General features: G+C 38.4%; 2 protein-coding genes and 1 long non-coding RNA gene across 4 annotated transcripts; 1 reads left to right on the top strand and 2 right to left on the bottom strand.

Moving 5' to 3' along the window:
* Positions 1-16,769: 16,769 nt before the first annotated feature.
* Positions 16,770-36,498, bottom strand: DEPDC1B (DEP domain containing 1B). Of its 2 annotated transcripts, none has more exons than XM_014260453.2 (11): positions 36,439-36,498; positions 35,721-35,986; positions 31,742-31,877; positions 28,027-28,154; positions 25,155-25,285; positions 24,064-24,111; positions 23,457-23,597; positions 20,253-20,419; positions 18,575-18,751; positions 17,727-17,912; positions 16,770-17,423 (listed from the first exon to the last, which is right to left on the bottom strand). In XM_014260453.2, the coding sequence occupies exons 1-11, from the start codon at positions 36,484-36,486 to the stop codon at positions 17,262-17,264; spliced, it is 1,590 nt and encodes a 529-aa protein (XP_014115928.2). In that variant the 5' UTR covers positions 36,487-36,498; the 3' UTR covers positions 16,770-17,261. The 2 variants fall into 2 exon arrangements, with proteins under 2 accessions (XP_014115928.2, XP_014115927.2); XM_014260452.2 differs by having other exon boundaries at positions 18,575-18,712.
* Positions 36,499-36,724: 226 nt separating this feature from the next.
* LOC106628653 (uncharacterized) lies at positions 36,725-45,011 on the top strand. The gene is made up of 3 exons (XR_001332074.2): positions 36,725-37,004; positions 44,226-44,327; positions 44,886-45,011. It is a non-coding gene; the product is annotated as an uncharacterized LOC106628653 (long non-coding RNA).
* Positions 39,614-71,592, bottom strand: ELOVL7 (ELOVL fatty acid elongase 7). The gene is made up of 8 exons (XM_005531840.3): positions 71,279-71,592; positions 51,992-52,080; positions 49,896-50,086; positions 47,549-47,629; positions 46,779-46,835; positions 44,941-45,046; positions 42,014-42,150; positions 39,614-40,753 (listed from the first exon to the last, which is right to left on the bottom strand). The coding sequence occupies exons 2-8, from the start codon at positions 52,053-52,055 to the stop codon at positions 40,550-40,552; spliced, it is 840 nt and encodes a 279-aa protein (XP_005531897.1). The 5' UTR covers positions 52,056-52,080; positions 71,279-71,592; the 3' UTR covers positions 39,614-40,549.
* Between the last annotated feature and the right edge of the window lie 497 nt (positions 71,593-72,089).

Below are 72,089 nucleotides of genomic sequence, written 5' to 3'. Positions count from 1 at the left end.
TATACTGTGGCACCCAAAACTGCCCTCAGCACTCGAGGTGAGGCTGCCCCAGAACAGAGCAGGACAATCCCCTCCCTTGCCCGGCTGGCAATGCTGTCCCTGATACCCCCAGGACACGGGTGGCCCTCCTGGCTGCCAGGGCACTGCTGCCTCATTTTCAGCCACCAGGTCCCTTTCCACAGTTATTCTTTCTAGCTACTTGTTCCCAAATCTAAACATACTTAAAGATGTATAAATATCAATAATGATATTCTAGGTCCAATGTAAAAGTTTAAATAACTTTCCATTTTTCATATTCAAGAAAATGTCTCTTCAGGAAATATTCCAGAGAGGAAAAGAATTTTTATTTATTTTTTTACAGATAAATATAATTAATAGGATAGAAATATCTTTCATTTTGTACAGAATACAAGTTTTTTTCCGTTGTTATTACTTGTTCTGTAAAAAAATGAGGCAAAATTATCAGTGATGAAATGTGTCTGGATATTTATATGTAATTTATACTATAACCTTTTTAGGTGTCACAATGGAAGAACAGTGTATCTTTTCCTCTTTAAAAAGTATTGTTCAAGTTACTTGGCAATAAAAATGTTAGACAGTGTATTCTAGCCAACTGACCTTTAGAGTATATTTACTTGGCTATCGGGCACTTTTCAATATGTATGGATTTGGCACTAGACACATTCTTGCATAATTCCTGTTTCTATAATACATATGATGAAGCTCAGGAGCTACTGAAGACAAAAAGAAAAAAAACAACAACCCACCACAATGCCAAACCACAGCCTTACGAAAGTAGCCTTCGTCAGTGGCCGAACCACAGCTTTCCATTTACTGAGTTTCCTGCATCTCACCTTCATGCCAGCAAACATCAGCACAAAGGAGTTCTTCATTCTCCTAGGCTAACAGTGTACCAACTTTTTTGAATCTACTGCCTTTTTCTTCAAAATAACTTATGAGTCAGAACTTGTCTTGCCCTGATAAGCCTGTAAGCATGAATTTGAGATAGGGTTCTTAGATCAATAAATTATACATCATTAATATTGTAGGAGGTATAAAAAGATATAAAGGAGGTATAAATAGATACTTATTAACACTTAATTTTATTTATAAATAAATAAAGTGTTCTATGAAAATGATCTAGAAACTTTAGGGACAAATTCTTAAATGCTTAAATTCTTAAATGAGTTTATTTATCAATATCTTAATTGCTGAAGGATTTATCCAATTTGAGAGACATCTGAAACTGAATCTTACTAATGAGCCATGCAATAGGAGGAGAAAGGCTTATGTTTAGTTAAAGTAAGGGACTTAGGAAGTCCAGTAGAACACAACACATAACCTAGGTAAAATAATTCTTGTTTTAATTAAGAGTAATGGCTGGCTGACTCAGGACAGGAAAAAGCTGAGCTTTAGGAAAAAAAAGACTAAAACTTCATAAATTTTCAAGTACTACTTTATACTGATTTTAATATTCTGACAAGGAGTCCACTACAACACTTTTGTAGGCATTTTTCCTACATAAAAAATAATGAAAAATAATTGGATAAAAAAGTATAAAAATAATTGGATCCTAAACTCTAATCCAGATTTTTCTGGGTTGGATTTCTAATTGACTTAGTTTGCTATGCTTCATCTCTTAGACAATGAGATCTTGTTATTAAAATTTCTCTCTTCATAATGATGCAGTTGTCTCTTTAAATACTCTGAATGCTATGCGGATTTTTTGTTAGGAAGATCATTACAAACTACACAATAAATTAAAAGGGCACATCCAGAAGGAAATAATGACATTTAGGCATACTAGATGAAAATTCTCAACTTTTATATAGTACTGGAGACAAGCCTTTTTTTTGAAACTTCAGCTCAAAGAATACACACTTAAATCTTTAGGTCAAGCTACCCAGACTGAAGTCAAAGGCTTTGTAACTGTGTAAACATGACAGCTGTATAATATAATATATATATATTGTTATCCAGGACAGTTTGTTAGGATTTCTAAATTTGCTTGTGAAGAAAGGAGTTAACCAAGGCAGCAGTTAGGAAACAGTTATAAAGAAATACAGTCACTAAAGACAGAACGAGGAAGAGTGAAATAATTCAAGAGGTTGTATGTAGTCAGAGAAGCGAAGTCAGTTTGGGTTTTTAAGATGGGGGAGGCAGATAATCCATAGGGCTGCAGGGGAGTAAAAGGCTTGTTGCAAGGGGAGAGATATAGCACATCAGGGTTAATGCTGAACAGCTGTACCTGATGTAAGTTTTGATGCTTGGACATAAGCCTCGAAGAGGATCTCACTGGTTTGAGGCTGTGAATAAAAGCTTACCTATTAACTGAAATAAATGCAGTTGGAAACAGAACTCGGAAATATGTTCTTCTGCTTTTCAAAGGCGTGGCAAAAGCTTGGCACATACTGGAGGGCTGGCAGCCCTGCGAAGGCAGTCGCATGGTGCCAATTTAGTGAGATTCACAGGCAACTGCTCCAAGCAAAGGAAAACCCATGTCTCAGTAAAAATCCAAAGGATGATTAATGTAAGGCATTTCAAACACTACTAGCAGTGTGTGTAAGATTTAAAAAAAAAGAAAACAACGTTTTGCTTCTTTACCATCTATGGCAATGCCTCAGAGTTTCCTGTAAAATCAAGACAGCCTGCAGCAAAATTATTGTTTTCCCAGAACAATAGTGCCATTGCCAGGCCCCCAAAAGATACAGTGACCCTCCAGAAGAGGCACAGTATCTTCAAAACTCCCCTGAAAAAAGAAGATGAAACAGAACAGAATTCCAAACAACAAAGATGTTTCAGCAACATAGAAAAGACTAGAATTGCACAAAATATCAGAAGCTTTCTAAGACCCTCCTGAAGTGCAGGCAGTGACATAGGCTCATTGAAAGAAGCATCAATGAGGTCTGAGAAAAAGAAGGTGGAATAGCATGCATAAAAAGGAAAAGAAAATCCACAATACTAAAAGATTGCATGAGCTACAGTAATAATGGAGTATATTTGAAAGAAAAAAAACATATGAACAAATCCTGTGCAGTTTGCTATTCATATACAGATCATCCTAGTGATACTTCTTTGATAAAAAATGGAACAGAAATTGCTGACATTGTCATATAGTTTGAACTTCTACCTGTAATAAAACATCATTCTCATACATTCCCTGCAAAAGAATGGCAGGTTTTGGACTGATTTTTTGTTTTTTATAAGAATTTGTAATCATCAGTTATAATTATGAGTGTCAGAATCCTTATACCTTTTAAGCAAAGACAATGCCCTGATCAGGGCTCCAGGAGCACAAAACCTGCTACGCATCACCTACATGACAGCATACTTATTCTCCATACATTTGTTAGGCAGCTATAGAGTAACAGCAAAATGTTCCCCACAGACACCAATAGGTGACTATAAAATACAAGTGCTGCAAAAGTTCCTAATTTAACCCACCAGTTTGTATCTTCCAAAAAGATTTCACAAAAACAAGATAACAATTAGCACGTGTTAAGCTTTTAAGACAATCTGCTATGAAGCGTTCTAAAATGGGATCCAAGATATAAAGATATCTCTGCTCATGGAGGCAATGCAGATGCAGACTACCCAAAAATCTCTTTCTTGAAACCCACAGCAATCAAACAAAATTTAAATTGCGGCACAGTATTGCAGAGCAAGCATCCTTATGGAAAACATTTTCTGCAATATATAGAAAGGTAAGTACTTAAATGACTAAAAGCACTCATGATGGCATATTATTTCAACTTCCCTCATATTCTTTAGACAGGAAAATGCATGCGATACTGGAAAGGTTGAAACAGTGGAGATACGCCTTTAATCCTAACAGGTAACACAGAACCATTCATAGCTTCAGTTTTGTTCCTGAAAATGCTTGATAGTTTTTCTGTATCACTCTTCAAGTAAACTTGCAGGGGTAACAGAACACCCACATGGTTCTATTATTGTTTATTGCAAATTAACAGTCCTTTAAAAAGTTACATGAAAGATGCCTCCTGAGCACATGTTAGCTTTCAGCAGTTCTTCACAAAGAACTGTTGGATACCTTTTTCCTCCCACAGTTTTATATTTCATTTTGGCAAAGACAGAAATATGTTCCCAGTAGAAAACAACCCAGCCAACTGCTGGCCTTCAAAGAGACCTATGAAAAGAAGTAAAAGATAATAGGCTTTCCTCTTCCCTGATAAATCCCTAGCTACCCACGGGTATACATCTCTGCTTTGCAGGTTTTCTCTTAGTTTAATATTCATTAAGAGAATATCAAACTCAGCTAGTCTCATTACTGAATTTTTTTGATTACTCTCTTGTGTATTATTTTAATTTCTGTTGTTCATATGTTCATGTATAAAGCTGAATGAAACCATATTAAATACTAACAGTCAGCCAGAGAATTCCCACATAATTATAACAGACATCTTGACAGCTAGAAAAGGCTCAGCTCCTTCCAATTTGACTCCATTGATTTGGTCCAAATAATACATACTCTCATGCCTCACTTTTCTACAAGCACTTGTTTTCCTCCCATCCTCTCTTTGCATAAATCTCAACAGTTTCATTTATTCTTCCAAACTTGCATAACCACAGAAAAAATAATGATGGAAAAGATTTCCAAAACCATTGAGTGCAACCTCTGGCCAAACACCACACTGTGAGCTACAACACAACACCAAACACCACATTCTCATCTAGAACACAGCACTAAATGCCATGTCCAGTCACTTCTTGAACACTTTCAGGCATGGTAACTCCATCACCTCCCTAGGCAGCTTATTCCAATGCTTGGCAGTCCTTCCAAGGAAAAAGTTCTTCCTTATGTCCATTCTTAACATCTCCTGACCCAGCTTGAGGCTGTGCCCTCCCATTCTGGCAATTGTTGCCTGGGAAGAGCCTGACCTTCACCTGGCCACAACCCCCTTTCAGGCAGCTATAGAGAGCCATAAGGTCTCCCCAATTCTCCTTTTCTCTGGGATAAAAATCCCCAGCTCTCTCAGCTGCTTCTCACAGGACTCACTTTCTAAGCCCTTCTCCAGCTGTTGACCTATGGTCTTGTGCAGGGTTTCAAGGTAACACTCACAAGGTCCTATTACTTCTATAGGCAATCAAAATCACAGAATCATTCTTACAGAATTTGATTAATGAGAAGCAAGTTAGGAGCTGGAATTGTAGAGGTCATACACAGAGTCTGGTCCTTATTCTGATAACAGAACATATCTAAGTGTCTGATATATCATCATCAGAAAAAAATGTGAATGCCATGCAATTAAATTCTGCAATACTATGGTTAGCATTGTTTGGGTTTGGTGTTTTTTTAACTTCCCTTCAGTTATTTAGTGGCTGGGTGCCCCTCTTATGTTTTCTGTGTCAGGTTGATTTTTCCCTAACTGGAACAAAATATTTTTCTACGCATCTGTCACAGCACTTCTTGAATAAATACATACTGAGAATCAGAAAGAATTTCAGAATACAAAATTTATTTTTAGATCTTTCATTTTTATTCTAGCTATATTTCTAAGTTTGCAACTCATTGTAATACTCTTTCAGAGATGGCAGAATTTTATTTATAAGTCATGTACAACTACCATTTTCTTTACTTAAATAAGTGTAATTTTTGCTAAGCTTTTCGCAAGCTAAATATACAAGTAAGCTCATCTAAATTATACCAAAGGCAATTATCTATGAATTTATATTCTAATTAATGTATTAAACAAAAATTTCTGGTCAGATACCCTCTGAAATTTCCTTTTTCCTAAACACGTATTTCATATACTTATGATGAGGAGACAGTCCTATGCTTGCATATTGCGATTCCCATCTTCAATAAGAATAATTAGCCTGCCAAGCTTTCTCAATAATTCCAACTCATACATTTCATTTTAATGGTTTCAGACAATAATTTTCCCATTAAGACGAATCTGAAAAATATTAACAAAGTCAGGTGAAAAGTACAAAAGAGGATTGCAGTACTTTGCCCTGAGAGTGTAAGCTTGACTTCCAATTGAATTTAAGGTAGCAAGGGAAAAAACAGTATTTTATGCCAATATTACAAAACTGATATTATATATAAGAATATTTTATTCCAACACAGAATCAAGTGTCTAAACAAAGATATTTTCTTAATGGAAGACAGGTAACACCAGTATTTCAATATTGCAAAGGTTTTTTTTAAAAAAAATGGAATAGATTTGAATTTTATTAAATAAAGCTTTATAGAAAGAAAATGTCTTCTGATATTACAAACCAAATCTATTTTTGTCTTTCCTTGCACATTTGACATTGAAATGCATTAAAAGTCTTTTTTTCCTTTGGTTCAATTTCCCGACATGAAAGGAGGTAAAACCTGCCAAAATTTTTATTTATGCTCTTAAATACTCGTAAAATAAGCGTACAGGTAATCTACAATGAATCATTAATTGTTTTATATCAGTTAATATTTTGCAAATACTATGACTATAGTCAAACACAAGCAAGTATGCAGAAGAGTTGGAGAAATCAAGCAGTGAAACAGGATGTCTGGCTCAAACCTTAACTCCTTCCTTTTCCTTTCCTAAGGAAGTGAGAGCACTGTAAGAAAGTGAGCACTACCATGATAAGCAGCTGCACATCATCACAAATTAGCTGGCTACAGAAAAAACACAACCCAATATGAACCTGCAGCTCCTGGAGGACCCCACTCCAGAGCAGGTGGATGCTGAAAGGAGGCTGTGAATGGGAGTAGGATCCTGGCAGGACCTGTGGGGTCACAGAGAGAGGAGCCCACTCTGCAACAGGTCTGCTGGCAGGATTTGTGGAGGAGCCATGGTGAAGCAGGCTGTTCCTACAGAACTGGACCTTGTGACAGGGACACACACTAGAGCAGCTGGTGGAGTACTATACCCCCACAGGAGAAACCCACACTAGAGAAGTTCATGGAGGACTGTTTCCCAAGTGTAGAGCCCCATGAAGGAGCAGGGAAAGAGTGAGAAGAAGGAGTAGCACAAGTAACATGATAAACTGAGTGCAATTCCCATTACCTATCCCCTTGCACCAAAATTCAGATTTTAGGGTAGAAAATTTAGGAGTAAAGTTGAGTATAGAAAAAAGGGAGGGATGGGGGCAAGGTGTTTTCAGATTTGGGTTTTATTTTTCTCATTCTCCTACTTTGATTTGATTGGTAATAAATTAATTTTTTTGGGTCAAGACTCTTTTGTCCATGGCAGTAATTTGTGAGTTATCTGTCCCTAGCCTTATCTTGATCCATGAGCCTTTTGTTATATGTTCTCTGTCCTGCCCAGTAGAGAAAACAGAGAGACAGAGCAGCTGTGGTGGGCACCTGCCAACCAGGCAGGGTCAGTCAACCACACCCTCTTCTTGCCCCAAAGTATGAAAAAAGAAACTGTATTTTGCCAGAAAAATTGCCATTTTGTTTATCTGTCTCACAATCTACCATGCTCTGTTGCTAAGAACAGAAATGGGTTCATGTTTTCTCTGTTTAATTCTATGTGTAGAAATTCAGAAACACATACTGGGTAAAGGCATTTAGATCCTTTGAAGGTTTAGAACATGCTTGGTTGACAGCATCCCAAAAGAACCTAAGAATAGCTGTGTATTTCCATTCACACAAATTTCTTGTTTGAAGTAAGTGTATGGAGGAGGTAAGTATGTACAGCCTTTCTGGATGCAGATTGAAGAGGTTGCTAGCTGAGGCTTACACACTGGTGTGACATCTTGAGAAGCAGGCCTCTCACTCCAAAACATACCAGGCATTTCTGCAAAGGTGTGGAGGGCAGCATGGTGCAAATGTCTCAGTGCTTTTCTGCTTAGACAATCCAAGTTCAATTGTGTTAATTTTAGTTCACCTGGACCCAAGCTAAGTCAGTTCTGAGCACCTGCTCCTGTACCTACTTCCATTTCTTTTTGCTAAAGGAAGGCTTATTAAATTGAAGAGTATCTCACAAACCTGAGGGCTCTATATAACAACAAAAATACTGGGCAACAGTCATTCTGCTAGGGACAAAATACAATATATTAAACTACTAGGAAGCACATAAATTGATAGTTATTCATGCAAAATTATTTCACAATATCCTTTCTTTTGCACGCTCATTAGGGTAGGACTTAATTTCAAAAGCACATACTGTAAAGTGCACAGGCTGCTGTGGTATTCCAAATTGAATGCTGTAGTATTCAACACTATTTTCATTTCAATAGAGTGGACAGGCACAAGAACAACATCACTATTGCTGATTAACATTAAACAGGATTCTTTCCCTTAATACTTTGGTTTTCTAACCTCCAGCAAATAGCACATTCAAAAAAGAATGTATTCCAGTATTCTGGTTAGAGCAGATCCATGAAGTCTTTCATTTGAAAATTCTTACTTTCTCTCCTAATTGGAGAAGATTTTTGTAAGATAATACTCTGACTGACAGTTTTTGGGTAGCTTGTAACCAGCTTTTGCAGGAGATAAACATAGTAGCTGCTCTTTGCTCCAAGTTGACCTTGACTCCCTCATGGCAAATTAAAAAAAACCAAAATAAATAAAATTAAAAAAAAAACCAAACCAGAAGAGTAGAAGAGCTTTTTAAAGAAAAGCAACCACTAAAAAGCAGAGTGTTTTTCATGTAACTGATTTTCACATGCCAGCTAGCTGCTGCAAAAGACACAGGATATGTTATCAGCCACTCCAATGCCTCACAATATTGTTCTCATCACAGGGTTTTTAATGTCTGAAAACCAACTTCAGAGTACACAAAAAATGTAGTAACAATAAAGGAGTAAAACATCTTTGAGCAGTTCAGAAAGTGAACTGGCTAAACAAAAGGCAACATGTTTTCCCAGTTCCCAATGTTGTGCTCCAGTAATTTAATCATCTCCTGTTGCAGAAGACTCAGCTGCAGCCTTGACAGTGGTGTTATAGCATGATCACTTCTACTGTCTACCTGGATAAAACTACTTAGGTGTTAGTTCGAGGTACAGAGATTATGCTGAAGCAGAACAAAGAACAATTAAATCAGGCACTCCTGAGATTGCCAATTGAAACTGAATTTACAAGCCAGTAATCCAATTTTAGACAAGACAGCCACTGTACTTGAGGAGGATTATGATCTGAGTCATCAAGTTTATAAAAAATTAGATCCTTATTAGTATTAAGGAAATCATCACTGATCATTGAGATACAAAATGGGAATAGCATCTTACAATGTAAACAAATCATTGGTGTTTTTGAGCTGGAGTAGGGTATGAACACTGTCTTCCCTCAACTCCTGAACTTTCAGTTTTTTAAGCATTACAAAAGAAAAAATGCTGTGAATACCAAAAAGACTAACATTTGAAACTATTTGTAACAATTTTATAGAACTATTAACATCCCTACTACCTAAATGGAAGTTTGACTGAGATGCTTAAGTCACACATCTAGCTACAACACAGGAATATTACATGAGCTCTAATTAACAGGAATGTATTTTATAAAACAAAATCCCAAGGACTTATTATAGCAAGAACTTTGGCTCTACTTCATTTCTTTGAATGTAAGTTTTGAAAAATGCCACAAGGCTGACCTCTGCTGGGTCATAAATTATCAAGCATCTGAAGTGGCACACAAATATTCAAAAGTTATTAAACATAAGAAATAACAGGAATTTTTTAGTATCCCAAAATATTTTTCATAGATCTCAATATAAAAAGGACATATTATTCTTCACAGACTCCCACAGGAAATCAAAATGCTGCAATTCATTACAGAAAACAAACTAATGATCCCACTACTTATTTCCTCACTAGTAATTGAATATAAATTCAGATAAAAGACTCAGAACTACTGCTTTTTATGAAATTAACTTTAAAAGTTAGCACTGCAAATATCCTTTGAAAACACGCAACAAGACTTAGTCACTCACAAGGCCAGATCCTCACATGAATAAGTGCTCAGGTAAAAAAAAAAGGGGGAAAAAAAGGGTTTGCAGACATATAAATACATTACATTGTGCCTTTTATTCACCTTTGGAGTCTGCCTAGAATTATCAAGGTCAGTTCTTCCTCTATTCAGCAAGAAAGCTCACGAATGATTGCCAGAAGCTTCTCTCTCAGTCACCACTAGTTTCAGAGAACCTTGAAGTGATTTCAAATCAGTTATAAAGTGTAAAAAGTTCACAGAAAGCAGGAGTACACAGCCTTAGACTGCCTTAAATTAGCATCTGTGTTACTATAATTCATATAAGCCACGAGATCATGCTTCTATGTATCCTACTCTCTGTCTCAACCCCAGGCAAAGCAACTAACTGCAGCATACCAGAGACATACCTTACCCTCCTTCACCAGACTACTAGGCAGAACAGAGATGATTTCCATTATCCACAGAAGTAGTCATGCCGTGGCAACTCAAAATGTGACCCCTGTTCGCCATTAACACTGGGATTTGACTGAAGAACAAAAAGTAACTAATGTTGTTTTCTTTAGTTGTCTCAAAAATCAAGAGAAGAATGAAAAAGCAACTGTTTCCCATCACCCCTTAAATATCAAGGCACAGACTGAAGCTAATGAACTTAAATAGATGTGTGACTCACATATGAAAATCCATAGCATGCAGATGGAGGAGCCGTCAGATTTCGTCCAGTCTTCTACAGATGATGAATCATTACACTTACCCTTTTCTCACTATGCCTTGAGCTCAGTGACTTGGGTTTCAGTAAATATCTACCAAAAATGTCTTCTGAAGACAAAAGGAAGAGTTCAAACTCACCATATTCCATCATTCAGTAGCCTGAACATAAAAAAAATTCCAAAACACATCCAGCTCCATATTCTACCCAAAGCATATTATACTCCCTTCTCAGCTCAAATCTGCTGCTTATCAAGTATTGTTCTATTGTAGTGTACCCCACAAGATAACCAACTGAACTCCTGAACAAGCTTGACAGAGCTCAAGAAATGTTCTGTGATTCTGTTCTTTTTTCTGATAAATGGGAAAGACTGATGTAATGTAAATTCTCAGTTGAAGGAATTAATTCCAAATACTCACCCTGCATAATCTACAGTTTCATAAAAGATGCAAAAAATGCAATTCTCTAATGTCAGACAGTACTGAGTGTAGAGGTCACATGAGATGAATCATCCGATTTTATGTAACTATCTCCAATTACTCTGTCAAAAACCACATTAGCCCCTTTGCCTCAGCATTATGTCAGGAAGGCTTGTTGACTATAAAAGAAACTCTGATTTTCCAGAACAAATCTTTCCTTCCTTTTATTTTCTTTCTTAGATGACCTATGTATCTTTTTGTCAGATATTTAAATTAGAAGTCACCATGTCAGAATTTATTTTCAACCTGCACTATTCCATATTAATGCCTCTGTTGTTACTGAATAGTCTGAAAACACTAAGATTAGCTAATGATGCCAACAGATTTTTATTTTCACATCCTCAAAGAGAACCAACTGATAGGAAAATATATTAATTTGATGCAAAAACCCATAGGGCATCTCTCCAACATGATCCCTTATCTGTACATTTAGTCAGTTCTTAATCATTAAACACTTACTGATACTATGCAGGAATAATTTTATCAGATGCTACTAAATGAAATGCTATAACAAGCTTATTGTATCCACAATATTTGGCCATATCCTTGGCCCCATCATTTCTTCCAAGGAATCCATAAAAAACAGATAAGAGCTAAGTATATTGTTAATTCACCTAAATCTTCTTTATAAATAACCCACCTTCATTAAATCTTCAGAAAAAAATAAAAATTATTACATAAAATAAACATGTAAGCTCCATCACTAAGGAAAGTAAGTTTGTCATGCAAGAGTATGTTCTCTATAAAGAACTAAAACAATGCATTTAATAATCTTTAGTTCCACTACTGTGCTTTAGGTTTTCCCACTGAAGTTCTGAATCAGTTTTTTCCATTTTGCCCAGCTTTGCCATCAGAGTCATTTACTGTTGGCTATCTGGATCATTCTCAATTACCCTCTTGAAAATGGTGTATTTGACACTATTCTTCTATTAATCTGCCTTTGTCACAATGTTCAAGAGATTTTTTCAGCTTTAGATACCAAAAGTTAAAAAAAAGCAATGAAATTGAAAATTACTGTCTGGAACTAACACGGTTTAAATATCCTGCCTCTTTTGAGACATCCTACCTCTTTTTTTTTTTTTTTTTTTTTTCCTTTTAAAAAGGATTTCACAAATACATACCAGCTTCCTTCTTTTTAAACACATACTGAATCTTCTTTTTGTTATGTAATTAGCTTGGCAATATTAAATGCAAGTTAAACACACAAACAACAACTCATGAAAAGGAAGTTATGTCACATAATTTTATATAATTATATTTAGTAAATCAGTCAATTCCTTTTAGTCAATTGAATGCAGCTCTCACTTCTAAAACATAATTTATATAGAAAGAGAAGATGTTCTAGATGCACAACTATTCTATAAACTGAGATTCAGCAGAAAAAAAAAATCAAACCCCAAAACTGTCATCTGATACAGGAGATGTTGATTAAAAATATCATATTGCAAATCTTTGGAAATAGATTTGCAGTAAAACCCATTTTTTAGGCTTTCTTTTTCTGAAAAGCTACTCTCCTCCCACTTGTGCTTCAAGACTAATGAATTTATGAAAATCATAGTGTTAATGGATGAAAGCTATCATAAAGTACACCAAATGTTCCAAAGTAAACACCTAAAGTGGTATCTGTGAGGTTATGGATTTTAAATCTCAGATATATGAAGTTATCTAGAGCTACAATCCTAGGCTCTCAGGCAATAGGTAACTTTAAAAATTGTGATCAAGAAATAAAGCTTGTTATCTGAGTTAGTACAGTCTCTGTGAAAGAAAGAGATACTCTTACAGTGTAAAACATCTTAGAAAAGAGGGCATAAAAAGCTATGACACATCATCACAATAAATTAAGAAGTGTGGTACATTAACATACTATCTTCATTTTAGTCCCTGGTTCAATTTAGTGGAATACAAAGGCAAGATCACAGAGACTTTGCCTAAGCTTTCTCTGATATGAAGTAACGTCTGAAAATACTTTCAGAAAATAACGTCATCAATCATTCTCTGTAGTTCATGAGTGTAAACAGCTGATATCACAATCCTGGCAAATCAATCAGGAGTTAAAGAAACTTCTCACAAAATATGAGCAATTAAATAAACCTTATGTATTAGCAAACAAGAATGGCAGCTATTACTCAATTAAAAGCACAGGACTAGACTAAAGGGTTTTGCAGATAGCTGATTGTTAATTTAGGAGCTGGAACAAGCTGTGTCTGTGTAATGAAAAAGAGCAACGTTAAGCAAAGGCTCAACACCCCTCTCAAGAAAGGAAGATAATACCATTATTTCCTCTTGGAGGAAGCACTGGAGCAAAACTACCACAGATGTGTCACTAATAACCAGTAAGTCAGGAGAGATATGCTCAAGGTGGAGAAGAGGGTGAGGGAAAATAGATTGCTCTGCAGGGGGCAAAGAACACAGAAAAAAAAAAAAAGAAAAAAAACCAAAACTAAACCAACCAACCAAAAGAAAAACCCAAAACCCAAACCAAAACAAATGATACAAAAAACAGAACAAACCCATGCACAAAAAACCCCTCCCACATAATCTTTCTGCTCAAAGATCTTGTTCAAAAAGTCTAATACCACCTTGACAACTAATGGTGTTACACAAGAAATTTCAGCACTACAAAGATAAATATTATCCAAATTTAACAAGAATTAGCTCCTACTTACATGCAAGATTACACCAGATACTCCACATAGATGACATACATAGGTTCAATAACCAGACCAAAAAAACAGCAAATCTTCTGCCTTTATTGAGTCTTCCTCTTGATGTGCTTTAAAAGAATGTCAGCTAGTCTTTGATCCAGTGAGGGTCTTTAGAAGAGTCACTAGGATAAGCAGAACAAAATTTGGGTTATGGGCCTCATGGTTCAAGGAAAATAAACCCAGGGGAGGCCATGATGGTCAGTCTTGGAAGTATCAAGACATTGCAGGGCTTTAACACAGAATTAAATGTAAATGTTAAATTCCTGACAAAATTTAAATCAAAAGTCAAGTGTCTATTGCCTACAGTTTAGGGTTAGAGAATCTCTGTTTTTTCTGAGATATTTTATCAAGTTTACAGTCTTCTCTGAATTAGCTTTCAAGCTTATCTTTTCTAACCTGCACCCTGAAAGGAAAAATTTACCTAGCTAACCCTACTTTTGTGTTCCCATCCTATTCATCTTGCATATTTGCACTTGGTTCAGCTGTAAGAAGGAGCCCTACTCACATAACTGCTGTTAAATAAGATTTTCTAAAGTGTCTCCCAAGAGAGGAGCACAGTTAAAATTCAGTCTGATATTTCAATCTCAAGTAAAATTCCCTTCCTACATTTCCATCAAATTTTTCAAAGATATTTTGTATTTTTCACAGCCTTGGGAATTGTGAGAAAATGGACTTTTTTTTGTTTTTTTCAACACAGTCATGGACTTAGGTCTCTGAAACAAAAGGACAGTCAATTCATATGGCTTATCTTCAAATTCTCATCATGAAAATGAATCAGTAAACTTTAATTACTGTTTAAAGTCTAGATACATTTTAAAGTAACAATAGGGAAAAATTCAACAGTACAGCAGAAGGCTTATTGGCAGGCAGTAAGATTATTTCAAAGGGCAGACAGATTGGCTTCAACTTCTAGTCTGCAATTTAGGAAGTGATGCCAGAGATCACATAGGATGGGCTTCCACTTTTATGAAACAACTTGCTTCCAACCAGACTAAATCATTATTATTCTTCATGGATTAGTGAAGTAACAAAATATATGCAAGTAGTCTAGTGATAATCGAAGTTTAACAGCATGTAAACATACACAGAACACGATGACACATCTAAGATTTTCTCATGCTTGAAGACCTAGCACAAAAGGTTAGAAATGGCCTCAGACCATTTTTAAAAGTAATTTTTATATTTTCTTAGTATTTGACAAGTGTTCCTTTCTGTATCAAATTTTCTTAAGAAAAAATTATTGATATGAAGTCCAAGTATCTCTGTGAGAACAGATCTTGAAAATATGTACTGTTCAGTATCACACTGACAAATAACCCAATCTATTAAAGCAACCACCTTGTAATGTACATAATGAAACTTATTGACTGGTTAGGAAGTTAGCAAGTTACAATTGCTGTCAATATTGCATTACATTTTCTACTAAAATGTCAGAAATTTGTTGAGATGTCAGTTGTCTTCTCTCTGGCATAGACTACCCTGACATTCAATATGCTGTGAAATGCTGTTCTTCAAACCTCTAATGGATAGCATGAACTCAGAACTCTAGGTATATACAGGAAGAGGGTAATGTTTTAATAGATAAAAAAGGTGCCCTCAGAATCAGCTATGTAATATGTACAATCAGGGTATAGGTACACTAGATTTCATAATGGAAAACTTATTAAATCTATAAATGCATGTACGCTACAATGTCACTTCAATATTTGAGTTCCATTTTGAGAGGAACCTCAAGGCTTTAAAATTTTCTGATAAAGAATATTCTATTGTCAAGCACCCAGCTAGGTACAACAATATGCAGTAAGAAACTAGGGGGAAAGGGCTGCATTGCCTATCAGAACAGGTAAGCATTACATAAAGTTAATAGAATTTCAAAGAGAGTTCACTCAAGCTGTAATGCACCACCATGAATCAGAAAATTGAAAATTAGTTTTCAAAAATAAATCTGCCATGTTAGGGTCAGCAATGTTACAACCTGTCCCTGAGGCAGGTTAAGTGAGGTTTTTGTTAATAGATCCCTCAGGGCAGACTACAGTGACACAACACTGAATGAATGGTGGAGTTTTTACAAATAAAAATGTAGGTAGGTAGGTAGGTAGGTGGGTAGGTAGGTAACAGGTTGATTTTGGAATTGGTTAAAATGGAAAGGATGTATGTAGCAGATTTGATTATTATCTATAGAAATATAGCAATATAAAAGTATAATGATTACACTTAAGAAAATATACAAGGAAAATAGAAAGAAGGGATAAGAGCAGATAGCGAAGATGAAAGATATCACCACCCTATGAGATGTGATTGTTGCACTTTACATGTCCAGTGATGGTTGAAATGATGGTAACAGTTTTGATCCATCAGGGGGTACAAGAAATCCCTGAAACCTAAAGTTCAATGGGTTCAACACATTCAGGTGGGAATGCCCAGGTGCTTCTCCTCAGACAGGAGTTTTACACTATCTCTTGTAACACTGTGGATCATGTGCAGTCCTCTGATGGCAGGCCCAAGAAATGAGTCTGGAGGCAAAGACAGGACCCCTATTTGTCATGCCAGAAGAATTGAGCCAGTTCTGCCTTAAAAGAAGGGATGAATACTCTCAGGCATAACTGAATGTCCCTGTATCTCTCTCAGGATGGGAGAGAATTTTCTACCTGAGCCACTTATGTAAGGCAGGAAATTGGCATGATAAAAAACATTATTCCACATTGCAGGATCTGCTTCTTGGAGGTGTTATCCCTTATCTGTCTCAAACCCCAGCTTGCTGCTACACAAAACGAGGGTTTGTTATAGTCATCCTCTGGTGATGGGTGCTCATCCTTTCTGCACCTGGGTTGTTCTTATGCAGGTTACAAATTTCATAAACACAAACCCAAAAATACTCCCCATCGCCTGTGGTTGAGAGGGGCAAACAAAGAACCTAATGCCTTTGCAAACAGCCAATTGATTGAATCATTAACTTTTAATATTACAGTCTCTCACAAAAAGCAAAGCAAAATCCAGTGTTTCATACTTATTCAAGCATGTACAGTAGGTTCATTCCTCACACTATACGTGCAGAAATACAGCCTAGTTTATGCAAGACACTCATTTTCAGGGAGGAAAAAAGCTGTTGACTAGTTACAAAGAATACATTACATACAAACGCATTTAGACATAAAATGATAGTCAAACCAAACCACAGCAATTGTACAGTATCACCCATATACAGAATAATCCCATTGAGTTTGTGGTGGGCTTGTTTAGGGTTTTTTTGTTACTGTTTTTTGTTGCTTGTTTTAAAGTAACAGACATTTAAAAAAATAATGCTTTACAAAAATACTGATAATGGTTCACATTACTACAACTTCAATACTCTCCTCTTCTTTCAACATTTTCTATGCTCTTAGCAGTATCCCCAGTAGTTTTGCTTTAGTAACCATATGCTGCTCAGGCTCCGTTTGCACAAAATCCATTGACAATACACTGTCTCTGTTTGCTGATATATTTCAAACCATTTACATCCGAAAGCTTCTCGTTCTGTGAAATGGTTGCAAAGGCTTTTTTAAGGCCCACATCAGTATTGGTGGTTTCTGCTTAGTTTTTTCAGGAAATAGCATCGCTTCGGTTTCAGGGGTAGGAAATCGTACTCTGTACACTTCAGGGTAAGATTTCTGAAACTAGAAAAGTACATTAATTCAAATGAAGAATTTGTTCAAACACATACAATAAGCTATTAAAGTGAAGCTATTGTATTTCTGGAGCAGAGAAATTATTTCTCTAATGGACTTTCCACACCTCTATATTGAAAATTAGGTAATATATTGATTTGTGTTGATTCATCACAGCATACTTGTTCTAAATTATTATAAATCTTGAAATCCCAATTTTCAATTTCAATATTTCTCTAGAAGAATATATGTCTAAGACTTGATAAATGTTTTTGAGTTGAAGTTAGAAACTGCGAAGAAATTTTTATTTACTTGTTTGAGCTTCTTCTTTTTATCCTTCACAGATATTTCTTTATTCATCACAATTTCTTCCAACAAAGCTGCCAATGGTTCTTGAGAGCCAGCTGCCCTTTGGCATTCAAATTCACCTGTACTGATTTGGTGACAAAATGATGGAGGAGGAAGTGCTGCATCACTATCAGCCCCAGCATATTTTATCTGAAGATACAGTAGAAAAAAAAGAGTAGTTATGTTTTCTGCAAAATACTTCCATAAACTGGATTGATTCAATTGAACACACCAAGACATTAAGTAGAGGAAATACTGAATAGAGACTCTAAACTGTAATTTTTATCTCCAGCCCTAACTGAGTGAGTTCCAGTAAGTCAAAAAATATGACAGAAAGGAAGACTGTTCAGCTCTTGAAGTAAGTTTAAAGTAACTTTTCCAGTAGAAAACAGACAAAAGAACTAAAAATCATCTTTGGAAAAAAACCAAAATATGGTATCAGGAAACAGAAAGACGAGAAAATTGAGCAAGGAAGGTTCTAAAGAAAAAAAAATCCAGAACATTACAGGAAACACATTATAATGATTCCATTTTCTTCACTACCACAAACATAGCTTGCCCATTCCATGGGAAAGTAGTGCTGACAAACAGGTAAACATATTTGAGAGTCTTGTCTCTAAACAAATTCAAGATTCATTTAGTTTCATTTAAACACAGTTATATTTCAACATCAGTAGTCAAAAATAACTAGCTCTTCAAAAGCTAATAGAGATGGAAAAAAGTCTTTTAAGAACTGTTGATCTTCAGAGAACAAAAGATAAATTCAATCTACAAACAGAAAGACATAAGAGGTTTTTTCACTAGGTACTTACTTGGACTCTCTGGAGATGTACAACATGATCCTCTATGGAAGACTTTAAAGCAGAAGGAACACTTAAGATCTCTTGATAATTATCCATGAGAAAAGATACTAGTTTAGCAGCAAGAAGTTCATCCAAGTCTATTTCATCCTTTGAGCAGAGAATACAACGGGAAAACACCTGAACCATCTGAGGAAAAAGACCCACATCATTATCATGTATTTTTCTGTTTAGGAGTGAGTAGTAGAGAATCAGGTTGCATTTAAAAAGTGATCTTTTAGAACAAATATTTTACCACCACAATATTTACTGTACTTCAAACATATCAGTATTTTTAAAAAATGTATTATGTTCAGTGACATTATATGAGTGCACTGAAGATTGCTCCTGCCTTATACAGATACCTATCATACAGATAATCCATTTAGATATTGGGATGAATGCCATTTTTTTCTCAAGACTTTGCTGAACAGCCACTTCACATGGATATTTAAAGAGGGCATATGTATTTTGAGATTTTTAAAAATAACATGGAAATTTAAGAGAAATTAGGCACTACAGGGAAAACTTAATACCGCTATTCTGAAATCATCAAATCAAGTTTCAGGTCCAGTTAACTTCATGTAGTCTTGTGCTCAAGCACACAGTTAAAAGATTTCTGTTTGTGCACCAGTCATTTGTAACATTAGAATCACAGAAGTCAATAAAGATTTCTGTCATGTACTGTAACCTGCATTGCTGAATTAAAACTTGGTACAAAACGCTCAGACTGTAAGGATTCACTTCTAAAAACAACATTTAAATTACAACATTTACAAATAACAACATTTAAATTACAATAATTTTAATGAAAGACCACTTACAGTTAATTAAATCATAACCTTGGCAGTAAAAAATTAATTATTTTAGTCAAATACTATTCAGAGTTCACAAAAAACTTAATTGCTGTGGAGCGCATTTAGATTTATGCATATATATAGGATTCTGAGAGAATGGCTCTGCAGCTTAGTTTTCCATTGCACTTAATTTTCAGAGATTTTTAAATTAACCAAAATAAAACCATGTTGTTAGCTAGTTGGAATTGTTAAGTTACATCTAATAACTTTGTAAGGTGTGTTGCAAACATCAGCATAGTGATATCACTACATATGATCCTACAGAAGAAGCATTGGCAAAGACTGGAGCTTACTTTAAGAGTGGTGAAAAAAAACAGCTACTGAAATAAATGGTTCATATTTTAATTTTTTTGAATGGCTGAAAACAGGTCAATCAGAACATCCAGCTCCATATTTCTAGCTATGACTGAAACAGGAATTCTTTTTCATTAACACTGTCTGCAGTGATTAAGAGCACCAGAGACTTCATCTGCTTTTTTTTTGGGTTGATTTGCTTGTTTGTTTTTGGAGGTTGCTTGTTTGTGCTTTTTTCCTATTCAAGAGTGAATTCAGTGGTGATTTAACTTCGAAAGGAAAGGAGACCTCTAAATTCTGAGCAAGTTATTTGTGTGCTCATAAATTATCATGAAATCCCACTTTATTCAAATTCAGATTTGCTTTCCACATAGCTGGGATAGACAAACCTGTTCCTTAAACAAGCAAATTGTATTTTGTTTGTACTTTCCAGTAAGAATCTTTAACCTGTGCTGTTCTAAAAGCCTGTCCAGACCTTTTCCCCTTGCACATATACGTACCAAAGTTCTGGTCCTCACTGATTCAGAAAGAGGTGGCAAATCCTGGTTTAGACTAATTTTTGCCATCATTCTCACCAGCAGCTGTAGTCTTTTTCTATTTTCTGGGGGCAGTAGGAGACAAGATATCTGAAGAGCTTCTACAGCCTTGCTGGGTTTTTGCAGTAGTCCTGGTTTATATGAGATCAGAAGGTTGGGGAACATTTCTCAGTTATATATTTCTGTAACATTTAACATAATATTTTTAAATCTGGACTCCCAAAATTCCTTTCTTACTCATTCAAGATTGTCTTAGAACTCCACTCCCCAAAGAGACTAGAAAGATATCCCTAGAATTGGACTAGTAGGACTCACTTAAGGTTTTAGAAGATTTTTTTTCTGATGGAAGACACTGATAGCCATAACCAACAACTTTAGATATTAGAATGCATGAAAAATTACAGCATTTTGTTTCATCCTTCACTCTTTTATTACCTCAGCACTAAACACAACTGAATGGTATGCTATGACAATACCAACATGCACCTCACACCTACAGACATTGCATCTTTGCCTACCTCTGCTTACCGACTCTTGAGAAAACACTTAGTGAGCATGGCAGAGATATTTGAAGACTGAACAGGCACAGTAGAAGGTAATAGTAATTTAGGCACCTATAGAAAATCACCAAAGTATAATCTTATTTTAGGTTAAGGCTCAGCCAAGGAAGCATCTATTATTATTTTGCCTAAACAGCACTAGTATCAGAACAAAAGTCAGGAAACAAAATCTAGCAGTAATTTCTGTTAGAAAAGGAACAAGGTAGAAAACTAAGTCCTTTTTTTTTTTTTTTCATCTAACTATAGAAGTTGGAAGAGATTTGTGGAGATTATATAGACTTCTCACATGCTCAAAGCAGGTTCATCTACAGGAAGGAACCCAGGACTATGTCCTCTCAGGTTTTGGATAGCTCCAAAGACAGACATTCCACAGTCTCTCTGGTCAACTGCTTCCACTGTTTGATCACCTTTCAATTAAAATGCTATTCTTTATGAAAATGAGGTTTCCTGTACTTCTGTTCCTGCCCATTGACTCTTGCCCTGTCATTTGGTATCACCAATAGAAGTCTGGCTCCTTCTTCTTCTTTACTCCTCCTGTATCAATCTTTTATACAGACTACTTAGATTCTCCCTGAGCCTTCTCCTCTCCAGACTAAACAGTCCTGCTATCAGTCTCATCCTTTATGACACACATTTCAAGTCTTCAGTAATTTTTGATTTGTTTCACTGGACTTGCGGACTAGTGCTGAGAAAACATCTCTGTCGACCTTCCAGCAATGCGCTCTATGCAGTTATGGATGCTGCTGATATTCTTTGCCTCAAGGACACACTGCTGGCTTATCATCACATTAGTGCCCACAAGGACTTGCAAGTCCTTCTCAGCAAAGCTGCTTTCAAACCAGTTACCCCCAGCATTTACTGGTGCATGGGATTATTCCTCCCCAGGAGCGGACTTGACATTTCCCCTTTTCTGAACTTTTTAAGATTCCTGTTTACCCATTTCTGTAGCCAGTCAAGGTCACCCTGCATGGTACTACAGCCCTCTGCTGCATAAGCTGTTCTTTCCCATTTTAGTTATCTGTGTGCTTGTTTAGAGCACAGTGCCCTTGTTTAGGACAGAATGTGCCACCATCCTGGTCAATAGCAAAGTGTTAACCATTACTGGCCACACTACTAGCCCTGGGGGGCTCCTCATTGACTGATATCTAGCCAGACTTTGTGCCATGGATCACATCCCTCTTAGCCCTGCAAATGCACTGATTTCTGAGTTTACTTCACTACCCACCAGTCCAGCCTGTACTTCCTCAGTTTGCCTTCAAGGATGCAAACAAGGACAGTGCTGAAAACTTTACTACTCTCAACATAAACAGTATCCACTGCTACCCCCTCATCCACTATTTTGGTCAACTCCATGGTGTAAAAGATGGAAACTGTTTCTTACTGAAAAAGAAGTATGGAGTAGGTAACGCATTCCAAAGAGAGGGGTAAAGCGCTGAACTTAATTTCCGTAGTAATGTTTTTTTCTAATTTCAAAGGAAGATGTGGCAAGCATATTAATGCATATGTTTAGAAGAGCAAGGAATGATTAGATATCAACACTTCACTTTTTTTTTTTAAAGAGACCACAAAATTAATGTTTGACTTCTTGAAAGATTGCACAATTTTCACTGATTTTCACATACACATTGGCATGAAATCCCTCTTCTAATTTTACATTTATGAAACACTGTGAAATAAAATTTGTAAAACCTGAAAGATGTGAAAAACAATGGAAAAACAAACAGAAACAGAGTATGAAAGCAGAGGAATAAGTTTTACAGGTATCAACAAGACTTGTCTAAGAAAAAGAAGTCAAAAATTGAAGTAAATTCAGTATGGAGCAAGATCTACAACTCATGAAGTATAAAAATACTAAATTCCAGAAAAAAAGTGTTATTCTACATTCCCTTCTCATCTCAATAGTTTACTACAAACACTGTTGTTCACACAGAAAGAAACTCAAAAAATGAACATGCTACAAAGCAGGCTTACTTGAATCAACTCAATTGTTCTTTCTGATATTTGATTACATAAAATGTAATCAAATATTTTCCTATTTACTGTCTTTCAGGATGCCATCTATAGGATCAGAATTGTCAATTTTAATATTGTGTGAACCCCTGAAAAGTTCTAGTTAATAACTAAACCATTGCTTCTTTAAAGCAGTTTATTAGTTAATGTAATTTCTAAATTTAAGCAACAAAGTATTTGAATTCCCTTCAAATGTCGTATTTCCACGGTTAAAAACAGTGCTTAAAGCCCTAATCCTTTCTAATCTAGACTTGAGTCAAGCAATTTCTAAGAGCTTATGAGAGTTTTTAAGATGTTTAAGCATTTGTAAAAAAAAAGAAAAATCTGTTAAAATCCATCTGTTGGATGCTGAGCAACGAACAGAGGTCTTTAATATTATAAAGACAATCAATGAAAGACTTTTGAACTAATGTGGGCAAAAAGATACAAAAATAAAACCATGTGTAATATGAAATAAATTTAAATATTAAACTGTTCTCTATGTAGAATGAAAAGGACAGGTCCTAAAGAATTCATCTGTGATAATATTTAAGTAAGGGAAAACTCCAGGAAATTAAGTCTAAAGAACATCTTTTTCATTACATCCCAAACTACTTACCCAGCACACTAACAAAAATATCAAAAAAATGGTATGTGAGAAGAGGTTCTTTCATCTGGCCAAAGTAATCCACTATAGTTTTGAAGACATCTCTTTCGAAGCCTGAGTACGTAGGCTGCTTCAGATCTGAACAGCTGGGCCCTACAAGGAACAAAAAAAACCAAAACAAAATGGATCAAAAAGGAGAGAGAGCATTGACTTTCAGCCACCAAGCAGATCAGTGTTTTCTAATCCAGTCTGTTAAAATGGATCATTAGAGAAAAATAATAATAACAAAAAAAAAGATTCATTCTTCAAAATAAGTGGAATTTTATTAATCTACTGCTGGACTGATCTATTCCCAGTAGGTCTAGTGAAGAAACATAGTAGAGGAAAAACATTAATAGAATAGTTAAACCCCCATATATTTAGTTTAAATAAGCTGCACTGGAAGGAGAACACATGCTGACAAGTTTTTTCCTACTTTCTTTTAGAAAATCATCATAAAAAAAGACTAAAAGTAAATATAAACAGGATTTAATAAAGTGGTGAAGACAAAGTAAGTTCAATTTATTTTTTTGGGGCTGGGTTCTTTGTGGGATCTTTTTCCCCTTCTGAACTTACTTACAATTTGCTAAACATTTCATTGCAGATAATATCCAATGAGGTAGTTCCTCTGCATGGGGAAGAAACAGAAATTAAAAGGAGAAAAAAGAAAAAAAAATATTCAACTGTTAGACAGAAGCAAAGCTCAAAACACTTTAACATGTTCCTCCTGTGTATTAAATAAGTGACTCCAGAGGCAAGCTATACCCTAATGTAGGATCTGGCTTGAATTACATCTATACTTCAGTACCTCCACTATTATCAAACAGTTATACATTCTGCCCTTGCAGCTCAATCAGCAAAACAGGTCATATCAGAAATCTTTAACCTACTCTAAAAAAAAAAAGTAAAAATCAGACTAAACTAGTTCTAGATACAGCCTTCCCCAGTGATATACAGTGAAGTGTTTACTTTGTACAAAAGATGATGAAAAGCATTCATATATTCAGTTTTGCCACTTCTGCAGGGAGGAAGTTAATATTTTGAGATGGTCCAACTGCCTTTGAAATGAACACAGATATGATCTGAAGGCAGTTTTATTCAGAAAAAAAGCTAGGTCTCAATATTGTACTTAGTTTGTCTGCAAATCTTATGAAAAACATGGTGATAATAATACTCTGATATATCAGAGCAGAAAACATGCTTTTTTTTTCCCTGATGTGCAAAACAGTTTTAAACAGGGTACTATCTTCAAAACACATTGAGTAAAAATTCAATACTCTCTTAATGTACATTTTGGCTCCCTCACAATTTTTAATGTATTTCTTCTTCCGGTAGAGACTCCAGGTGGTTGAGAGAGTAGGGCCAAGAAAGTTACCTTGAAGTGACTAGTACCCCTATATTTACAAATGGTAAAAAGTAGCTGCTGTTTCATACTTATTTTTAACCCTACTAAAGACAGAATATGTTTAAGAGAATAAATAGGGATTAAACCCTGACTCTTGCTATTGGGATATCAGAAAATAGCGTTTTACTTTGCAAAAAACTCTAGTTTTCACAGATGTGGTCACACAAGTATAAAGGTGCAACAGGTTACTGTAGATTAGAACTAATACTTCAATCCCAGTAGATTACAATATAAAAAAAATAAATTAAAATTTCTAAAATACTCACTTGATTTGTCCTCTAAAGTGACAATGCCTTGCTTATTGGCATTATATACATTTTGAACTATATGTTTTGACTTCACAAGTTTTATGTCTAACACTTCATCCAGAGAATCCAAACCCAAGACTTTTTGCAATCTGCAAAAATACATAAACATACAGGTCATATCTGGAACACACATCTAATCTGGAAAAGGCAAACAGGAAGTATTAGGATACAATTTGAAAAAAAAGAGACCTTCATTCATAGAGAATATCTCTAGTTGGATGACAGCCTTCAGGATAATTTCCTGCAATTCTTGCTCCTCACAGAACTGCCTTGATTTACAGAATATCCTAAGATAGAAGGGATCCACAAAGATCAACTCCCGGCTCTGCACAAAAAATTATACCACATGCCTGAGAGCATTGTCCAAACACCTCTTGAACTCTGTCAGGCTTAGGTGCTGTGACCACTTCCCTGGGGAGCCTGTTCCAGAGCCCAACCACTGTCTGGATGAGGACTCTTTTCCTAAACCAACCTAAAGCTCCCATTACAATTTCAGACCATTCCCTCAGTCCTGTCACTGGCCACCACAGAGAAGACACCAGTGTATTCTCCTCTGGCCCTCATCACAGACTGCACTGCAATATCCCCTCAGCCTCCTCTTTTCTAGGTTAAAGAAGCCAGGAGACCTCAACTACTTCTCATGTCTTCCCCACTAGACCCTTCATGATCTTCATAGCCCTAAAAGAGTTTCATTTCATTACCTAGAAAAGGTTTAGTAACTTTAGTACCTAAAAAACTGTACCATATAACTAAAAGTGTTGCCAACATGCTCCTTGAACTCTGTCAGGCTTCGTGCTGTGACCATTCCCCAGGGAGGCAGTTCCAGTGGTCTGTCACACTCTGAGTGAAAAGCCTTTTCCTAATGTGGAGTCTGAAGTTCCCCAGACACCACTTGATTCCATCTCCTTGTGCCCTGTTGCTGGTCACCAGAGATCTTCCACATCTCCCCTCACTGCCTCTGTGGAAGTTGTAGGCTGCAATGAGGTCACCTCTCAGCTTTTTCAAAGCTTTTGGTGACTGTACAGCTCTTCACTCTATCCAGACCTCATTGGAGGCCCTGTCTACCCTTGAATGAATCCAAAGTTCCTTCTAACCTAGTACCATGGACAAACTTAATGTACATTCAATTCCTGCATCCATATCATTTATAAAAACATAAAAGAGCACTGGTCCTAGAATAGGGCCCTGCAGAACCACACTGTCAACTGCTGACCAGAGACAACCACATTTACTACAATCCTTTGTGCCCGACCCATGAGCCAGCTGCTCACCAAATGATATTATGGACTCATCAAGTTGCATGCTGGACAGTTTAAATAGAAGGATACTGTGAAGTATCAAAAGCTTTGCTTAAATGCAAAACCACAAACACAACTGGCTTTCCTTGGTCAACTAGATGGGTGACCTTGTCATAAAAGAAATTTTAATTTGTTAAGCAGTATTTTCCCCTTCTGAAACTGTCCTGGCTATGACCAATGACTCTCTCAATGTGTGTCTCTCAAATATTTTTTTTATTAACTCCCAGAATAACCTTTTCCATAATTTTATAGACACTGAAGTGATACTGACAGGCCTGTAATTACCGGTGTCTTTGTTCTTTGCTTTCTTAAAATTGAGAAAATATTTGCCAGCTTCCAGACAACAGGGACCTCTCCAGACTCCCAAGATAAATGAAAAAAAAATGGAGAGAGATCCTGTAATAACATCATCCACCTCTTTCAGTACCTTGGGATGAATCCCATTGGGGTTCATAGATTTAAGCACATCCAGCTGAAGCAGAACGCTTCAAACAAAGTCAGGGGCAGCTGTGAGTCTCCCGATTCCCACAATCATACTCTTCCAACACAGAGTTGTGGGAGTCTGTGTCAATTATCAAACTTAAAGAGGTCATGACTTTCTGTCAGGTGAATACTATTGTTCCCTGATCAAGCTGTCATGGTTTCAGCATCCTTCCACACAATCTGCTGCGCCAACCCTTTGTTTGTCCACCCTGGTCTTTTGGTTGCTAGAGCTCTATAGAGGCCTTTATGTAAAGGAGGGGCTTGGCCACCACTGCCCCTGGTCTCACTTGCCCAGGTCCTGTCAGCTGCTACCATGTGAGCTTCAGGCTTCCTGAGACTCTCTCCATTTCCCCAGAGTTTCCTTGGCTCAGGAAACGCAGGAGTACACATGCACTAAAGCCCCTGCTGCCCATCATGCTTTCACAAATCATGCTGTCACCAGTGATCACCTCACCACTGAGTGCACTACATGCAGATAATGCACTAGAATTACACTAAAGTGATCATTAGTAAAACCTCAACTATGCTGCAATATCAGCCAATGTATATTAACATTTGTCCTCTGCAGAAATAGTCCAAAGCAATCACTTTAACTTTGCATAGGATATCCCTTTTGAATATAGTAAAGAATATCTGAATTTCAAAGCTTCAGCACTCAATTAGCTACTCCATTTATCTCATACGAAGTATTGTACTTGCCATTGAAAGGTTTCATAGCACTTCTACATAAGCGCTTTTATTTCCTAGCAACAAGAACAAGAGACAGAGAAAGTGATTAAACAAAACAAAGCCCACACAACAAAGACTTGTATAACACAACATGCAAAAGTCGGAAGGTAGTAAGCACAGTAAAGTTTCTTTTGCAGATTTTATTTGCTGAATTTGTTGGCCAAATAACAAGTGGTAGAGTTAGTCTAGACACTATGACTTTGAAGGCAGTGATGAAAAGTGAGTGGGTGAAATTACAAGTGTTACCAGAGAAGACAGACAAGACTATTACCTACTACACAGTTTTACTATAACAGCAAATGACTCATAAGTATACTCACTGTGACAAAGTCATGGATTTCCATATCTCTTCTATATTTGTTTGTGTTAGCTCTCTGCAGAACACAAGTTTGCATGCCGGTACTTCCCCGATAGCTATGCTGTGTCGCTTGTACCACATCTCAGAGTACTGAAATCAGAAAAAACTCTCCTTATTAACTGGCGACTTTTCAAGTGTTAAGCAATATAAAACATTTATAGTATAGAACTACAAGTGTTCCTAAATTCCAGTGAAGTCTTCAGGATGCAAGTTAGTATTTGTGTTTCAGAGAAATTAAACATTTTCTCAGTCCTGTACACATACCTTTTCTCAATTCCGTAACTTGTCCAAAGCTGAAAATGTGTGTCAGAACAGCCATTAAAGTTCAGGAGTCAATGGCCTTTAATCCTATGTTCAGGCCCTATCCATGATTAAAATCAGTTCATCTACCATTTTAAGATTAAACATCTGTTTATGGAAAAGTTATTGGAGAATTATAAGACAAGATACCAAAATATTAGAACAAAAAAACAATCCTTTTCAGCATATACTGAAAATAACCGAACATTTAGTTCAATTACAGGTTCTGTACATAAAGTAAAAGCAAACCACTACATCTGAAGGCACCCATCATATCTCCATCGTTGTAACAGTGTAAAGTAAAGCTGAGAACACAGAAGACCACTATCCTTTATGCGACCTTCACATCCAAGCTTGACTCTTGAAGATTGTCAGGGTATCAACAGGTGGACATATATTGCAGCTTCTTGTATCAGCAGCATCCTTTTCAAGGCAAAACTCCTAATCATTCCAGTTCCTTGATTTACAATACAGACCAGTGCTGAAGTATTAGCCCATTAAAAGTATTCCTTGTGATCACAACCAAACCACAAATTGCAGTCTAGGAATGCACTTAAATACTCCAAGCACTAATTATCTGTCGTTCCATGGCAGACTAGAGTAGAGCTAGTTGGAAGCAAGTAGCACCCTCTGAAATTAAGGGTCTGGTCTTCCACATCAGTATTTCATGACACAGACCCATGCTCATCAATCCACATGCACACAGCCACTAAGTGACTGATGCTGAAGCAATTGAAGGTACCACCATTTTTAGCGGCCTACCTGAGCAGCATAGTGGAAGTTAGACTTAATTATAAAGGAGGCAAAAGAAAGCTTCTACCTTTGTCTCACTTACTTGTATTAATCCAAACTGCCAATGAAGAGACTTTGAGCTATGTCAAACTCTATGCATATAGACTCTAACAGAGTCAGATGGAGAGGTAGACTTTTGCCAATTCTTATCAGGCCAGGATGCTCGGACGAAATTTAGAGCACAGTTGGAGGCTGTAACACCTTCAACAGATACTTGCTCAGTAACCAAAATACTCTATTCTCTTTTCTTGTCTTTGGCACCATTTTTCGTCTCTCTTAATCTCTGTAGTGGGTTTAGCACTGGCTGAAATCACCAGTGCACTACTAGAATTATTTACTCATTTCCCACTGTGAGATATGAACTAGAAGGAGGTCAAAGCAGGCTCAATACTTACACTTTATTCACAGAACTAAAAGAATAATAAGAATCAGAATAAAACCTTCAGAACACTTCTCCTCCCCTCCCTACAACATCTTTTCCTTCCCACTGACAACATAGAGACAAAACCTGGGATTTTCAATCTGTTACCACCTCTACAAGAGTCTTTCATGAGTTCTTGTAGGGAGATGAGTTTCTCTCACCATGCCATGGAGACTTCTTCACAAGAAGTTCTCTTGCGGCTTTTTAACTTCCACAGACAGCAGCCACCCAGAAAATCTGTAATTGTGAAATTCCTCCATCTCATGCAGCCTTCCCACAGCTGCCTTTATGGGCCATGTCAACTTGTGGGGTACTATTTAAGGATGAGCTGTTCAAAAGCAAAGGTTTTCTTCATGTCTGAAATTATCTTCATCTCTGGAAACAGAAGTCTGCTTCTTCTTTCCCTGGGGGCAAAGGGTCTTCATCACTCTCATCTCTCTCTGTTCAAGCTTCTCATGGGATCCCAGCTCCTTCAACATCTGCTTTACCTCATTATGGATGTCTCTGCTCATGTCTACAATTTGAACACTCCATCCCCCCATACTTTCACATGAATTGAAGGGGATATTCTAGTGCATCACAGTCCATCTTCATGGCTTTATCAAAATAAGGCTTTCAGCCCAATACTACAGCATCGCCTCATTCTCCTCCCGAGACTTGACTCCTTCTTTACTGACCTTGGTGCCTTCATGTTGTTTCTCTAAGTGTCTTTACTCTGTCCCTTTCTCTCACTCAAGCGAGGATCAATGTTTTGCAAGTTTCATCTATTCAGTGGAAGAGTTAATATCTCACCCAGGCCTGCAGGTAATCACGATCTCTGCCAGGCTGAGGCCAAAGCTGCTTATGCTTAAAGTTCTCTGGGGCCATGCTGTGGGGGAGCTAGGATCTCCCAGCAGCTCCTGGTGAAACTCAGCAGCAGCAGGATTTTCACTGACCCGTAGGTCTGCCTGCCTGTGTTGTGGGGGGACACCCGGCCTCGGCAAGGGCCAGCCTGACCGGTGCCCAGTTACCTCTCCAAGACTGGAAGCAAGAGAGCCATTTCCTGGGCTTGCCTGTCTTTAAATGTGAATCACACAGAGGTGGATCTAGCTTCTTAATGGTTTAATAGGTTGTCAATTCTCAGAGCTAGCTGGCTATTGGTGTTTGCCAGGCACAGAGGAAGCTCTTAGCAGCTTCTCTCAGAAAAATTATTTCCATGGGTGGCTTCTTCCCTTCTCAGCAAATGTCAGTTAATGCAAAATCAGCACAATCTTCTACCTAATACTGAAGTTCTAAGGACCATGTTTTTCTCTTCAGAAGCTTACTGTACATAAAGGGTGCACTTGATTTGCACACAATTGAATTGTAAATAAGGAATAACCATTCATTCACAATATTTAGATGTCCAGCAAAATGGTAGGAGCTATTTTTCCAAATAGACTATGGCTCATCAAGAAATCTAAGGCCAGAGTTCTGCACTGAAGGACAGTAATAAAATGGCAAAAAATCATCAAAGAAATCCTGAGTTCACAAATTATAAGAACACACATATATTAGATATACTGAAGGAAGCGCTTAGAATATACATAACCCCAGAAATCTTTTACTGTGTCTGGGAGAACAGAGTTGATACAATTTTGATTTATTAATGAAAGCAAGTTTTTTCAACAACTTTACAAAGGCTGGGTCAATCCAGATAAGTATGAGGCAGGATGATTTTCCAAGCTTACAAAGGATAACTGAAAAATCAGGAACACATCACCTTAGCCAAAACATATTCCTTATGAAAAAGGAAACTGAGTCAGTAAAAGCCTTACAGCAGCTAGGAAGGTTGTAATACTGTATATACTCCAATACATGAAGTGTCCAAATAAGAGTTACAGTGTGACTATTTTGTCTTGCAATATAATAAATGCCCTATTGGAATTTGAGCAAATTGGAATGAAATATGGGAAAATACACCCTGCTGAACTCAAATTGCTCAGGACATTGTGTAGCACAAAGAACACTATGAGCTTACTTCTCCAGCAAATTTAAGAAAAACTTTTCTTCACAAAAGTTTAAAATAAAAGTATTTAGCATTTAATTTTATAAGCAAGTATTTTGTGACACAGCATAGAGGTCATCGGTTCAGTTTTCTTTCCAAATATGCTTTTGTCTGGGGAAATAAATTTGGGTGCCTTACCATTGCAACAGATTTCACTGGGATGTGTTCTTGAGAAGGGCCAGCCTTAGGTTCATTCCAGTCAGGAAATTTAATTACTTCCTTTCCACATGAAGTTTTCTTTGGATATGACTTCAGTGGTGAGGAAGGAGGAAATCTGCAATTAGAGAACATTTTTAAAGTCTCTGAATGTCAACCTAATCCCTATTTACCAATGCAAAACCGTAGTCAGCCTTCACATGCAAAAATACAACAAATGCTTTGGACATTCACAGCCCAACTGAGTTCCCTGTAGACTGGTGTTACACGATACAAAAACATTGTGGAGTGTATTGTTTGCCCTCCAGCTGATGCTCCAGAATAGTTCAGGTCCTTTGTACCTCCCATGATACAGCTGAGCCTTGGGTGAAAGTATGACAAACAGACAATGACATAGGTCTTCACAAGAAGACATTGAAAAAGCTGTGGGTATGTTTTCCCCCATGTCAAGTGCATTGTTAGCATGCATTTCCTAAAACAAAGCTTTATTGCTAAGTTGCATGACTAACACTCGGATTTAGTTAGAGTGCATGCAAGTGTCCACACAAAGTTTTCCCCACATTACCAGGTTCTTCTGTGTTTACATGCTTTCTGTGCGAAGATCATATCCTGCAGTTCTTTTCTGGAGTCTTTTTCCAGTTCATATTGCGGGTAACTATTTGACTTCTTAAGGCATTTCAAGAAGTGCCTTGAAGAAATTAGCAGAAATAAGCCCTAAACCAGCCCTTGTAGAAAAGAAGGAAAACAAACTATCCAGCTTGACCAGCATCAAATTATTGCTAAGCTTAGGTCAAAGCATGTACAAGGAAACTAATAACAGCATATCAGAAAGACAAATCAGTTAGATGGCAACACCTCTTCAGACTGGTCCAGACTCGATCTTGTCTACTTTCACTCCCAGGTTTCAGATGCTGAGATTCCTGATGTGGTGAGAAACTGCTTAACTCACTCACTCACTCTTTTAAATCAGAATGTAAAAGACAGGTATGTCCATGGCTTTGCAACAAGAGCTTGTACACTGCTGGATAGCATGCATATGTATCCTACCCAGAAAAAATGCTTGAGAAATCCTCAAGTTTGCCCAAAAATGTCACCCTATCTTCTAAAGGCACTTGAAACATTTAATAAGTTTTTAATTTAAATTTGTATAGCAGTTTGGTTAGTCCAGTACTGTTACACTGAGTGGTTAAACACATTGATTGTTTTGACCACACACACCAAGCACATTGCACAGTGGTGTTCAACACACATCCACGACAAAGAGATATCACTTCCTTCAGACAAACCCTCAGAACCAACAGTAAGCACCTCACTTTAAGCCTGCAAGACTTACTCTGTTTTTCAGTGGTAAGCCAGACTTGACGGCAGATGTTCAGCTGTTGAGTGTTCTCAACCATTTTTCAGATATTCATTATTTCTTAAGAGTTTAATGTTAAAATAAAACTACCCACATATCTGCAGCCTTTTTCCTTTGCCTTACACTATTCTCAGTAGTTTCCTGTTTCTTCTCCAGCTCTTCACAATTGCTAACTTGGTGTCATTTGCTGCCCTGATTTGCAACCAATCAGTAAAAGAATAAGTTCTTACAGGCAGAAAAAGGAGGTGCATTTCCCTTCCTAAGGTAGCATTACAGCAAGATCTAGATGGAGAAGGATTAAAGTCTCTCAAAGAGAAGGACGGAGGAGCACTCAAGGCTGACACATCAAGATCAGAACTGGTTATAGCCAGCACCACTAGTCTGGGGAGTTTATAAAAAGAAGAACTAGAGATACCTGTTTGTCTCCAGAACAAAGGATACAGGACAAGGTCAACTATCACTGATCTCCATGATATAATGAGTATTACTGCTGAATTCCCAAAAGATTGCTATCATTGCAAGAGTGCTAACCCTTTTGCTTTTAATAGAATGGCTTAGATTCCAAAAAAAATGTGTAAAGCCCAACAGCTTCCAAAACAATAACTTCTCATTCATTATTGTAGACTCAGCTGAGCCACTAGGTCAGGACACGCTGGTAAGTCTTTGCTATTTCTAGGAGTCACATTAGATTTCATCTTCACATGTAATATTTGCCAAATATTCTCACACAAACCAACTTTTGGCAATATTTCTCTTGCATACTCTGTGGACAAACAAGAGCTGACAGCTACACTTACATACGAAGTTAATGAATGACACAACTCTGTATCACAGTGTAAAGTTACAAGATGCTAACTCATAAATTTATACAGAAGGTACGAAGCATGTGAGTATTTCCAAAGTAAGCACCGTCAGTAGAATTGACTCGTACCACTGCCTTCATCAGAGCGGTGAGGAGGAAAAAAAAAAACCTATTTTACATGTAGCATTAGGGAAGTCCACCAGAGGGAGCTGACAGGACGCTGAATACATAGCAAAATAGGTTGGAAACCCAATATTTAGCTACTTAAGTAGAAGAGAAGCATGTTTTAATACCTAAAGCAGAGAGTAATGTATATAGCTTATTTATGCACCAAGTCCAATGAGGAAAAAGCTGGCTCTAGTTCAAGTTGCATGAAAGGTTTGCATGTTTAACTGAAAAAAAGTTCAATTAGTATTTTAGTAAGTATTTTTTCAGTGGGAAGGGGAGAAAGCATATCACAACAAAATATATAACAAATGAGTAGCATTGTCCAATAGCAGATCAGTAGGCAGAGCATGCAGAAAATTAAAAGCACAGAAACACCCAGCCAACTTCCACAGACTGCAACTCAGTTAAGTCATGACTGAAAATACAAAGAAATAAAAGAACAAAATAATTTGAATATATACTCATGCTAATGCAAAATAAATAAAAAACCCCACAGCCACACAAACATGGCAAATCCAAACCAAAGAAATATACCATAACACCAGCAGTTATCAAACCTCATATTAAATCTTTTGACAAGATTTAATGCCAGAAATAAAAACAAAAGATCAATAGAGCAAAACGAAAAATTGACTTAATGCATATCAAGTGTGAATTCAGTACTATTTCCCCAAAGAGTATTAAGAAATTATTACCTAAAAAATAATACTCAAAATTTGAGTATGTAATAATAGCTCTAATAAGTAGAAGCGTAAACTTATTACTAACCTATTTTTCCTAATGTTTTGCATGATGAGAACTCCATTTCCTCAAAAGAAGGCTTACCATGATAAAAATTACAAAACCATACTTGAAGTAATAGTCATCTTTATAATACTTCTGCACCAAACAAGACACTGCAAGATGGAACAAATTCAGAACCTGCAACTTCTGTCCAACAAAACCGTAACAGAAGTCACAAAAGGTCAAAGAATCCAGTCCAGTAATGCTAAACTTGTATTACAAAGAAGTTTCTTCTCCTCCGTTAACATGCCACAGCTGAGATGCTCAGCATCAGGTATAAGTAAATAAGCATCCTTGAGGATAAGCAAATAAAGCTTTGTCCCTTGTCCATCTACAAACCAAGGAGCATAAAAAAAAGATTACATTATAAATGTTTTAGATTCAGAACGCCTTTCTCTTCTCTCAGAAGAAGTGGAGGCAACAACCAAAATAGTCAGGGGGTTGGGGTGAAAGAGGATTGATTATTGGAGCTGGATGAGCAACGGCATTCTTACTTCCTCCTATGTGTCTTAATATGTACAATTCCAGCACCAACAAACCTGACGTCTGCCATCAGGAATCAGAGACTGATACCATGTGAAAACTTTTGTCGATATTCAACTAATGTAAGTGAACAGAACTGACCTTCAAAAATACTTCAAAACAGACAAGAAAACTGAAGTCAAACATTAAATCATTAAATGGCAGTTACCCATTACTAAGAAAATTAAAGTCTTTTAAAGGAAAAGGGGAAAACATGGCAACACCTTTTCAGAGTCATTCTAAAAAAAATATTTGTAAGACATGAGCAAGAGTTGTTATACCCTGTTTCCAGAAAACCAACATTTTTCTATCACCGTACACAGGCTCACCGATATAAATGGCCATCGTCTTCAAAGTCCTCTTTGCCCCACCTTCCTTTAATATCTTCGATAACATGATTTTTCAGGAATTTTTTAAGCAGCTTAACCGTTTGATCGCGAGTCACTTCTGGGCCAAAATTTTGGTTAGAGCCAAGTAGCTCATGCAAACAGTTCACTGCCTCCGAGGCTTTGAAGCAACGCTCGTAGCTCTTGAAACGACAGCGATGCTTCCGTAAGGGCATCCCAGCACGGAAAAGCTCGATTATCTCGTTCCACTGGGAAAGAACAAAGCAAGTCGTTACGGGAGATCTTCTCTCAGGTTTTCCTGCAACCAGAACGCAGCCAGTTCTGCAAGCAGAACTACACACTCTTTTGACTACCTGCGCTCACAAGAAAATCGAAACCTGAGGCCAGGATTTAAACTGTCGAGACCCGAGAACAAAAGACAGATTTAGGAGTCTGAAGTATTTAGAGCCCCATACTACCCACGGACCTACGGATACGGCTCTAGCATCCCTTAAGTTTTTACCGGGACAAAAGGCTGAACCTGCCTCTCCGCCCGGCAGGGCTCTGCCCTGTACCAGCTCCGGCGCACCCGCCCAGCAGAGACGCGGCCTTGGGAGCACCGGCCGGCCCCAAGGAGGCCCGAGAGCGAGTGGCCGCCGGGGACAGAGGCGCGGGCAGGCGGCAGGCAGGCAGTGTCCGGGATGGCGGCGGGGGCACCCACCAGGCGGGTGGCACGGTACGGCCCGGGCCCCCCCAGCCGCGGCCCCATAGGCGCGGCCGCGCCGGCTCCGCGCCGCGTTTGACCCGGGCGGGGACCCGCCGCCTCCGCCCATTGGGTGGCGGGCGCCGCACGTGACGGGCCCGCGCCGCCCTTGATTGGTGGGGCGGGGGCGGGGCGGGGCGGCCGCGCTGGGGCGCGGGCAGGGAGCCGAGCGCGAGGGGGCGCTGTGGGGGGGGGGGGGGGGGGGCGGGGCGGGGCGGGGCGCTGCCGCAGGCCGTGCCGCAGGCCGTGCCGCAGGCCGCAGCCTCAGCCTGGGCAAGGGCCGGGAGGTGTGCTGGCTGCATACAGCCAGGGGGTGCCGCGCAGTAGGACAAGAGACGGCGGGCAGGAACTGATGCACTGGAAGTTCACCATGAGCACGAGGAGGAATTTCTTTGCTGTGTGGTTACTGTGCGCACTGGAACAGATTTCTCAGAGACGTTCTGGCGCCTCCCTCAGGGAGATATTCCAGAACCATCTGGACTCAGTCCTGTGCTGTGTGCTGTGAGGTGGCCCTGCGTGAGCAGGTAGGTTGGACCAGGTGATCTGCTGTAGTCCCCTCCAAACTGGTCCGTTTGGCGAGTCTGTGTGTGGCAACAAGTTAAACCATGTCAGGGAAGCACTGGCTGGTGAACTGCGGCCCTGATAGAGAACACAGCCTTGGCATTAATTAAACAGACAAAACAAAAAATCAAAGTAAAAAAATCCCTCCAAACCCTCAGTTTTCAATGTTTTTAAATTGTTTCAATCAAATCTTTAGTTAAAGAGTTTTGTTTGGAATTCAGGCAGTCTGTGGGATGATAATTACTTGCAATTACATTTGATTATTTGATTATTCCTACAGAAGACAGGAATTGATGCTGATGCCACAAAACTAATTTGAGATGTTGTACATTAGCTTTTTCATGAGCATTTTAAAGAAAGGGTGATTAGGAACGTTAATAGGAAACCTCCATTCTAAGGCAGGAGATTTTGATACCAGGTCACCTATCCTGCATAGGTCGGGATGAAGCAAACTCCTGTGATACGTATTACAGATGACCTCAATATTTAGGACTCTCACAGGAGAGGAGTGGCTGGCAACACCAGTGTTTCTTCTCCACCAGGTCTAAGGAAAATAAAATTTTAGCCACATTCCCCTCACTGTCAGTCAACATTCACCATAACACGGATGACTTAGCTGACTGTTGGACTCCTTTCTAGCCTAACTCAAAAATATACACTTAAGTAGTGAGATGCACAGTTTTTAGGTTCAGATAAAGATTGTGTGATTCTCGTGTGTAGGAAGAGAGGATTTGTTTTGAGCTGATGTAATTGGCACAGTTACACTACATGCATCCTCTTACGCTGCATCCATACAACTCAGTGTGAAACACTGCATTCTCTTTCTCCAAATGCTATGTAATTCACAGAAGACTAAACCACTGTGCAAGATATTATGCAGCGGGAATCTGACACGGCACTAGCCAACAGAATGATTAGTATCTCCAGTTTCTACTCCTGCTTATTAGTTCTTAATCTCAAACAACTGACTCCGGAAGCCTTTGGCTAGTGTACAACTGCTGGAATTGGAAGTTTTCCTGGCTCCTTTCTGTTCAGCACCTGTCCACATGCAGCACTCCTTAGTTTTGACTGGGCATAGTCTCAGTTCCTATTTAAGCCCAGGTGAGTTTGAAAAATCAGTTGCAGATCTAGCTCCCAAACCAACAAACAAGTACCAGCTCCTTCACACCCAGCTGCAGGATGCATTGCTCCATCCAGATTTATGGGGCAGGGAAGGAGGTATGATTGCAAAATCAGAGACCAGAACTAGGACTTCCCCTACCAGCACAGAAATAATCTGCAAGGCTACAGAGTAATTTCTGCTTCCTTGAACAAGAAGCAGGGGGTACTATTATCCAATTTTCTCTACAGATAAGCTATTACTGCCTTTCCCTCATAAGGCCTGCATTTCCCAAATGCATTTGAATGTGCAGGCTCGAGAAAGCCTCAAAGAACCAAATTGTCCCACTTCCTTTATCAGCACTTACATAATAAATAATTTATATATAAATATAATACACATAAAAAAAAAACAACAACAAAAAAACCCAAACCAACCTTATAAAACTGGCAAATTTTTTCCTGCTATTTGAAAAAACAGCAATAAGGAAAGCCTCCCCTAACACTGGAGGCCAATGATATATATACAGAGGCCAGAGCTGGCTGGACTTGAGACTTTCAGTCAGTGATGGACTGCTTTTCCCACCAAAAAGAGGTGTGGTCCCTGATCAGCATTGCAGCTGTTTAGCATCTTGTGATAAAACACCTCTCCACATGAACTGCCAGGGAGCTGAGAACTGAACACTGATGATTCTAGGATCAAGCATCTAAAATTCAGGGTTGCAATTTAAATCTCAGGTCATCCCAATACTTTTTGAGATGTACTGTCACTGCCATGAGAGGTGACAGCTACAGGGATTAAATAGTGAATAGATAAGACATAAACTATTTTTTATTTGCTTTAAAAAACAATGTAATCTCAAAAGAAAACATTTGCAACTCATGTCCAACCTAAAGTTTACATTCCTTTAGCATTTAAAATGTACCATAAATGTCAGTAAAATAAAAGTCTGCAGGTAACAAAGCTTACTGTCTTGGAATTGTGTAACTGGGAGGCTATTAAAATCTGCCTCAAAGTTTTGAGTATTTGAAAATCCCGTAGATCAGATCAAGTAAAAAGCAAATACTGCAATTTTCTTTTCTTTTTTTTTGGTGTTTTAGAAAACAGTGCCTTTAACGGTAACATTAATCTAAACACATTTAATTCCTCATTTCCAGGTCCGTTGCATGTAGCAATTCCTTAAAAAGCTCATGCGGTACAAATGCAACTTACAAATAGCAAGTTCCTTTGATTTCTATGTCACTCATACGTGACTCCAACACTCTGCCTAACCTTGGAAAACAACATACTGGGTAATTCTACACAGAGCAGAGCCATACCCAGTCACCACTGCCGGCCTCATTTTCAGAAAATCAGCGAATGTCACATATTTTTTTGCCTGGTTCCAGACAAGACAGCTGGAGTAACTGTAATCTGGAGCTGATAAAAACAAGCCATTATAATAACAACAAAAAAACCCAAGATGACACAAACTCTTTCTAGACATGTATTTCAATAGATAATGGACACAGAAGAAAGTAGAGCACAGTACAATCATGGTAGGTGACACTTAAGCTTAAATCACTAAATCAAAATTTTTTTGCATTTTATTTGAGCACTGAGATTTTGGCTTTGAATTAAAAGATTCCATAATCCTCTTAGCCCCACTTCACAAACAGTACAGGCTACCAATATAAAGTATATCCATAGACACATTGAATAATAAGTATACTTGGCTACTACAGTGAACAAATCAGTAAGATGTTTTGATCACTATGCTACAAGACAATTCAGATAATCCCCATATTAGTAGCTTTCCAACATTTACGATAATGTTCAACTGAGTACAGCATGAAATGAATTCAGTTCTCCTAGTAAAAGACAGTATATCCAAAAATCTGTGATCTTCAAATGAAACATTATGTCTTGACAGATTAACTTACAATCCTTCCTTTAAAGTAATATAAACAGATGTAATAATGTTTATGTATTAACTATATTAATATGCCTTAGATTCTAAAAACAGTACTTACTGAAGAATCATTCTTACAATAAAATGCAGCTGACAGTCTTAGCAACTTACAACATTTATAGTGAAGTAACTTTTATCCCCCTCAAAGTGTGTTCGAAGTACTCAGTACTTGTCATACACATTTTAGTTTTTCCAATTATCTTTATTTTTGTGCATTTTTTAGATATATTCTATCTTTCTTTTTTTTTTTTTTTTTTTAATCAGAGATCTACAGTTCTTCCCCGCTCCCATGTTAAGAATCCCAAATAACTTATGGTAAAAATACAAATTCTGTTTTGGAAGAAAACATACAAAATATACACCATGTAGTGTGCGCACCTAAACATCTTGATTGTCAAGTAGTGCAAGTTTCCCCTTTGACATATACACTTCTTTGGTTTTAGAGACAAGAATTTGTTTCACTCATCTTTGCTGATGCCATTTCTTGCTATTTTTGGCAGTCTTTGTCCCTTCGTGTAAGCGTGGTACCAGAAGTGGAGAAACAAGACTAAAAACATAGAGCCATAAAGCCAAATAATAAACATGAAAATTGGATACTGGTACGGACAATCATCCATGATGTAGATTTGTCCTATGTGGACTGTAATCATAATAAACTGGACCTGGAGGAAAAAGGTGAAGAAAATAAGTACTTTTAAAATAAATTACAACCTTAGTACAGAAGTTGAAAAATTTCAGCATAGCTTGTTTGCTGAAAAGCAGATAGTAGGGGTAGAGTGGGGGGAAAGCAAGGAGCAAGTGACAACAGTACAACTTCTTAATATGGCATAGATGCACCTTTATAGCTCATCTCCCCAAAATATTTCTGCACTGAAAAACAGGTCTACATAATAAAGGAAGAGAAGTTCAGGGACAAACTAAGAAGCTCATGGTAGGAGAATAGGATTCTACCCTGGCTAGTTGAGATAAAAAGGATGGAGGCAGATAGTGTTTGTCCAGTGAAAAATGGGAGGTTTCTTTAGAAAAATTAGGAAAAAAAAAAAAAAAAAAGAAAAGCAAGCAACCATTATAGGGTTAGGGAACAAGAATTCCCACCTTTCCTGCATACTAGCATGTGACAAAAAGACACTCTGCATGAAGTCCAAGTTTATCGTCCACTGGTAATGCCTCCAGGTCAAAAAGACCAAGTTATAAATATTCAGGCTATATCATTTGGAGTTGCACATGGTTACATGAACTATTCTACTAAAACCAGCCCTGGTGCAAGCAGACATCTCCTTTACCTCCTCAGCACCTTTGCTCTTTCTAAGCCAATTGTTTAGCCAGAAACTGAATTTTGAAAACCCATCTATCAAATGAGGTGGGCATGAAAAAGCACTCAGAAGAGCAACCTTTTGAAAGAGATCTAAAGCTGATAGAAGACTTAATATACTGTAAAAGAGGGTTTTAATGTTCTGGGTTGAAGAGAGGTAAAATTTCTAAACACAAACATTTTCTATGAAAGAAGATCAAGTTCTAAATAAATACTTTTTCCCCTTTTCTTGCTACATTTTACATGTAGTTACATAATTCTGTACATTAGTTAAGTATTCTGTACATTATTTGTATTTTCTTGGTGTACATTTATATATTAATAATTTTTATTTATATATAAATATAAAATATATTTATCAAGTACTGCATAACTGAAAAGCTTATTTGTCTAAATCTGTGATTAGAGTGAATGCTGAAGTCAGCAGATTTAATTATATTACTGTGGAGAGCTCACACCTTTTGTTATCCTCAATTAAAACATTAGTAAAGCTTATACCTACTGTAAGCTCCACACAGGAGCATAACCAAAAGAACAAATTTATTGCATTAAATCTGTGTTAGCTACAATCAGGTTTTTGAGAGGTGCATATGTTAAAACAGCTACTCACAAGTTGTATAGTTGTCATGTACTTTTTCCACCACAAATATTTATGATAGGCTGGTCCCAGAGAACAGATTCCATAGTAAGTGTACATGACAACATGCACAATACAGTTCAGCAAAGCATGAAATGTTCCTAAACCACCTGTAGAAAAACAAAACATAGTAGTAGTATTACAGCATGTATTTAAAAAGCCAGGATATCTAAAACATGTACCACAAAACCTAGACTTTGACTAACCCTCAAGATATTTTTCCTGAATTGGGTTGATACCAATTCTGACAGATCACATCAGTTTCTTGTCTCAGAAAAAGTTTATCTAAGCATTCCCAAAACAGCAGTAAAACAGAGCTGATCTAATTACCTGTAAAAACATTATTTTGGGTTCAATTTTTATTATTTTTTTTATTAAAACATAAATTTGATAGAGACACAGAAAACATAGTAGAAAGCATTCCCCCTGGTTTTTGCCTCCTTTCTGGACATCATGATGAACTTCAAAAAGTTGTAGAGGATAAGTAATAAGTCTCTTCTCAATACAGATTTCCAGATTCCCAGGGAAGGAAATACCATTTCAGACAGTAAGTTTTTGTAATCATGAACAAGGGTCTCACAAATCCATTGTCAATCTCAAAACATACTTACACTGAAAGGGAAACTTAAGTAGGGCCCATTTTGGGATAACTTTATGACTGAAACTGGTAACACATGAGTATTTCACAGAACAAGTAAATGTTCTTCCTTTTCTGTTGGATTAACCATGGAGCTACATGATCCTGCTCAAAGTAGCTTTATTTTAATGAACACAAGAAATTAGAGGTAAAAGTGATCCAAGAAGCAGCAGAGAGCAAAGTATTTTTAAAAGAAACATGGATATGAAAACAATGATCATCAAAAAGAAAATGAGATGACATAAAAGGAGACATTTAGTGAGAAAAAGAGTGTAATTTTCCCATTTAGAATCATTCCAATCAAAAATAAAATCTATTTTGTGTTTTTAGTAGCTCAAACTAATCTTACAGCTTGAGAAGGCATAACTCATCCAGCTGTGATTGCAAACTTTCTTTGAAACTTAGCTATTGTATTTTTAAAAATAATTTGAATGTTCTTACAGTTCAAATATACATACTTTTTTTGGCTTGTGCAGTGAATATTCAGAAGAAAAAACAAATAGCTAAAGCAGAGAAAAAAGGAACCTACACAACGGTACAAAAATATGCTTCAAAAAGCAATGCTATAATAAGCATCATTTTATAATTCTGTGTTTATATCAGATCAGAGAAAAAACAGCATCTCCATCCTGTTTGGTTGTTGGGTTTTTCACAAACAGTTCGAAAACGTGATGCTGATCTGAAAACATGTTGCTGTTTAGAAGGACAAGCACTGATGAAACTGAATACAAGGTAAACATCAGCAGGACTGAAATTCTTGGAAAAAAATTAAACTTATCAAACAACAGTATTTGGAAAGATAAGTGTGAAGATAAGCAATAGAGTTTTTGGAATAAACATGGCTCTGCATAAATATGAGGGACTACTACTACCACAGGACAGAACAATTCTTGCACACTTTGCTGAAAGCATTTGTCTAATTATCACATGGGAAATTAGAATCTGATGCAAAATCAGAAGCCTGTAGCTGGTAAACTGATCCAACGCCCAGATAAAATGGAGAAAGTTAATCACCCATAAGTGGAAAATTTTCAAGGTTGAAGAGGAGGGACTGCTATTTGCTGCAGGTTTCCTGTTGCAGACCTATAAACACTAGGGTCTATGCTGAGACAACCATTCACAGTTTTATTATCAATGTAACAGCAGTCACTCAGCAAGATTTGAGAAATACATGATCAATCCACCACTTTCCTAATAACAGAAACTCCACAAATACAACAGAAGTAGATCCATTTATGCACAAGGAAAAGCTGCACACTGGAAAGGTTCAAAAGATCTACAAATTTTCTGAAGTGCTTTCTAGACCAGTCCAGAAAAAAACAGACATAAAATAGACATTAAGAGATTACACTGAAAAGCAGTGGAATAACTGCTTCATCAGTTCATCACCAATTTTCCAGGACAAAAAAAGAAAAACCACAAAACATGTTCCCAGGTAAACATGTATGAAACCCCACTATTTCTCAGCAGAAACTCCTAAAAAAGCCTAAGTTGTCCCACAAATTGATTAATAAATGACTATGCATTTTTCCACTTTGTGCTTTTCAGACTATTCTCATGGCAAGTTGTATTTATTAGTGGTGCACACCGATAATGTGGCATAGGAAAATGCATGCAAAGACACACCAAGCAGAAAAGGAGAAAGTGAAGGTAAGCAGATAGCGGTCAAAGAATTTAAATTAAAAAAAAAATTCAAATGTTACTTTAATAAAGAAAGGTCCAGGAAAATATTTTTCTAGTTTTGTAAAAGCTGAAGTATCAGGTGTAAATAAATCCCACACACGCTACCTAAAGCCAGTAAAAGTAACTGCAACAAAGACCAAATAATTTCTCAAACAGGAAAAAAAAAAGGAATGCAGTCCTCTACTCCGACTTAGTTCTTACATTGTCAGGGGAAAAATGGTTATAAAGTAATTTTAACAGAATTATTTGCTTCATGTGTCTCCCCTAGGACTTGCAATTTTTCAGTGACTTCTTTTTCATCTAATAATGTTTTTTGCTTGTACCCAGCTCTCTTCTCTGAACCTCTTTCCCTCCATAAGAAATCAGCACTGAACAAAATGCTATCAAATAGGAAAAATGAGCAATCCCCACCTATTTAAATAATTATGGTGATCTCAGTTCCATAAAATAACTGCAGAAGTCTAAATTTAAAAACACTGATGTTTCCGAAGTGTTTAATTCTCTTTTTCTTTTTGTCTACCATAGGTAACTTTCACTACCAGAAGATATGTTCAACTTAAATGCCACTCTCTCTCCATACCTGCAGCAAATTTGACTCCAAACCACCAGGTCCACGGCATGATGGAATGATGAAAGACATGCAGGAATGTAACTTGGTTGTTTTTCTTACGCAACACAAAAAATATCTGAAAGATATTTTTAATGAACAGAATGTTACAGAAAATAATCAAACCAAACATATTTAAAGAAAATGTACACATCAGTGCTGGTTGCTCACTACTATACATTCAAAAGTTCTTCACAGTTACCATGTTGGGAGAAGAAAAACTAAGTGACTGTCTGGCTATGCAAACTAGTTTTCTAAAAACCTTAAAGCCAGTAAGCAAAATCCACCTGTGAAATCTCACAAGCCAAGGCGAGCTTTGAAACCAAATGTCAAAGGTTGAGCCATCACCAACATGTGCACCAAACCATGTAAGATGGAATTGCTTGGATTGAGAAGTCTCTACAAGCATCAGATTTTAAGTCCCCTGAGCTATTAATGAAAGGTCATTTGAGAAAATTAACAGGACTAGCAGTAGAAAATACTATGTTAGAGAAATAACACTTTATTATCAATTTTAACTTAGCTACCATTGGAAAACATCAAAATTATACAGAATATAGGTTGGTATTCTTAATTGATATTGACAGGCCTCATTTTAAAGGGCAGGCATCAAGGGAAATGTTAAGGGAAGACAGCAAAAAATCTGTAAGGAGAAGTCAGGTCATGGAAGTCAGGGTAGTATCAGATGGCAAGCAAACAAACACAGAAGAAAAGAAGCCTGGTGTACCAGAGAAAACATTTTGAATCAGCTGATTTAAATATAGCTAAGAAACTACTTTTGCAATAAAACAAAAAAAGCTGATGAGAAATGGGTCCCTAATTGTGTGTTTTCAAACAAAATAAATTAAAGAAAAAAAAAAAAATCAGGCTCAGGACTAATTAAAAAAGAGCACTATAACCTGTGAGGAATAAAGGCAGATAGAGCAATATATTCGTCAGGATTTTCCAGTTTTAGCATTCCTGACACTTCCATTACCATTCCGTTTGGTTTAGTCAGTAAGATCTTCCAGTGTTGAATCATGAACATTTGCAGATGTAAAGTCAGATGGCCTGCTTTTGCTCTAGAGGATGTAGAACATCCTCACTGCTCATGAGTCAGCTCCTGAACCACCACTCTTGTGCCCCAAACAATAGGGCAAATAGAACTGCAACTAATTCCAACACTGAAAAGCTGTTTTGAAAATATCTCAGTCCTATCTGGTACCAGTGTTGGAAAGATGGCTGCTGGTGGTGAGCAAGGTCTGCATTCTGCTTCCATGCATTGCTACTCAGACTTTGTTTGAAACAGGCTAGAGAGCCAGACTGACATCAAACATCTCTGTAGTCATGACACTCAAGACCATCTCAGGGATTTAGAGCAAGTAGGTATGGCAATTTTGTCCTGCATTCAGACATCCTGCTGATGATATGTATGGGGAAGATAAAATCTGAAAATTATGTGAAAAAAAAATTCAGCATGATCAACTGTTTTTTATCTGCAGTGTTGAGACAAGCACTGCCATAGCATACCAGACTAGTGTACTCAGTTGTTAAACAGTCAAGTTATAAAGACTTTCTAAAAATTTAAAGGTGTGTTCCCTCATTAACATTTTTCCTGGTAATGAAGGAAGAACAGTGTAAAAAGACAGTACAAAGTGTGCAAAGTGTAAAAAGACAAAGATATAATAGGGATAAACATTGTGATCATATTCTAATAATTGAAGACTGGAGGACTAAATAAAAAGCCACTTATATCCTGAGACCTGAACAGCACCAGTTCTGCTCTGAAAAGGAAAAAGAACAACTTGTTTTATTAGGCTACAAATACTTACAGTGTCTAATAATTCAATGAACTTGGAAAAGAAATAAAGCCAACAAGTTCGCACCATCTGCAAGAGTAAAAATCAAATTGTCAAACCATGAAAGTCATAAACAAAACTGAGCAGGACAAATAATAATCTATATATTGTAGAGTTAGAATATATATTAGTTTTGATAATAAGTTGATGATATAGGGATAAGGGGTGGAATATCCTGAGGTGATTTTATGATACTGGTATCCCCTTCGCTCTCAGAGCCACTCTTAAAGGTGCAGAACTTAATATGTAACATAAACCAGGCAACTAGTCACCCCAGGACACTACATAAAGGAAAGTACTGGGCCAGGTGATGTTACAAGGTTGACAGAAATATTTAAATGTATAGTTTGATTGTTTTTTTCTTTAAAAACACAAAACAATTTTTAAACTTAAAGGAATTTTAAAACCAACAAAAAGAAGCCAATGAATTCCTTGCCTCTTTCTTCCTCCCAAGCAACCAACCAGCCTGTCCCTCCGGTTAACTCATGTGCTCTACATTATGCAAGAGGGCATTTCCATTTAGTGCACTCCACTCCACAACAGTGCATTCAAAAAGCAGACTGTTCAAAAAGTATTTCTAAAAATTAAGTAAATGTGTAACACACTACTTTGAACAACCTGGTCTAGTGGAAGGTGTCCTTGCTCATATCAGGGGCTTTGGAACTAGGTCACCAAGGTCACTTCCAACCCAAACTATTCTATTGTTTTACAATAACAATTCACCCTTGTCTTCAGCAACTTACTCTTAGAGCTGTCGGTGACCTCGAGTAGTCAACAATGTCACACCGGAATGAGTATCCTGTGGCCCAGCCTGACATAAGAAACTGGAGGAAAGAGCAAAGATTAATTTTACACCTTTTGAAAAATTCATTAATTTTGGATTACTTTTGCAATCATTAAGCAGGAGGGGAAAAACAATATTAAAAACACCTTAAATCAGCAACTTTGTCAATCATCTACCTGTGTGTGGAATAGCTACCACAAAAATCCTTTGCTGTTGCAGATTAATGAATTTTTAATTCCAGGACCACACCCATAGACAAGAATTTTCTTCCTACACCCATTATTTCAGCATTAGAACTGAAGAGAAGAAAGAGATGCATCTCAAAACCTGTGTTAAATGACAACTTACTGTGTGAGTAAGACTACAAAACCAAATACAATTCTTTTGAAAATTGCTATCACGCTAATTATCTTAATACGAAAAAAAATACAACACAGCATCTTAATACTCCAACAAAACCAGCATAACAGAAAGCTATTGCTGTTTATCATTAAAGACAAGGAACAAAACACTATGCATGATGTATATTTAATATCATAGTTTCTTAAATTCTGCTTAGTTAAACTTCATGGTTCAGTTAGTTTTCCACTCAAACAAGTGACAAGAAGCTACAACTGAGAGCACACAAATGACCAAAGGACTATATGTATCGAATATAATACAGTATTTTCTCTTGGAATATATTAAGGTTTAGACAAGAACAAAAATATTAATATTTTACTTGGCTTATTCTACTGCCAGCAACTATGACATCTGTATTTTATATCTTCATGATGCTTCTCATTATCACCATCCACTCATGCATGGTAAGAGCCTCACCTCTCCTAACAGAAGCAGGCTTTTGTCCTTTTAATTTCCTGAAAGGTCTGATTGCTTTAAAAAAAGAACATGTTTTTTTGGAACACCAAAGAAACAGCACAACCAAGTGACTTGGTTACAAAAAGGGAAAAAGGGAAAGAATCAGCTTCTTGCTAACCACCAGACAATATAGCAGAAATTCACTCAGTTACAGTCTGTCCATTCACTCTTTCATGCAACTGTAACATGGAAATCTTGACAGCAGACTTACTGAATACCATGCCAGTGTCAGACACTAACAGAAGTGTAATCTTCTCTTCTTTTATTCTTTGTGGGGTTTTGTTTGTTTGTTTCTGAGGTTTATAACCAAAACTAAACTTGGAACCAAATTCCAAAAGGAATTTCGGCAATTTAAAAAAAAAGTCTAAATAGCAAAAACATTCGTCTTTCCACTCAACAGTCATGACACAAAGTAGCTGCTGCTGCAGTGCCTTTAGAGAGGTTAGAAGAAATGTCATGTAGTTCACTGTAACTCATTATAAGATTCATGCAAATTAAGCTAACAGGAACCTATCCTGCTGATTTGGCACGATAACCTGACAACTTTTTATTAGTAGTTTCCCAAATCTGAAATAGCCACATAGCCGGAGAGTCACACAGAGGGTCAGTACTAGCACAGTGATGCTTCACAAAGCAAATGTGTAAGGCTGTCATTTACACAGTACCATCAACAAATAGCTACACTTATAAAAACCCCACCAAAGCCCAACAAATCCCAGCAAATAAGTAAAGCCCAACAGCAGCAAAATCTCAACATTGCTTTTGGGAAAAGAAAAAAAAAAAAGGAAAAAGAAAAAAGAGAGAGAATTTGCTATTTTGGGGTTGTGGGGAAAATAAGTGTTAAATATATAAATAATTTGTGGTTGAGGAGGAAGCAGGGGGCAGAGGTTGGAGGTTTTTTGTTTAGAGGGGTTTTGTTTGTTCATTTAAAGGATAAAACAGCCTTGAATTAGATTTTGCTATCCTCTGTCATTGATTTCTGTCTTTTAAAAGGCAGATCTAACTGAAGATTATTTCTTTATACTGTATGTATATCTATACTCTATACAGTGTTTGAAACATCAGTTGTTGTTCCTTCCCCTTAAGGGCAGGTTGTCACATTATCACCTAGTAGGACAGAAACAATTACAAAATACTAAGAAAAGCATATTGGTTTTTTTTGTACTGCTTTAACTGCTGCAGTACAATGAATTTAAATTATAAAAACTTAAAACTTTTTAAATTTTGTATAATGACACAAAATGTTTCATGTTCTCTCTTTCTGGGTATGATTTATTCCCTTTTTCCAAGAATTACAAGTTTCGCATACGTCTTGGAGGAATATAATTACTGCCATGACAGTAATATTTTTTTGACTACTGCAGTGTGGAAATTATATTAATAAATTTATTAAAAAATAGTTGTTAAAGACATGAAATATAAAAATGCATTACAAACATATTACTTACTTCATAAGTCATATATAAAGAGAGGGCTACCACACTAAAATTATAAAATGTCATGATCTGCCTGAGTTCAAAAGGTTTTTTATTTTCCATGAGTTTGGGTCCCAAGGAAGTGACAAAATAAACGTAGGTTCCAATGATGAAAGTCGTTGGAAAAGGTGAAGACATGAGTGGCCAGCCTTCCAGTCTTGGATCTAGACAGGATGGGGGAGGAAAAAAAAAGTCAGATGTCGACAGTACTTACTAAAACAGCTACAGAAAAGTATTTAATTCTTGATGCTCTAGATTTTTCTGTCACAAATCATGTTTCAGATTCCATTTACTTCAAATCCATACTGCCTGGATAACATGATTTAACCCATGTAGGATTCATTGCTTCTTTCTTCACATACAGTGAAAAGAAGACACAGAATCTTGAGTGACATGATTTTGTCTTTACAGCATGACAAAGCACACACTTTCATTATGACAAGAAAGTTATAATACAACAAGCAAATGTTGCAAATTACCCCACAGTTATGCCAGAGAGATGTATTGCAGAGGCACCTCCTCCTAAGCACACCCCACTCCCTCTCTCTACCAATGAGGCTGGCAGGTATTTCATCTGAGCATCACCATGATTCCACTGCACCCTTCTGTGGTTCATCACAGAGTCCCAGATCACCAAAGACTGCCACATTTCTCCATAAGCAGGTGAAGTGATACAAACCTGATGCAATTTTTATTTTCATTAATTATTCTTTTTTATACTGACTTTTGCAAGATTTGGTTCAGAATGATCCCAAACTTAACTACTGACTTAAAAAAAACTGTTTCTTTCATGGTTTGCTGCTGTATTTTAAGGGTAAAATTACACTACTGGTTTTTTGTCAACTGTTTAATTCATAGCCAAATGTTTCAAGTCAGCAAATTTTCAGCCCAAAGCATTCAAGCAATCTTTAACCCATGAGACCCTCTGATGTGGTTAACAGCCACTGAAAGTGTAAAAACAAATTGAGGAGGAGAGCACATTATAATGCTTCTCACAGCTTGTAATGTGCCAGAGCTGCTGCCCACAGACCAAGGATTGTGACCCACAGCATGAGGAATCTGCTTGTATGTACTGCAAGAGAACGACCATCTCTTCACAACTGATTGTTTTTGTTGTATCCACCCTTGTCCTGGCTCCTACCTAACCTTTCTCACTGTTCTTCCCAGTCTGATCCAGAGAAAATCAAGTTCCACCACTAACACTGTGATCCAAATACAAGCACTGTTGGGCAGGGAGACAACTCAGCTTCTGAAGTCATGGACATTGCAGAAAAAATGCTCACTCCATCCCAATCCACTTCACCCCATGAGTCATACTGATATTAAATTCCCTGCTCACTTGCAGTCTGTACTTCAACTGAACAAGAAAAGTGGTGCTCAGCTAAGCTGGAAAAGATAAATCAGTAATTTTATCTATCAAACCCTCACCACTTCACAATTTTTTTCCAGGAATTAGCTAATCCCTTTCTGAGACTGATGGGTCTCAACCCCAAAACTGAAGTCTTCTCTATCCAGCTTTTGGTAAGCATACAAAATAACAAAGTGGAATAGAAGCAAAGTGTGATTAACATCCCTTACTTACTGCAACAAGAGACTAACATCCTTTTTCAAAGTACCACTGTGACAGAATTAATTACTCTGACGATTAATTTCAAAATACTGAAACTTACCGGAGCTTGAGTTTCTTTTTTTCATTTTGCAAAAGCAAAATGCAGTAATGCCATATGCCTGCATTAATTAACTGATAAAATGCAACTGTTTGGTAATGAAAAAAGAGTTAAAACTACATTCAGCACTCAAACTATATATTCAGGCAACCAAAGACACTGACAGGAGAATCACTGTATTTTATTTAGAGTTTATATCCATAAACTACCTGAGTTTTGTTTACTTCCGATTTTAAAATGTAGAAACTAGACTGTCATATAAATAGGTAACCTAGCAAGTCTTACAAATATTCACAAGATGACAAAGCTACTTCTAAGCTGATAAACAGCACACCTAGCATAGCTACACATTGCTATTCAAAATTATTGGGAGTTAGTAAGTTTTAGATTTAAATGACTCACCGGCATCTTTAATCCATTCATCATACAGTAGTATAGCCTTTGATGTCAGATTGCTAAAGGCCATTTTCACTTGACTTTTATGATGCTGCCTGCAGAAAACAAACCAAAACAGAAATACGGATTTTTGTCAATAAAGAAAGATTAATAAAGTTTTTTAGAAAATATTTTCAGGAAACAGAGTTGTAAAAAAAGAGAAAAGGCTGACAGAACACCATATGTGAAATAGAGATCAGGAAGTATTAGCTGGCCACATCCCACTATCCTTGGGTCTAATTTATAACAGCGCTATTATGCACAACAATATGATTTTGCAATCTCTATGTACAAACCAGGTGCTTCCATGTCATAAAGTCTAATCTCAAGAAACTGTGCTGTGGTTAACCATTACAGTTAAGAGGTAAATATGAATAAACAACAAATGCTTAAATTATTTTTTATCACCATCTCCACTTAAAGTCCAACCTACTGATAAATGAGGAAGTTCAGCTTTGCAACATTTATTATTGAAAAAAAGCTTTGTAAATAAGAAGTATTTCTGAGTTATGTGGGAAGGAGAAAAGGTACCAATATGTCAGCATACTCCTTTTAAATACAATAATTAGCCATGTTATAATTAGTATGCAAATCCCACTCTGATGAGTCAACTGTTTCCACACCAGAATCATGGAATGTCATAGTTCCAACAGCAGTACCATTAACCCAAAAAAATTATCCAGCACGTCCACTTTGATTGCAATATATCCTACTTATGTAAAACTTTTCAGAAAAGTATGCTTATATTAATACTGATTTTTGCTCCACAATCAAGCACTCATCAGCCCTTCCCTTGCCTTGTTTCTCCTAGAAAATACCTTTTAAAAATCCCAGCACATTTGATGGTGTTTTTCCCCTACCCATTCAGTGTCTCGTTTTACCATATGAATTCTCTTAATACCCCAGTGCAACTTTCACATTGTATTCACCTTTACTAGTAGTATTTATTTGTTATTTCAGGCTGTAGCACATCTTGATAACCAGGCTAGCAGCCCTTCTGCATCTCCTCTAGGCTAAGCCAGGTGCAGCTTGAGAGAGCCAGTTCTTCCCTCATGATGGTAACGCATCTCTCTCCTGAGATTTCCCCACTATCATCTTCTCATTTATCTTCACCTTAACAGTCCAGACTTATTTCCACTGCTACAAGTACATCCTGTTCACTGCCATTTTGCAGGAATTTTTAGCCACTACACTTACCCTTCACTGCAACATGCAACACAGACAAGCCTGCCTCCATTAGAGTTCATATGATCTACCTCATCTCCATTCTCATTTTGCTGCCCACTTGTTTCCCTGGTTGCACTTCTGTCCTGTATCTCCAAATATCTGAAACCACCATCAATTTCATGTTTGGAAAATATTCCCTCTGCAAGTCTCTTTTAAGTTCACATTTTCTAGAAATATCATCCTTCAGCATCAGCATTTCCCTATGCAATGTCATTGCCTTCACGATGACCATTTTCATGCACCCTGCATTCATACTACAATACTTGATTCAGCACACTGTGCTGATAAAGGTGCTGACAAAACAAGAAATAGGGGGCATCCTCTTTCTTTACTAATGGAAACATGAGGAGCACTATTGCGTTTTGCACTTGCAATCACATGAGAGAAAGGATTTTATGGTTAGATGCAAACTATAAATATTATTGTCACCTTGCTCCATAAGCCAACTATGGACGATATCAAACGTAAGTAAATCCATCCCTGTCCTGAACACCAGGTACTTCAGAGTGCTCAACTGTGACAGCCAAGCAATTCAGCCATAACTGGTACTGGGAAGGAACCATTAAAAGTGTTCACTTTATAAGTAATTATTGTATTAAATTGTTAGACCGATTACAGTAAATTATTCTTTTAATCCAGTATTCTTTTAGTTTCAGACACATGAGAACATCCTGTCAAGAGAAAAGGCATGGAAAACTGAAAGTACTTCATGCAGTGGTTATAACAGAACTCTACCAAAGCCCACAGAAACCTTGTGCAGAGTATGGCTCAATTTTTCAACAAATATATTCACTGAGTACAATTAATCATATTATATTTAACTAGCTCTTTGGTAAGAAAAGTAGCTTACTTGATTTCACTGCCACTCAGTTTTCCCACCCTGACATTACTGGAACTCAGACTGGCTAGCTCAATATGCTGACCAAGACTAAAGTTAAACAAGAAATCTGCTTCAAAGCATGCTCTTAAAAATACAGAAAACTTAGTGTAGATTCTGGCACTAAATCAGTTTCCATTTAATATCCGTGTATTCTGTTTGCATAGCCAAGCTTTGGTAGTGGGAGAGCTGCAGGGTGGCTTATGCAAGAGGCTGTGAGAAGCTTCCTCAGTGTCCAGCAGAGCCAGTCTCTGGTGGCTACAAAGATGAATGTGCCACTGGCTAAGGCTGGGCCAATTAGAAATGGTTGTAATGCCTCTGTGACAACAGATGGAAGAAGAAGAAAAAATACCCAGCATTTGTGCAGTTGAAATTGCCATCAGAGAAGAGCAGGGTGACAGCATGTGAGAGGAACAGCCCGGCTGACACCCAGGGCAGTGCAGAAGGGGGAGCAGGAGGTGCCCCAGGCACCAGAGCTGAGGTTCCCGTGCAGCCCGTGGTGCAGACCATGGTGAGGCAGCTGTGGCCCTGCAGAGACCCTGGAGGTCCCTGGGGATGCAGAAATCCACCTGCAGCCCCTGGAGAAGACCCCGGCCACAGCAGGTGATGCCTGAGAGAGGGCTGTGAACCCATGGGAGGCCCGTGCTGGAGCAGGGTCCTGGCAGGACTTGTGGCCCTGAGGGGGACTCACACTGGAGCAGGCTGTGGCTGAAGGATGCACCCCATGGAAGAGTGACCCACACTGCAGCAGTTCATGCAGAACTGTTGCTTATGGGGTGGACTCACATTGGAGAAGTTTGGAGAGCTGTCTCCCGTAAGGGAGACCGCACGCTGGAGCAGGGGAAGGACTCCTCTACCTGAGCAGCAGGAACATGTGATGAACTGACTACAACCCCCATTCCCCATCTCTCCACACTGCTCTGAGGGGAGGAGGCAGAGCTGAGGAGGGAAGGGTGGAGGGGAAGGTGTTTTAAGGTCTCATTTTACTTCTCATTATCATGCTGTGATTTAATTAGTAATAAATTCAAATATTACCTTTAATTCAAGTCTGTTTTGCCTGTGATGGTATTTGGCGAGTGATCTTTCCCACTCCTTATCTTAACCCACGAATCCTTAGTTGTATTTTCTCTCCCCTGTTCAGCTGTGAAGGGGAGAGAGAAGATTTGGTAGGCATCTGGCACCCAGACAGGGTCAACGCTCTCCCATGGGTTTGGGGTGTTGGCTGTTACACCCTCTTACAGTTGTCATTCAACTGCAAACTCACAAACAGACAGTTCTTAACATCTACCCACTTGACTTCTCAACTTCACTTCAATTTTTGTATCAGAAGTCAGACAAACATGCTGTCAGCATTTAAATAGCCACTAGGCATTGAGGCCAAATGCAAGACTTTTACCTGGAATTGGACTATTTCTAATCAATTTCTTCTAGTTGTAGTAGAAATGCAGATGATGAAAATAGGGAAAGTGGCCCTTGCCACACTGATGGTGAGAGATTTATCCTGCCTCTCCTGACACCAGCACTCACAGCTCCTCTTCGTTTAAAACAGTCCTCAAAAGTTTAGACAGCACAGGCTCTCAGCCTCCAAGATTTCTTTTCTGTTCATAATCAAGCAAAATAAAACTCCACCACAGTGACAAAGCTTCTGAAAGTTTCTGGAGTTCAGGAAGTCTGGTGTTCAGTAACTTGAGAGAAGGATTTACTCAGAAAGCAGCCCCAGCCTCACCACTTAATAGTGACTGATCAATTAATCTGAATCTATAGGTAAGCAAAATACATTTACTCCATTTACTTTAAGAAATAATGTCTGCAAGAAAGACAGTGCTGTTCAGAACTTTCCTACAGTTAAAAGGTTTCTTTAAAACCAACTTTCATGTATGACATTACTGTTTCACTTTCAATGTGCTTTACAATTCTACCTATTTTCTTAGCTAGCTACCCAGTTTTCCTTCATAAATCCACTTCTGTTAACAATAGTTTACATTAATGTTAGGATAACTTTTTTGTTAACCATCTACAAAAGGAGAGTTAATGACAGCATGGAAAATATTTTGCCTTACCTTGTTAGACTTAGTTCACACACATTCATATACACTGGAAAATAATATGATCAAGGCCTGCTTTTTTTTTAATAGAAGAATGAAAAAAATAAAAAGGAAACCACATGCCTACACACAAGATAAACAACTAGCTTGTGCATCATCAAAGAAAACCAAACCATTTTTGAAAGACTGTTTTTTTATAGTACAACTGTGTTGGTAAGAAGTAAATTGATAATGCTTTGACCATAATGCAATCTTCCAAAATGTTTGGCAGTTCTGTAGGCTACAGAAATTATCCTCTAAATGTGAGGCTGGAAAGAGTTCACCTGAAGGATCAAAGATGTGGGGCCAGAGAAGGCCATTTGTTAAATACATGGTTATAGTTCTTCATACTATAAACTCATCTGCCCATTATGCATTTGTGTAGGCATAGTCCAGTCAGGAAAACATACATTTGGTTTGCCTACCTGCTAGTGTACTTACAGAATCAGTACATCAGCACTTTTATTTCCAATCTTCCCCTTTCTGCTCATATCAAAATTTAAAAATTCCATTAAAATGCACAATAGATTGTCCAGTCTGGAGCAAACTCTCTCAAATTAGGTAATACTAGCAGACTCATTTTCAAAATTGGGTTATTTTAAATGATACATTGTAAACACTTTACATAAACTCAAAAACGCAGTCATATAAGTGATCTGCCCAGCTTGAAATGTTCTAAATAAGAGGCAGTCCTCTCAAACACATGCAATTGGAAAGCAAGTGTCAAAACCACCTCAAAAATGTATGCAGATATTCAGCTCAAAAGAAATAAGCACTACTTTTCTTTTTGTCAATGGTAATAATACTGTCCACCCAGCTCCAAGTCAGTGTAGTGGCATAATTTCTGAAGACATCTTTAAACAAATGTGTCTCCACCACTATAAAAAAAAGGAAATGTAAGTGAGGCAAAGGAAAAAAGGGTTTGTTTTAAAGAGCAAAGTAATCTGCTGTTCTCTGGTTGCCTGCAGCTCAGCAGACGCCTGGAAGAGCCCAGAAAACTGCAGCTCAGCTAAGGCATACAGCTTGGCAGAACCAGTTCCAAGTTGGACCATTACCTTTACTGGAGAGGCAAGGGCAGATAAGATTGTTTACACCAACAAAAATGCCACAAATACTACAGCACACCATATAAGAATGCCTGATGATGAGAAGTGGTAAGGAAACAAGCTGTTGGAAGTGCTCCACTTAGCTCACAAAACTATTAGTGATTTTTGTAATGGGAATTACTGGTATGCCTCAAATATTCCTAATTTTTAAATGAGGACAAGAAGTTTCTCACATTCCTTTGTTTAACCCATATGAAAGATATTTGCCATTCTTTATGCTCATTTATTCCTACATAGTTTTTAAATAATAAAACAGATATCAAGATTTGTTTTTAAATTGTAATTTTAAAACAATTGATTTTATGTTAATGGCTACTAAACAAAATAAGCACACAAAAGAACTTCACAATAAAAAAAAAAAAAGAATTAAACAATCTAATGTAAGCTCTGTCACTGAGAAACAATTTTCAATTCACTGTGAACTCAAAACACTTAACACTGAAAATTTACATGAGAGAAAAAAGCTTATTATTAAAAAGACTAACAAGATAATTTTATAGTGATCCTTTAGAAAATGTCTGGAGATTATGACAACCTAGTGCAGAATTCAGTGCTCAAATTTCCACCCAGGATTGGTCCCAAAAGCAAAGTTTCTGGTATCACACCTAGCCAGGTAAGACGGTGACGACTGGAGGATCATCCACTCTGTAGACCCCATGGGAAGAGGGGGAGAGCCTACAGAAAGCATTGACCCATGCAGGTTCTGATTTCAAAATTATAGCTTAAGAAATGGCAGTAATACTGGCTTACATATTCAGGCACAATTATGAAACTTTCATGTTTCAGAATCACTTTGTATACTGTTGTTAATTCTGCTCTTGAAGTTCATAAGGTAATTAAATTAGGACGTTTCACAGATGGTATCTTAAGATTTACCTGGGAAATACCAGCTCTGCCCTTCCTATTTCCCAAGGCTGTGTCTTACATAATTGCAGTTATTTTAACTACATTACTCCCTTATGTCACATGGCAAGCATCTACAAACTGCCTCTTATATTACACAGATTACTCACCCATATTCTGCAACAAAGTTTTAAACTTTAGCTGGGTGTCACCTGTTGTTATGGATTTTGCTGAGAGAAGTTTGTCACCTTTTCCATTTTTATGCCTTCTCTCAACCATCCAGCCCACGTTTTGAGAGATTCATCTTACATGCCAGTTTGCTACATCCTACTTAAAATTAGATGGCTTTTTCCTTTTTGATAATATTGCTTATAAACACTGCCCCTGCTAGATGACAGTGGACATCTTAGAAACAGATTAATGAGACTTGGAAACTTTATTAGAACATGTACTTATAAAACTCCTCACTGGAACTATTCAATAAGATATCTAATGCTTATCTTGTGTAGTTGCCCTTACTGAATTTTTAACATAGTACCTCTTTATTTAATCCTTTGCTTTTTAAACTAGCATTAAATCTGTTTTTCACCTATGTGACTAAAGTACTCTAAGCAGCAGAACTAGTGAAAACATGGTTTAATTTCAACCACACTTCACACTGGTTTTCTGCCTGTCTAATGGAATTCCCACTCTGCTGCTGTGCAAAATAAAGACCAGTTTGTAATGGCTTCCACACCTCTTTATAAATTGTTAAAAGAACAGATACCGAAGACTTCACAGCAAAGTTGAACAGTAACAACAGGCATGGAAAATCCCCTTCTTATGAGAACAATTTCAGGAGTACAGCCCTGCTTTGTACTCATCTCCCAGACAGAATTACATGGGCACTCTCCTGGATCACATACACTGAACAAATCACCAGTGTCTGAATGAGGAAGGCTCCCTGTGCGGTCCAGTGCCACAGCATCACTGCCAGTGGGTCTGCTCCAGGCAGCTGCAGGATAAGCCACAGCAATTCACCAATCCAGATGAAAGCTTAGGCTTTGAGAAATAAAAGAAATTGTTTTTTTCTCAGTTAACTCAGACTTGAAAGGCTGAACTGGCTTGTGCAAAGGAAACATTAAAACGCACAAACTGAAAATGCCACAGGGAGAAAAGTGGGAATAACAGCCCTGTCATGGATCCCTTTAAACTGATAATGAAGTCATGTAGGGAGGCCACATCGTTCATCCAGTCCCACCTACTCATAGACAATCCTGTCCTAGATCCCTAGTCAGGAATACTCCACCTCAAAAAGTCATCACTTTGTCCACCACAGACACTCTACAAGATGAGATATGAAGCCACAAAAATTACTCTGTGCTATAGTAAGGCAGGAAAAGACCTGTCATCACCAGTATCCTAAATATCTTAAATATATCACCGGAGGTTGCAGGAATGCATGTGCTAGGACTAATCTGCATCACATAGAAAGACTTATCAAGTCTAAATAGTTCTTGCAACCATAGCCTGGAAGGAAGTTTCTTTACAAGTCTGAATCCAGTTATCAGTATAAATCAAGTATGAGAATCTGGGTGCATCCCTGTAAAAGTTCTCAGTCTCACTTAGGAATTGAGCACCACAGACACCGGTGTATCTTCACCAATTTTCTCTTCCCACACTTCCAGTGTTTTAAAGAAAACTAAAAGCATTAGCAGAGGAAAAGTTCCTAAGATTTTAACTTGTTTTCAGTGCTCCCCTGCCTTTAACAAAAGCTCTTTATTGAGCATTTAAGTGTCAGCCACCCATCAGCCAACTAGTCTCACCTACCTACTCTGCTGCAGTGAGTGGCTCTTCACACTTAGAACAGCTGCTTATAACAGCAGCTCTTTTCCTTGGTGCCCCAGTGCACAACTCACACTTGGCTCTTTTGAGTTTGATCCCAGCTCAGTGACACCAGCTCACAGTGTCACCTAGACCTGCATACACAGTGACTCCTGTGGTGCACACACAGCACGACAACTTTCACTTAGAAGTCAAAATAACAACCTCACTTCCATTAGATAATGGTATATCATTACCCTTATCAAAGGCCCTTGGTAATGCATTCATTTAGTAACTACACTATATCTGGCCCAGGTTAATATCCTCCTTCCCCAAAGGATTTAGACTCTACTTTTTTCCCTCGCCTTATTGTGCAGCTAGGAAAGCAGCATTTCAGATTTTCTTTAAAGACCAGATCAACAAAGCTTTAGGTCACTTTAAGCAGACTTTCACCAAAACAGGAACCAAGGGCTAGAAAGCAGTAACACAATCTAGTATTTTCAGCTGTGCTGCACAATCATGCTAACTCATACCCCCTGTGCTCCCTGCTCCTTCATCTAAAAGGCAACATCTTCGTAACACACAGAGCTTTTACCCATTCTGTTTGCTTTACCTCTACAAACAGCTATGGTAGGCACAGTTCTGATAAGGATATGTACGAATTATTTACAGCTGTACTGTTTCTAAAGTATATACACATCTTTAGTAACCAAACAAAACAGAATATAGAGCTCTGTACTGAACTAGAGGGGTATGGACTGATATTTACCTGCACTGCAAAAGATAACACAGACTGGGTTTTTAAGCTGCCCAGGAAGCATATTTTTAATATTCAGTTTATAGGTAAGCTCTAAAGAGAGGGAGTGCAAGTGCCAGCTAAATACTTTGAATGAAACAGATCAAAAACACCTCGTGTCTGAGGCTGTCCCCTTCCTTTAGCAGCAAGCTGAGTCACTGAGTTAGCCCCACCACATCATCTATCCTAATTCACAGTTAAGAGTTAGTGCATATGTGTTAACTGAATATAAGGCTCTCATACATTGAATTAATCACAGTAGAAGCAGTTTGCTACCAAGGTCTTGGTTTGTGTTTACCCACCTCTCAGTAGAACAAAACAGAAATTGTCATTAAATAGTCACAGTGGGGGTGACTCCATGGAAGCTAAACAGAAACAGAAAAGCAGAGCTAGACTTCAGCTTCCAGAAAAGACACCTTAAAATTAAAGGGAACAGGACTTGTTGCACAGCATAGGACTTGCTAACATAGCCAATGCCAATGGAAAAAAAGCAGACAAGCCTTTTTATTTCCAAAGACATGTCATAACCAAGTAATCAATGGCAATGTTGCTATTCAGCACTAGGAAAAAAAATGAGACCATAATTTTCACCTGTGATGGACAAAGACAGGTACGTGGGGCTGTCTTTGAAACACAAAAATACATCAGGAAGGAATTTTATAGGAAGAGGAGATGGGAAAAAATGTAAATAATTACCTTAAGAACACAATATTCACCTTAAGAAACAGGTAAGCAACTGAAGTGAAAAATACTCATAATTATTAAAGGAGGAGGTGTTTTTCCAGTTACATCTTGTGTACAGCATACACTCAGCTCTTGTCACTGTAGTTGCCATGGCAAAACAACATTGCAAAATCAATGCCATTTTATGGAATTTTTATTGCACCAGCTCTAACCTTGCTGGATTCAGGATATTAGTAAGTAGTAACACTGATAACACCCGTGCAGAGTTGCAACATACTATTTTGTTCACCCTCTAACAGCAATTTACAATAGTTCAACTGCTCCCACACCACTCTCCCATGCTGACATGAGCTAATTTGCTTTACCATTGTTTCCCACTGCCTTGCACTTGCTCAATCTACCCACCCTCTGGGTCCTGGGCAGATATCCTAGGCAGCAAAATAATGCATTCCTTCTGCTCCTGTTTTGCTTGCATTGCAGTAGGCAGGCATAAATTTTAAAGGCAGCTGACCTAGAACTGACACCCTCCCTCCCCTCCCCCCTCTTTTTAAGCCACCATGCAGCATAGTGGACATGCTGCTGAGCACTGTAAACATCAGCAACTGCACCCTCCCTGGGAGGCTCTTCCAAGAGAGCAGGAACCAGCTGTGCTGGCACCTTTGGCAGTGACCCGCAGAGCGCAACGTGACCTTTGGGAAGTGTGACACGGGCAGCAGCAGCAGCACCGTGTGACACAGGTGATGGCAGAACTTTAGGGTGACAAAAGCCACTTTAAAGGAAACATGCTAAGTACTTTTTAAACTAAAGTTTCAGAACACTCCTACCCAAGAAAGCATGCTGACAGGATCATTAAAAAAGCTGCTGCTCCCAAGTTCAGTCTTGGCGCATGTACTTTTTTGAACACTCCAGGAAGCAACTGCACTGCCACATCCTAAATCTTTCCAGTCCAGAGCTAGCAATTTATACAGCTGCAGCTGGAAGTTTCAAATCACTGAGGGATATGCAGGGAGGTATACAGAACTTAAGTTGTTGTTGTTTAAATTAACATTCTTCAGCATGATGAAAGGTTTGGTTAATCACTATGAAACACACTCATGAGTATTAGCATCGGGCAACCCACGAAGGCACATTATACCATTGTTTAGATACTCAGGCCTCTCAGTCAGCACAACTAAATACAGCAGTAAAGCAAATTTCTCCTGGCACTCCATTTTTTATTTCTGCATCCCAAAGAAGATCTTCACTTAAAAAAAAAAAAAATCGATAAGTAATTAGCTTGCACCTGATCAAAGTTACTGCAGAAGGGAAAAAGTGAAATACAGTTTCAGAAATGGAAAGGTCAGATGTTTCTATTATACTCCATACTCAGTTGAGGAATCCCAAATAGGTTGAGAATGGAAATACGGAAATGAACGCCAAAGAGGCATCTTAAATTTAGGGATAACTGGAGGAAATGACCCCACAGGCTCATCCTGAAGTCAAAGCCACTTACATTGTGCTTATATGTTGAATCCAGAGATGAATGCACGGAATTTAGTACATTATAAACCCCCATTTGATTCTGCTCAAAATTTGAGTAAGCTTTTGGGTACCACTCAAGCCATCCTGCATGTTGCTTACTTGCCTGATAACTTTCCCCGGTACCTTTTCCTTTTGAGATGACTCACCCATTGGAGGTAGATCCAGTTTGACAGCTTGGGCACATGGGGTGAACACAAGAATGGGAGCACCTTTGCTTTCACACAGTGCTAGTGGCAGTTCCAAAAATACTCTTTTCCACTTGCTATGCAGATACCCTTCTAAGGACTATGGAAGTGCCGAACTTTCAAATGGTTCTTGCGACAGACTTGGAGGTCGGAACTCAACAAACAGAAGGATGGAATATTCATGGTTGCCTATAAGTATTAGAGTGAGGAAACATCCAGACACAGTGACCCAGAACAGTCAAAGGCCTATGGAGACTAAAGGAAAATGTTGAGCGGGAAACACAATGTTGCATGAACAGTATACAGAAGACAGCCTAACTGCAACAGCTTGCAGGAAAGCAAAACTGCCCACCACCTAAGAACATTAACTGGCTTGATCAGCAAAAGCATCTAACAAGATTTTTTTAAACCAGTTCTTGTTACAGAAATCCAACTTTAAAAATTTATCAATTTTTTGTTCAAGTTTCAAGAAACCAATATGCAGGAGTTTGCAGAACAAAACGTAAAACAGAGGTTGATATTATGGGCAAAGATACATTAATGAAAATACACAGCTGTAAAGGCATATTTCTGTTCCACATCTAGTTATCTAGACCTTAGTTCCTTTGCTAATAGGGATTTCTAAAAGTCTTCATTATTTTGCACTTTCTGGAAGCTCAAGAACAGCACAAAAAGCAGCACTATGCAGGATGAGTTTGAAACAGCAGAGTATTTTAAAATCAGCCTAGAACACCAAACGGGAACTTCACAGAGAAGCAGAATCAAACAACACATCATGCACAAGTTTAATCACAGGTATGTCACAAGGATTTTTCATCCTCTATCAATATTTTCCACTACCACAATAGTACACAGAAGTACAAAATGTACTTTTGACCATCTCTCCAAGCATTTGGGGACCACACAGGACATCTCTGCAGTTTAAAATACAACAGTTCATCCAGACAGCATGTAGAGATGAACCAGCTATGTCTGGCCAAGGCAACTGCACTTTTTTTTCCTCTTTTCGATCCTGAAAGATTGCCAAATATAAATAGCTTTAAAAAAACCCAAAATTTAAAAAAAAAAAAAAGAGATACAATCAACAAAGTGCATTAGGCAATAGATGTGCAACATCAGAATAACACAGGAGACAATAATACCTCCAATGAAGAAGCTTGGCAAGCAGCAGAGTACTCAGCCTAATACTAATGTTCCTTTAAAACACCAGTATACTGGAAACAGACAAGTGTCTAACAGTCTACTCAGCATGCCACAGCAGTAAAACAGAAGAAAACTGGACTGTCTCCAATACAAAAGAAAATTAGACTTATGTATAGCTATGCATTTAAGTTATTTCAAAAAAGCCTTAGTATTTTTGACATAAAGGTTTCAATGCCTTGCAGAAGAGGTCAGTGGGTTTGGTTCACTCTCTATACGGAGTTATCAGTCCCCAAAGAAAAAGGGGCTTGTCTTCTACCAATTAACTCATCAAAGCTGTAAGCCAAACCAAAGTGTTGTGTGCTGGTTCAATATTCCAGTTAGTACACAAAACTAGCAGGCCACACCCCCTTTTCTGAACCTAAAGCAACATTATGAAATCAAATGTGGTTTGCTTCTACTCTTCTGCCTCATTTCAATGAGACTCTATTGCTCACATTTAAACCAAACCATTTGCTTTCACACACACTCCTTGTTTTATATATACATTATTCAGGTGCAGGTTCATCCAGCTGACCATATCCAAAAAGTGTGATGCCATCCCACTGACTGGAAAGGGAGACTGGATCTCTTCCCACTACAGTCATCTCAAAGAATGAACCAAGGTCATATAATTTCATGGTCTGTAAAAGTGACTCCCTCATTTATCACAAAAGTCTTTCTAGATTCAATCAGGTGTTGTCTGATGCTTCAGCGCCTTGGATGAAAGCAGCGGGTGAAATATCACGCTTTACAACAATATGCATAAAGTCTCTACAGGATAAAAGCAAGAACTGTGTAGTTTCCACACCTCCAGAGGCAATTTTCCATTCCGTGCTTTTAAATGTAGTTCAAATGTGGTATATGAGATGCTCAGTTTTACAATAAAGTAGCAACCTCATTTCAAAACTGGGAAAAATTCCAGAGCAAACCAGAACTCAGCACAGTCCAGTCCATGTTCAGGAATAATTTCTTCACAACTTTCTGAGTTGTGGAGAAAACTCAGAAAGTTGTTTTCAAGCTTTCAGCAACAAGCTTCCCTAACTGAGCAAGTGGATCACTTCAGCTTATGAAAAGCAATTTCAGGATAATCTGAAACTCGGGTGGAGAATATTTCACCCCATATGATTTCAAGCAGAATCTAAGGACTAGTTGGAGAGAAGCACAGAGTATTCTAATGGCACCTGCATTTTACATTCCTTCCTCTCTTTCTAAAATCTGGCATGTTCCTAGTTAAAAGTTAACTGAGTGGACTTCCTGAACATCAGAGCTATGGCATGAGGCTATTTACAGCCTTGTCCTATCATTTTTTCCTTTTTCTTGTCAAAACAAACTTAAGCAAACTCCTCAACAATCTGACTTGTTACAGAACAACAGGTGCTACAGAAACTATGTTGTCAGCACTGCAGAAATAATGAAAGTGATTGTAACAAGGCTTTTGAGAAGTGCACCTTACAAATAGTTTTATGGAAGATTTCATTTCAAAGGTGACAGTGAACATTTGAGTTTTCTTCATTATCCTCTTGGCTTTGGTCAACTGTACATCCTACAATTCTCATTCACAAGAGACAAAGGGAGACAGGGCACTTCCAAAGTAATAAAAATAGTAGTAATAATAATTTCATTAAGCTTGTCACATCCCTTCTGTACAGTTAAAGACTAAAAAGTGAATCTTTTTCTTCAGCACTGAAAAAACAAGCTAGAACTCTGACTACAAATTATAAAGAAGAAATTTAATCCAGATTTTTTCAACTAAACAAGCACAAAAGGGATTGTTGTGGAAGTAAAGAATGCAAGTACTGTAAAAAATACTATTCTCTTGCAATATACCTGAATCCAAGTAATTTTCACCTGTACAAAAGGAAACGTTGCCAGCTACTACTTCTCCAAACTGACCACTGACATTTCCACATGCCCATCCCCATCTATTCATAATGCCACACAGTAAACAAATACTGCAATATCCACTTAACAGAATAAATGAGCACATCTGAACAACAACCCTGCTAATCTTAAGGCTTCAGCCAGTATCTTTTCATGAAAAACAATAGAAAAAATTTTGCATTTCACTTCCTAACAGATCAGGTGAAAACAAAATCAAAGAAAAATCTGTGTGTCATCTCAACTAACTTTCTGAAAGGAAGAACACAGTACCAATGTGAGCCATTCCCGTAATCTAAAAGCATACAGAGAACCACTGAATCAGGTTTTTGTGACTTTGCTTTAAGTCATTTCAGGACTGATGATACAATGCAAATTATTTCCATATCAACAAACTGATCTTTGTGAGTCAGACTCCAGCAAGAGTCGTCCCTTCTTTTGTTAGAAAACAAAGAATAAAAGGAATAGAGTAAGCTATATTTTTATCTCAGTCATAGCCATAAACCCTGAATGCCATCACTGGGATAGGAGCATTCTCTTGAATTCCAGCCCATGAGATGCCTGTTGAAACTTAGCAGCTTTTTGAACAGTACATCCTATATCTTTGCACGGGGTTTTGCAGTGCACTAGACAAAGTTACGCTCACATTTACATGCATTCAGTGAGGCATTGCTTTAAAAAAAAAAGTCTTTGAATAGAGGCTCCAGGCACAGAGCCCAATATGCAAGGCCCATATCAATATAAAACATAATCCAAACTAAAAAGAATTCACAATACAATTAAACACAAGCAGGCAGCATGTAGGAATTCATAAAGCTGCTACAAGCAGTTTCTCTTGAGCACAGCCTGCTCAAGCAGAGCAAGTCTGACTGTTTACAAGGTAAGTTTGCAATTATAAGAGCACTTTTAATAGTAGCAATGTAATTTTAATCAACCTCTCTCTCCATTACTCATACCTGCTCCTATGTCACCCTTGACTTCTGCTGGAACAACCATTTTTCTGGCTGCATAATAAAATACATTGGGAAACAGACCCAGTGCAGGAGAGCAAGCCTCACAGAAAAAGAAAGGGTATTTTTTAACCCAGACTGTTTCCTCAGTGATTCTTAGTACCAGCTTTCACCAAGAAATACTCCAGCACAAAAGAAAAGTGACTCAATAAGCACATGCAAAGAAAAGCATGTGGAATAATAGAAATGTTGGTGAAACTGCAAGATCAGCCTATGTATCACAAGGGGATTAGAGATAAGGGTTGATGTTTGTTGCTTTTACCCTGGCACAGTTAAAAGGGGCAATCTGAGTACCATTGCTCCTAGCAAATAAGATGATTCAAAGAGTTTCCTGACACCTGTATTTGTCCTCCTTACGACATCTGTGCCTCTCTGCAGGTGGAAGACAGAGTTTGCTTTGGGCCAGATAGGCTTTACAAGTAGTTTTTTAAAAGATTTGTGTGCTACCTCAGGATTTTGAAATTAAATTCCTCAGACTCTCATCAAGAGCCAAGATAACATTTAAAGACACTTAAATCTGTGGTTCTCTATGCTGTGTAGTCATCTCACATTACTCCAGTCACGAACCACTTACAGGTGTTTTCTAGTCAACAACTTCAGTGATAAATTGCTGTGTGTAGACATCATACACAGACAGAATAAAAATAACAAAACACATGCAGAAGAAGACTATTGACAGTCATATTGAAAGCATTTTACTTTGTGAATTCAGCAAAAATAGGAAAAACAAACTGACCAAAAAATCAAAACCAACCAACTATTCAATATTTCCACATCAATGGTCAGCATAAAACACTGAAACAAAAGACAAGTAAAGATAAGAGACATTTGAGTTATTCTGGTGTCTCTCATCAGTGTAAACTCATGTACTTAACTTTTTACTTTTTGGATTCCAACTGAATGTCATACACATAGGAATAAGTTCTTAACTGCTACATCACTGGCAACTTTGCCAAACTTTTGGCAAACTGGAAATGTGACAACAGGCACTAAAATTACTGCATGACCCTCTAGACCTCTTTAGAGGTACCCTTTAAAAGGAATTGTTTAAAAAAAAGTACAATCAGGTTTACAAAACCAACTACTTGTTTTGTTAATTATTTTGTTCTAATCATCTCCTATTTTTGAGGAGTAAAAGGTTTAGTTTCCACCATTTAGGCTACATTTGCCCTTTACATGCAGCACTGAGCCTCAGTACCAGGTGAGGTTCCTGGGCAAGCACCCTTGAGCTGTGGTGAGGGGCAGAGGAATAGTGAGGGAAACAAGTATTTCTTCTTTTCCAACTACCCAGGCTTTGAGAAGCAGCTTAAAGTTTCAGATATCCATTAGCCTGAAGTAAATATGAGTGTTGGGCTACAACATTATTCGTATAAAATCTGCTGTGCCACTGAAGATGTCAACATCCCATCTATTCATATTTGCCTCTATACTATAGCTCCACTATCCATATTTTACAAGTTGTCCTTGATCCACTCCAGACAAAACAACACAGTTGGTCTAAATCTGTAACTGATAGCTAAACTGTCTTATTTTAGCTGGGGCAGATGAGGGAGCTCACACCAGCCTTCACCAGGAAAATTACGGGACAGCAGCCTCTGACAGCCATGCTGAGGCAGTCATCTGGCAGGGAGAGATGCCCCATGAAGTCTGCCAAGTTAAGTCCGGAGTACAACAAACATAATTCCATAAGCAGCTAATGAAGATCCAGAAAGGGATCCTGGCTCCCCTCCACCTCCTGCCCTTGAACATGGCACAGAGTTGACATCCTCCCACTTCCCTCACCCCACACATGCCTTCCATGCCCATCCCATGCACTGCTTGTGCCTCTGCCTCACTCTGCATCTGCCCACACCTCCAGGAATCTGTATGTTAGGCAACCAGATATGGACAGGCCAGAGGAAGAGATAAGACAAGCACTAACCCAGACACACTGGGCAGAAGAAGCTTCAAGAGGAAGAGCAGAAGTCCACAGTAGGGGAAAAAAAAAGATTTCCACTTTATTGCAGCAGAGAGAAACAAAGCCAGGAAGGGCACAGGAAGGCAAGGGGTACACACTTGGCAAAAGCCACCAAGTCATGTCAGAATACAGAAATGTCTCTGGTTAGTTCTTTTACTGATACACAATTAGTTGATAGGTATTTCATGGTATTTGGTGAGCTTCATAACGAGTTAAATCCTATTTGGCTTGTGTTACTTGACTAATGCTGTGGCATCTTTCCCAACACATTCCATGAATATTGCTTCCTGTACCAGAACCTGTCTTGCTCTACTAATAAATACTTAATAGAAAGATTACATGTTATACACATTATTCTCCGTATTTTCAACAGAGCTGCTGCCTAGGAAGAATTTCAAAGAATCATAGAATGGCCTGGGTTGGAAAGATCACCTTGTTCCAAACTCCTGCCATGGCCAGGGACACCTTTCACTAGACCAGGTTGTTTAGAGCTTCATCCAGCCTCTGAGATGGAACATCCACAGCTTCTCTGGGAAACCTCTTCCAGAGCCTCACTTTAAGCCTATGTTTCTCTAGGTTTTCAAATCCTAGGTCTTTGTACATTTTCTTCAGGCTCACATGTGAGTACAAGTGCTCCCACTCCTCGTGGAAGTGTTCTCAGGATATGTCGACACTGCCATGTCAGTACACTGTGATCCTACCTCTACTTGAGGCAGCCCCAAGGCAGCCTGAGTGCATCCCAGGCAGCACCCCAAGTGATGAGCAGCAGAATAAATCGGGCAGCATGCTGTTCCCAGGCTGCTCCCAACAACCAGAAAAACTTGTTGAAACTTCTCCCACATGGTAGTGTTCAGTACAGACCTACACACAGTTCTGGGAAGAACTGAATTACAATGAAGTAAGGAAGAGAGTATCCATACATGACTGTAAGTTTTCTGGTTTGTCTGAACGGCTTTAATTAACATACCTTGATTTCCTATGCAAGCAGGGGAAAAAAAAAATCAGTAAGAGCTGGTTTGCAGCCTCACTACGACTTTTCAAGCATCATACTATTCTGTCTTGGTGACAACAACACCCAAGACCCAACCAAAATTTCAGTTCAAAACATATTTACAAATTAAGTATCCACGAACTTACAAATTTATAACAGTATCTGTGACATCTACAGTTGCAAAGGACAAGTCTAAGAGGCTGCTCCAACGTAGCCTCATCAACCCCCACTGACAGAGCTGGCACTGACCTGTCTCCTTGGCTCTTGGCCTCACTGCCGATGCGGACAGTCCTTAAGGATGGACCTGCCCCACATGGCAGCAAAGCTGACCCATCTCCAAAGAGGAGGAAGGCAGCAAGCCAGACAGCCACCCTTCCAGATTGCCAGACAACCCCTGGCTAGACATCACCCCTCCAGCCCTACATTTTAATATCACCATCTTAAGCACATGGGCCACACCTCTTCCCTGTCTCCAACCTTCACCCTTGAAGAGAAAGAAACCTCAGTTTCTTGATGGCTGGAACCACTCTTTGGGAGCAAAAGGTGTGAGAAGAAAAAAGCGTTTTTCAACAATAAGGTCCCTGATGCAGTAGGGCCCTGCACATGCCACGATGTAACTTGTTCTTCATGTCAGGAAGGTGAGCTCTGTTCATGTGAGGCATAGCCAGAGGACCTTGAGAGACAGGCACCGTGAGGTGTGGGGCACAGCCAGAGGGTGTGGAGGAACAAGTACTGCTCAGTGCCAGACACAGTCAAAGGGTTTAGGGGCACAGACACGGTGCGGTGTAGGGCACAGACAGAAAGCTTGCAGGCCAGGCACTGAGGGGTGAAGTACACTCAGCGGCGTTGGAGGAGAAAGCACCACAGGGCACTGCCCGAGTCTAGAAGTATGGCACAGAGGGTGCAGACAGGGAGAGGGACAAGGGATGCAGGTGCAGCCGGGAGACGAAGGTGGGGAGGAAAAAATCTCAGCGCAGCACAGCCAGAGGTTTGCGGAAGAGACAAGGAGTACGCGGGAGCAACCACGGAGTTTGAAAGGAAGGTGGGCAGGAGGCAACCCGAGACCCATCCCGTCCCGCCCAGCCCTGCACGCCCCAGCGCGGGACAGACCCTGCGGACGAACGCTGTCGGCTCCTCTTCCCGAGATCACCGCGCTGCCCCGCGCTCCGGTTTCTCGCTCACGCCGGATCCACTCACGTGGCAGCAGCGCGCCCCACCAGTTCCCTCACCGCCGGGCGTCAACTGCGCCTCGGCACGGCACGGCACTGCACTGCACTGCACGGCACGGCACGGCACGGCACGGCACGGCACGGCACGGCACGGCACGGCACGGCACTGCACTGCACGGCACGGGACTGCACGGCACTGCACTGCACTGCACGGCACTGCACTGCACTGCACGGCACGGCACGGCCGGCGGGAGGGCGCGGAGGGGGCGGCAGGGGGCGGACCGCCCGCCCCGCTCCGCCCCGGCACCGCTCCGGCCCGCCCAGCACGGCCCCCGGCACCGCCCCGGCACCGCCCCGGCACAGCTCCGGCACCGCCCCGCATTGCCCCGCTCCGCCCTCGTCAGCGCCCCTCAAGTCTCTCACGGACGGAGGTCGGGGTTAAGGGTTAGGAACCTTGGTGAGCGGGTCCAGAGAAGACCTCAAGGGCGATCAGAGGGTTGGAGCATCTCCCCTGTAAGCAAAAGCAGATGGAGCTAGGGCTGTTCAGCCTGAAGGGAAGTCTTCAGGGAGGTCTTTATAGTACCTTTTAAGTGTCTAAAGGGGGCTATAGGAAAGATGGGGAGGGACTTTTAACAAGGGCATGAAGTGATATGATGAGGGGGAATGGCTTTAAACTGAAAGAAGATAGGTTAAGATCGGGTATTAGGAATAAGTTCAACATTGCGAGGGTGATAAGACACTGGCACAGGTTG

The sequence above is a fragment of the Pseudopodoces humilis genome, chromosome 4 (genome assembly GCF_049639895.1).
Source record: "Pseudopodoces humilis isolate 2021_Gansu_Grassland_sample_001 chromosome 4, ASM4963989v1, whole genome shotgun sequence".
NCBI lineage: Eukaryota > Metazoa > Chordata > Aves > Passeriformes > Paridae > Pseudopodoces > Pseudopodoces humilis.
This window is presented reverse-complemented; position numbering and strand designations above follow the sequence as displayed.

What these genes read in the sequence shown, in the direction of transcription:
- DEPDC1B (XM_014260453.2), bottom strand. Translation starts at nt 36,486, where the DNA reads ATGGGGCCGCGGCTGGGGGGGCCCGGGCCGTACCGTGCCACCCGCCTG. An exon ending in CACTTTAGAGGACAAATCAA is followed by an intron (nt 24,112 to 25,154) that starts GTGAGTATTTTA and finishes TTCCCCATGCAG; the next exon opens with AGGAACTACCTCATTGGATA. An exon ending in TACATCTCCAGAGAGTCCAA is followed by an intron (nt 17,913 to 18,574) that starts GTAAGTACCTAG and finishes CTGTATCTTCAG; the next exon opens with ATAAAATATGCTGGGGCTGA.
- ELOVL7 (XM_005531840.3), bottom strand. Translation starts at nt 52,055, where the DNA reads ATGGCCTTTAGCAATCTGACATCAAAGGCTATACTACTGTATGATGAA. An exon ending in TGGAGTCAAATTTGCTGCAG is followed by an intron (nt 42,151 to 44,940) that starts GTATGGAGAGAG and finishes GTTTTTCTACAG; the next exon opens with GTGGTTTAGGAACATTTCAT. An exon ending in ACATGACAACTATACAACTT is followed by an intron (nt 40,754 to 42,013) that starts GTGAGTAGCTGT and finishes TTTTTCCTCCAG; the next exon opens with GTCCAGTTTATTATGATTAC.